Source organism: Leptodactylus fuscus, chromosome 4 (genome assembly GCF_031893055.1).
Source record: "Leptodactylus fuscus isolate aLepFus1 chromosome 4, aLepFus1.hap2, whole genome shotgun sequence".
NCBI lineage: Eukaryota > Metazoa > Chordata > Amphibia > Anura > Leptodactylidae > Leptodactylus > Leptodactylus fuscus.
The window spans coordinates 28101722-28173810 of record NC_134268.1 but is presented as its reverse complement, the minus strand read 5'-3'; the positions used below and the strand labels follow the sequence as shown (position 1 = coordinate 28173810).

The window sequence follows — 72089 nt, the reverse complement described above, 5'->3', positions numbered from 1 at the left end:
CCTGACAGTGTCATACACTATGTGTTATAGATAGGTTCCTAGGCAGCCCTGACAGTATTCTACGCTATGTTTTATAGATAGGTTCCTAGGAGCCCTGACAGTGTTATACACTATGTTTTATAGATAGGTCCCTAGGAGTCCTGACAGTGTCATACACTATGTGTTATAGACAGGTTCCTAGGAATCCTGACAGTATTCTACACTATGTTTTATAGATAGGTTCCTAGGAGCCCTGACAGTGTTCTACACTATGTTTTATAGATAGGTTCCTAGGAGTCCTGACAGTGTCATACACTATGTTTTATAGATAGGTTCCTAGGAGCCCTGACAGTGTTCTACACTATGTTTTATACACGGGTTCCTAGGAGCCCTGACAGTGTTCTATATTATGTTTTAAGCCAGTTTAAGCATGGTTTATACTGATCTTGTTCCTCCCAAAACAAACCAGAGACCTTAGCCATCTGAACATGTAAAGAATCTTGAGCGGTTCGCCCAGTCTCGGACTCACCAGTTGTAACCGCTATACCCCTGCCATTGCACACTTTAGAGGTGAAGTAGAGCAGAAGTGGCGATCTAGTCCATTTTATCAGTGTCTGATGTTTAATGGGCAATAATTCCCACAGACACCCTCCAGAACTTTGTAGAAAGTAAGTGTTCTTAGAAGAGTGGAAACTGTCTTAGCAGCAAAGGCGGGAGGACTCCATATTAATGTCTATGGATTTAGAACGGGATGTCGTAAAAGTGCCTGTCGATGTAATGTGTTATACTTTGTCCATATAGTGTATATAGCAATATCAGCTTTAATAATAAAAAGCAAGACCAAGATAAGAGGAAGGGACTAAAGCATTTCAGTAAATTCCTACCAGTCCATAATCGGGGATGTTTACACACTCTTTTACACACTCTACGTGGATTTAGTACCATTCGTAGACATGTGTAAAGTAGTCGTACCCATTAGCTTCAGCAATAAACTCCCGTCTTATGAAGTCTGCCTCCTGTGTCATCCTGAAGGGCCAGTTTGGCGCATTGTCACTAATGCACCGAGGTCAATTCTGATGGAAAAATCCATAAACCAGATGGGTGTCATAGGCACAAAGCAACACAGAGACTATAAGGAGTGATTTCTGCCTGGGTCTGGTATAGGGCCAACATCGTTGGTAGAGGGTTTATATGCAGGGCTGAATTTTGGCCTTCTGCTTTCAACCTTATGTAGGGTGGGATTCTAGTCATAGACCACCAGTAAGTGTTCTCCACTGATGAGAACCATTAACATAGACTCTTATGTGCAACACAAATAGGAAGACTATATCATAGAATTTTCTGAATTTTCTGCTAGGGGGTGAATATGATATGATACATGGGCTTAACTATTAATGGAGACCTTTCATGTCCTCACAGATTGGCGGTATTATATACCGCTAGGAAGCTGATAGTGCACTGGAGTCATCTTTGACAGTATGCGCCCAGGTGCAGGACATATTGGCGCCGTTATTTTCGGTACTTATATCCCTCCACTGTCAGAAGGAGCCTACAGCCTAGTGTCATTACTGGGCCCTCCTGACAGTACAAGGCTATGGAAGATTGCAGGTTGTTCCTCACAGCCCAGTAAGGTGCTAAGCTTTGAAAAGCTGTGAAAAATACGTTTCTCCCCTTTTTTGTTTACATTTTCTCAGATATCAGAAAAAAACTTGCAAAAATAAAAAAAAAAGCCACGTGTCCCCAATAAAGAGGCAAAAATAACTGTTATGAAAATATTCTAAAATACTTTAGCCCTCAAATCTGCATGTCCAAAAAACATGTGTCTGGGCCTGAACCAGTGAGATTGGTTATATGGACACCACACTGACTGGCAGTGTATATAGGGACGGTAACCATTTGCTGGATGTGAACGTGGTCTAAAGCCTTAATAAATACATTTCCCCAATATCTCTGCTGTCAGACACCTCTGGCACGGCCTCATCTCCCTGTAGAGCAAAAGGATTGGGCATATTGAAGTCCAACATGCCTGTTCCTTCTTTGCCCCAATGTTAGAGTAAGAAACCCCACATACACTATAAATGGTTGGCTGGTTTTGTATAATTGGCATGTAGCTGCCCTATGGGGCCCCAGAATGTACAGGTGGGCCCTAGATGCCCCGGTCTGACCTTGCCCATAAGGCTCCATAGACAGAATTGTATATGGTCTCCAGCTGCAGGGCCGCTCACAATATAGGAGAGATCCGGGGAATAGTTTCACTTGGAGATTATCTTCTAGTCGTGACTCTTTCCTCCCTCTAATCGTATAAATCCCAGTGTTTGGCTTTGAGTTTTGTCTCAGAGGTTTCCACTAAATTGCGGACATGGTAAAGACAATTATTTAGAGGATTGTCTGAGGAGGATTATAATATGATCACACAGTTCTGCTAGACGGGATGAAGGAGGACGGAGTGGAGGAATGTGGCCGACATGGAGACGAGTGACAGATCACCTGCACGTACAATGTAAAACACATGTCAGGGAAACAAGGCGCAAGGTAATAAATGGGAACAAGACTCTGTGCGGTCCAGGCAGAGGGATAGCGCCCTACACTAAGGCAGGTGGAGCAGAGGTGTAACGTGAAGCTACTGTCACCACTGAGGTCATAGACCAAAGCAAGAAAATGCTGTGTATGACAGTGTATGGAGGCTGTACAGCTGTGTACCCAGGAATAGGGTTGAGCCGATCTTGAGATTTCGGGATCGATTTTAAAATCTGATTTCTGATCATTTTCCAACCGATCCTGATCATGAAATTTGCTCGATCACCGATCAGGATCCAATCTTTTCCGATCCCGATTGCTCAACCCTAGTCAATGTTTCTCTATGAGAAAAGTCACTTTTAGGGTTCATCCGATCTTGAGATTTCAAAATCCGATTTCCGATCATTTTCCAGCCGATCCCAATCCTGATCGTGAAATTTGCTCAATCACACAGGATCCAATCCTTCCAATCCCGATCGCTCAACCCTACCCGGGAACCATACAGACCCCATGTAATGCCGGACACATCATGTGGCAATGATTGAGGACCCCGCATGTTAGACTTCTCTTCTTGTCTGCCAGTCATATGTCTATGGCCGGGTCATCAGCTCAGTGACTGTAGACCATAAATGATCTACTACAGGGATCTGACCGCAGTAACTGATTGCCAGTAAATCCAGCAGTGTTCTGTTACCTCACTAACATTCATCTTGGTTCAACTTCACAACGAGTTGTTCCTGGACTTACCATCAGAGTCCTTCTGAACAGCCTCACATGGCTCAGGGTAAGAGAGGACCCCTCTCCAACTGGAAGTACTCTGGAGGAAAATTACCACCACCATCAGGGTACTTAGCATACCCCCATTCAATGGTGTCTGGCCTGAGAGGTGGGCTGGAGGAATTGGTCTTTGGTGACATTATTGCCACTACTACAATTTCCATCCTTCTGTTCTCTCCATTCAGTTACGGCACATCTTTTGAAGCCTGTGAAGACCACAAAGTTTTGACACTTGAGTCTAGGATTCACCAGTGACTTTGGTCAAGACTCCCGTTATGCAACCTATGATTACCAGGTCACCCTGTGACTGTATCACTAATGTTAGTGAATAGAGTCGCATTGCGACCCCTACTGTGCTATACTGCAACTTCTAGTCGCAAAATAATTGAGCAGGGTACCACCTAAAAGCCATGGTCGTGGCACACTAGTGGTCGCAATGTTATTTCGTTTACTACCATTATTGAAGGAATCGCAGTCTGACCCAACAATCTTTGGTTGCGAGAAGGAAGTCATGGTAAAGTCATCATACACCCCCAGCCTTAATGTTACTCATCACTGCATGCAAGTGGGTGTATCGAAGCGCTGACGTCCAGAATAGCGCAATATCTGCAAGGAGTGTGGACATTGGTACCTGTGTCTGGGTTGCCGCACTACTCAACCACATAGAACTAGGCGAATTGACTGCATATGGAACAAAGAAGAGTACAAGTGAACTGAGCCACCATGTCTGGAAGCCTAGTACCAGTGAGAGGGTCATGCACATGGGTTGGCCATCTCGTCTCAGGATGGTCACTCCACTTCTCCGTATAGGAAGAGATGAGACCTGAATCTCCAAGACCTCTATGTCCAATGTGGAATTATCTCTTTAATTGGTACCCCCACACGTTTCGGAAGTAGTGATGTATTAGATAGTTGCCTTTAAATAAATGCTCTCCACTGAGATGACTAAGCATGGATGGAGTGACTTGCTCTGCGGTCTATTAGTTCTTTTAGGTGTCTCCAGTCCCTCTGGCTTTGGCCATTGGAAGCAGACAATGGTTTGTCATAATTCTTGGTAATGCATTCTCGGCGTGTCACCGCTCTCTACATTCACCCTCATCATCATATCCATTAGAAGCAGATTGACAATCTGTATAGTCTAGATGGATGGCAGCAGACTAATGGTCTCACCCCAAGCGACGTGTTTTTACAAGGAAGCCATGTATAGATATGGAGGTTAACCACAAGGCACAAAACATGGAATGTTTATGAAACTGTTCAAGACAGAATCCTGACCCTTCAAGACTGTAATTTATCTGCTCGTAAGGGTGCACCGCTCCTTGTAACCCTTACTTATATGGAAACGGGACAATTAAGGCTTGTTACATGTGAACATCTCAGCAAACTCCATACAAATAACCTCAAATTGTAGAATTTACATACTACAAGTAAAACGCTCTCTCCAATTCCGGTAACGTTCTATAACTTGGCTGAGTGAGACGATAACTTGACTAGGGAAAGAGGAGAATCCAACAACCCAATCCTTTTTTCTATGATGTTTGCCATTGAGGAAAAGTTGGGACACCTGTGCAGACTTCACATGGATGAGTGCCCTGCCAAAATTAGTGGACTGGGCCAACATTAGTCCAAGTCCTAGCAGTGATGTCAATGGACAAGTAGAGGCATGAGTGTAGAGACATGAGCATTCGGCAGACTACTATAGAAGGTGTATGGACCTTCATTACGTTTGATGTTTTTGGATTGATCAGGACTGTTCCCTGACTACACTTTTTGATCACCACTTGCTTTGACTTATGTGTCTGTTACCCCCATACTATGGAATACCATCTGTACACCATCAGCTGTTGCTATTGACCATGAGGAGATGATTCTTAGATATTACTCAGACAGTCCATCCCCCACCAAGGGGCATTTTAAGGTGAAGATCGGACAATCCCTTAGGCTCATCCTCTCCTTTTAGCCCAAAGCTAATTCTAGAAGTGATGCTGTAGATTCCCAATCTGTCCAGAAGCCTACCCACGACATAGAAAAAGTAGCTATTTGTTTTAGGTATCTGTTGAGGTCCCAGGTCCCAAACCCTTATTGGCCATCCCCTTCTGAGCCTGCTAAGAATTCTGGGTGGTGCTAGGAGTGAATTCCTCTATTTTTTAGCAATGAGGTCTTATATTATTCCTAGTTATCATCATATATCATTTGTATTTGATCCTTCTATATTTAAGATCTTACCTGTATTGAGTCATGTCATCCTTTTATGTATTGTAGTGTAGTCGTGATCTAATCCGATACTATTACACAGAGTTGTAGGATCTAATCTGATACTATTACACAATCTTGTACGATCTGATCTGATAAACCACATCTTCTGGGACGATCCACTGTCCAGGAATGAGCCCTGTGCCTACATGACTTGGTCCCCAAATTAATTGAAAAAAAAAACATTCAGAGTTAGCTAGCCCTCAAGACTTATTTCAAAGCCATATTTTCTTGATGGATTTGCCATACTTCATATGTTCTGGAAGGACTATTCAGGTTCAGTGAGGTTAAGACCTGCATAAGCAGAAGAGATTCTGGTCAGAAGGAAAGTTATAGCATTATCTTCCTTTGAGCTACAGGACAGTTGACCACCATTCAGGTGACAGCGATTATAGGGATATACCCAGAAACGGAATATTGATAATTCTTTGCGTATGTCATCAATCACGTTGCTGGATGTCCAACACCTTGCACCCTCATTGACCAGTTGTGACCTCACAGTCTTCAGCCACAAGAATCAAGTCAAGTGAATGAGTCTGAGCTGCAATACCTGTTACCAATACCAATGCTGTGGGCTCTCCAAACAGCTGGTTCTGTGAGAGTACTGAGGGTAGAACAGATTGAAGACCCAAGGATAGGTTATCAATATCATAATCATGGAAAAGCCCTTTAACATGCCCATTCTACTTTGGATCAGTCCATATGCTCGCGTTAACACAACACTCTGTACAGGACAGTATAATGTTCGGAGAGGGATGTAAGGAGACTTAGATGAGTGTAACCAGGCCAGCACGAAGTGTGGACTCACTAGGTGGCAAATGGATTTGGCTTGGGGCTAAACCAGGGAGCAGAGTCTAAGGATTTGTCTATTTTTCACCCTTAAAGGGACTCTATCACCAGAACCCAGCGTATCAATGCAGCCCCACATATAGATAAGTTAGGGTCTCCTGAATCAAACACTTAGTTGACAAAAATAGCGACATCTTAAAAAATGAGTTGCCAATTGACAAAGGGAAAACACAATTTGATTGAGGTGACCATAATCTATAAGTGGGGATTGATATTCTGGGTTCAGCTCACAGACTTCATTTAACCCTTACAAGGGGTATGATATTTCCTATAGGGAAATCCCAGGTTACCACCCGGATAGTAGTAGTCTGTTAGCAAAAGCTGATACATAGATAGTTTGATAATCAGCCAACATAAAAGACAGGAATCATTCTCAGACAACGCACAGGGCCAAGACAGGTAGAGTTCGGTCACGAGTGTCAGACAGGCAGAGGATAGGACAGGCAGCGTACATGGAGATGTGTTCAGGAACACTAGATAGGACTACTGTAGAAGAATCCTTATAAAGCATGGGACACATTGGCATTGAGGTCAGATACATATAGTTTGCGCTAAGTTACGCGGTTGAGCATCCATGGCGCGAACAATCTGATTGAGATGGTCCCACAGATTCTTGATTGGGTTCAAATCTGGGAAATTTGCTGGCCAAGGGAGTACGGTAAACTCATCCTGGTGCACCTCGAACCACGCACGTACACTAAGAGCTTTATGACACGTCGCATTGTCCTGCTGGTAGATGCCATCACCCTGAGGAAAAACATTTCACATGTAGGAGTGAACATGGTCCACAAGGATAGATGCATACTTTTTTTTTTTTTAATGTAGATTGTGAACCCTACATAGAGCTCACAATGTACATTTTTCCCTATCAGTATGTCTTTTTTTGGAATATGGGATGGAAATCCATGCTGACATGGGGAAAACATACAAACACCGTGCAGATGTTTTTTTGCCCTTGGTGGGATTTGAACACCAGGACTCCAGCACTGCAAGGCTGCAGTGCTAACCACTGAGCCACCGTGTGGCCCCTGATAGATGCATACTTGTGTTGATCCATCGTGGCTTCCACAATGATGAGTGCACCCAGATGGCTGATGACACGAGCCTTCTGCGATTGGTTATTTAACGTTGACGTCAAAAGTAGGCGGTGGTCACATTAATATGACTGGTCTGTGCACATCCTAGCAATGTGCCATCAGTCTGTCATGGGAAAATTCCTTTAGTAACTGAACATGGGTTGGTCACAATCAGATTACCGCCAGTGTAAGACTGGCCTACCAGAGTACAAGAAGATCCTCCATTGAGCTCAGGCTCTACCACAATAATGGTCCAGAAGAAGACACCACAACTGATGGATACTAAGGTGGATCTCCAGAACCATTTTATTTGGTGAACCCAACACTGGTTACCTCTGTGGGATCTGTCATACAGGAAGGGACTGGCCAAACCAGACATCCCATCGAGACCAGAGAAAGGTTAAGGAGACTTGGTCATCCCCAAACCACTCTTTCCTCCATTATTTATGGACGTATTAATCAGATTTTGGTACTCATACATACAATGGAGCTCCATAGATGACTCAACTCCACGAGTCTATATATACGCCTAAAATAAGACGTGTAATGAATCCCGATAACACAAAGCACACGACTCCCTACGTCTTACGCAATGTCCCCGAGAGTAACGTTGGGTTGGGATTTCCCTCGGCACTATGTGTCAGATAGCAGCCCTTAGATCTTCAGTGACTTTGTTTACGCTGCATTTCTTACTTATCTTTATTTTTTTTGCCTCTTAAATACACCCAGTTACAAGTCCATTAAAAGTGGGATCACATGTGCGTCTGTCACCCGGGGTTTATGGCCGGGCCACCATTTGAAGCAGACATCAGAGCTCTCTAAACATTGACTGGGATATTAATCACAGTAAATACATTCTTTTAGGATTTTCTGCTCGTACCCCCTGCAGTCGGTCTCCTACTTAAAAGGACAAGTTTCCTAGTCCGTCTTCAATTAGTTCCATGTAGTAAAAAGCACTTCCCATTCAGCACAAGACAGCCCTGTAAATTAAGCTGCTCACAAAGAAACGTTTCATTACACATATGAGCGTCACCGGATTGTCCGCGTCCCTGAAATGCGATTGCCCCCATTGTCACTTGAGTTAATATTTTTTATGTTCTTAGCATATTACAACTCAGTAAGTCATAAACGCGTTAAGTCGGGGTCGTATACCACCACTGAGGACCAGACTACTGTGTGGGTGACCTCTCTGTGAATCCGTAGTAAAATTCCAGCCCCGGGGCCAAGGACAGAATGGCGGCTGAGTTCTCACACACTATTAGGGTTTATTCAGATGATCGGGAAGTAAAATGGCCGTGAATAATGGACATTTTTGGCAGACACTTTGCACCCGGCTTCAGAGATTCCTCATAGACTTGAGTGTATTGAGGGATCCTTATAAATGGGCAAAACGGACCATCAGCAAATACGGTCATGTGAGTAGCCCCATTGAAATCAACTGATTTTCACGCAGTGGTGTGATGGCCATCACATTCATGTGAATACAGCCTTACAATTTCTATCTACATGAAGGATATCTTGTCTACAGGCTGGAAACTTTTAATGGAGCGAGACCTGGCAGAAATGTGGATTTTCATGGTCTTTTGTAAATGCCTACTAGGATATATTTTCTGCATTATCTTAATAAATGTACAAATACAAAAATAAATTTCCATCTCAGATGGGTAAGGAATAATAATAATAATATAATATATATATATATATATTAGGCAATATATATATATATATATATATATATATATATATATATATATATTGCCTAATATATTAGATATAACATTAAATATCCCTCACAGATTTGGGGGATACGCTGACAGTGTTTTTTAGGGGGTCCTTTTGTTTTTCTTTGTTTTCTTTTTTCCATTGTATGTATTTATTTTTATTTTGAATGGATTAAAAGATATATTTTACTAAACTTCAGTGAGAAGCCAGCTTGTTCTCTACATATAGTGTAGAATACTCTTAGGGCTCCTAGAAACCTATCTATAAAACATAGCGTAGAACACCGTCAGGGCTCCTAGGAACCTATCTATAAAACATAGTGTAGAATACTGTCAGGGCTCCTAGGAACCTATCTATAAAACATAATGTAGAACACTGTCAGGGTTCCTAGAAACCTATCTATAAAACATGGTATAGAATACTGTCAGGGTTCCTAGAAACCTATCTATAAAACATAGTATAGAACACTGTCAGGACTCCTAGGAACCTATCTATAAAACATAGTGTAGAACACTGTCAGGGCTCCTAGGAACCTATCTATAAAACATAGTGTAGAACACTGTCGGGGCTCCTAGGAACCTATCTATAAAACATAGTGTAGAATACTGTCAGGGCTCCTAGGAACCTATCTATAAAACATAATGTAGAACACTGTCAGGGTTCCTAGAAACCTATCTATAAAACATGGTATAGAATACTGTCAGGGTTCCTAGAAACCTATCTATAAAACATAGTATAGAACACTGTCAGGACTCCTAGGAACCTATCTATAAAACATAGTGTAGAACACTGTCAGGGCTCCTAGGAACCTATCTATAAAACATAGTGTATAAACACTGTCAGGGCTCCTAGGAACCTATCTATAAAACATAGTGTAGAATACTGTAAGGACTCGTAGGAACCTATCTATAAAACATAGTGTATAAACACTGTCAGGGCTCCTAGGAACCTATCTATAAAACATAGTGTAGAATACTGTAAGGACTCGTAGGAACCTATCTATAAAACATAGTGTAGAATACTGTCAGGGCTCCTAGGAACCTGCCTATAATACATAGTGCATAACACTGTCAGGGCTCCTAGAATCTGATCTATCCAATGTATAGCTCTCTAAGGCCAATACAGATGAATTTATGTCAAAGTGAACGTGACCTTTATGTCTTCTATGGAAAAACATATGATAAGCCGAGGATACAAACTCAGAAGTTAACCATACACTGCGCTGACACTCACTTTTACGCATTTAACATGTTCCAAAACTTACCCATTTATTAGGAATGTGTGTTCCTGTGATTTTTTAGACACACATGGCAGTTATATTTAAAAAAGCAATGGTTTTGTAGAAAATTACCTCATTTTGATGAGCTTATTTCAAAGATAAATTAGTGGCTGTGGGCCAAGCTGAAAAGTGATGCAGAATTGTTTTTTTTTTGTTTTAAAAAAAAAAAAAAAAAAAAAAAATCATCAAAAATTATCCCTTTATGAGAGGAGAATGCTGCACACAAAAAAAATTCAAAAATAATTTTATTATTGTAGAATTTCAAGAAAAATTTTGGGCTCACTATCAGCGTGCCTGGCCTGCTAGCTGGAATATGCTAGAATATCTTCTGAAATGGAAAGGATTCAACTTCTGACCCTGAAAACACTTGGAAGGCAGAAATGAACATGTATGGATCCTGATAATAGAGGACCCCATCACTATCCTGCGTTACCCAGGTCTCCAGCAGTACTACAAAACTGTCAATAGTTCGCTTACTCTCGAATTATAATGAAATGACTCTACTCCTCTGTCACAGTCTACACAGTAAAGCCGACATCTAAACTACAGAAATCAAGAAGCCTTTGGCAACTGCTTTAATGGCCACTGTGAAAACTGCAATAACTCAAGAGTTTTATGAGGAACTTAATAAAAAAAAACACCAAAAAATGTGAAGGAAAAATGAATATAAACCAGATTTAATAAATATGATACATTCCCCTTAAAGAATGCCGTGTATCCTTGCAAAACCGTTTTATAGTGGATTATATAAAATAAATTCACATTCTTCACATTTTATACTAACATTTGAGAAGTTGATCTACACGTCAATGGTGGGGTCAACCAAAGACACGCAACCGCCATGCTAGAAGGCACGCCACGTCTTGGACGTCACATTCTCACTTACATAAACACTGTAATGTATGGATGACACTCGGTATAAACCCCTCTAATCCTCCTGGTATAAATGCTTCACATATGGAGCCTCTTCGGATACAAGCATTTTTATTCACTAGATGGGAAAGGCTTGTGTTTGATGTTGGTTCTCGATGAGATCTCACTTCCTGCCGTGTGTAAGAAAGGTACAAGACGGTATTATTTACCAATGAACTTGGCCTGTCAGATCTGCATGCACCACGGTCATTGTGTGTCTGGATTTGTCAAGTTTCTTCTATAAGACAAGTAATTCTTTGAAGACTGAGGCCATACATCAGTAGGACGGAGGATGAGTCACCGACAAACACTAATTTGTGTAGAGTGCAATATGGTATCTATCACTTTCCTGACCTAGAAATCTGACGGGAGGACGTTTATGTTCATCACCCATTGCTTAGACCAGGGGTAGGGAACGTACAGCTCTCCAACTGTTGCGGAACTACAACTCCCAGCATGCATACTTGCTCCGCTGTTCTTGGAACTCCCATAGAAGTGAATGGAGCATGTTGGGAGTTGTAGTTTCACAGCAGCTGGAGAGCCGAAGGTTCCTTATCCCTGGCTTAGACTATATAGCACTTACATATTCTATAGTGCTGTACATGTAGTCTCCAGGCTAGCCAGTGGGTTACAATATTCATGTGAATGAGACATATATTTAACCTCCGAGTTGGCGGAGGATGACATTGAGTCGCACCCTTCGCCAGGCCGTACTCCTGTATGCCAGCTCATGGCTCAGATTTCTGGCGCAAAATATAATAAACCTGGAAGGGCTGATGGTCCCGCCCCTACACAATCTTACCATGCCCCCTTTTGGGAAAAGTGCCAATAGTGGTGCAAAAAATGTGAAACTATTAACCCCCTGTAGGTCAGAAAACTGGCATAGAAGATGTAATAAATATGCCCTAAAAAGTTGGCTACGGACCAGAGACGTAACTTGGGACACAATGCAAATCTGTGATGAGCCCTACCCATCTTGTGCCATTTAGGAGAGTGGTATATTTTATGTGGGAGTTATTTTGGGGCCCCTTCAGGGTTAAGAGTCCTTTAGCCAATGCGTCCCCTATAGCTACTCCATTATCAATCAAATCTAAGAGGCTTTATTGGTACGTCCGAATAGACATTTGGCATTGCCAAAGCAAGTAGGGTGGGTATTGAGGAAGGGGCATAGGGTGGATGGATGGGTGGGTAATTTGGGTTATAACAGTCCGTGGAGTTTCATCTTCCCCTCATTTGGTGTCAGGTGGACATATATTGGGCAGCGATCTCCACAGTGGCCTCTTCTTCTTCTCCCAGTAGGATGTAGAGTTTCCTCTTCTCGTCTGCAGATATGAAGTCTGGGATGTGGGCAGAGAGTCTTTGGAAGTAGACGGCCCTCACAGCTGAGTATTTGGTGCAATGTAGCAGTAAGTGGGTCTCGTCCTCTAGAGCCCCCTGGGCACAGTGTTGGCACAGTCTGTTCTCCCTTAGCTTGGACGTCTGCCTGTACCATCCCATTTCTATCTCTAGGCTGTGGGCGCTCAGTCTGTACTGGCTCAGGGTCTGTCTCTGTTTGGGGTGAGGTATTTTCTCCATTATCTACATTAGCACAGAAGAGGTATATGATGGGTATGTACAGTAAAGCCTATGGTGGAAGTTTTCCCATATATAGAGACAAGACTAAGTATTTAAAGGAGTTATCTACACTCTACTGCTGATGGCCTCTCCTTCTTGGGGAAAATAGTTACTCTAGACAAGTTTGTAGGATGTGGGAGAAACCAACTTGAAATCCACTTCTGGTTGTCCAGGCCTACACTAAGGACCCATGTTGTGCCCATGGATCAGCCCATGTGTTGTGTCTCAAGGCCACAATGGGGTTTCACTATATATAGGGACAGCTTTTGCAGGTGTATTACCCTTAATACTTGTGCATGTGAATCCCATAGAAACCATATGGGGGTTTACAACCTGCAGTAGACTATAAACCACTTGTACTGTAATAAGTCACAGAGGATAGTTGTAAACCCTATAATGTCTGACAGCCGGTGTCATCTACAAGACACAGAACATCTCTATCCACTTTCTGCCACATTTGAAACATAAGGCGTCCATGTTGTCTGGCTTCTCTTCACGTCTTTCCTGAAATCAATCATCCATACTTGTGCTCACCCAGACTCAGGATTACTGCAGTTTGTAAGAACCTGGAAAAATTTACCTCCAAATCTTTGGCCTGAGAACACGACCGCTCCCCTCTTTGCCAGCCATATTGGAATAATTGCATATATGGCGGTCTTAAAGGGGGGCATCTTATCACTGCGGTCTCTTCAATCCCCTGATCGACTTTGGTACTGGGCGACAATCCCTACAGATCTTTGTATGATAACCTATCCTATGAATAGATCAATCTTGTAAGTCTGTACAACACCTTTAATATTCTCAGCCACCTTTTCATGATAGTTGGCCAACAGGAATTTCTGAAGACGTCTTGGTCATGCTCCAGGACATCAGTCATCACATTAGTCTTAAGGAAACTGGCTAGATAAGACATGGCGCTGAGTGGACGGTCACACCTGTATATCACATATTACCCAACTGAAGGCTACCTATTGTGGCTGGAATGTATTACTACATATCCGTCATCAAACCAAGCGAGTGGAAATTCCGTATAAACCACAGGCCAGGGTGAGTGATAATACACGTCAGGCCGAGGAATCCCTCTGGTGAGCAAAGTATTGAAGGAGAGATGGGGCACAAGAACGGGCCAAAGATGCGGCACTCCGATACCCGTATACATGAGAAATGTGGCAGATGTGTGTTACTATAGAGGAATATTTGTATATTGTACTGGTACCAGATCCAGCTGTTAACCCTTCAGACACCACCTCATAAATTGTATACTGACCATCTGGCTGGGTCACTTACTGATAGCTGGAAGCCTATAGAGCAGTGATGGAGAACCTTTATAGAGACCGAGTGCCCAAATTGCAACCCAAAACCCACTAATTTATCACAAAGTGACAACATGGGAATTTAACTTTAATACTGTGCGGATCCACAATTGCATACAATTACAGACTTGCAAAATACGGTCATGTGAATGGGGCTTTATAGAGCTTTCTGCTCCACAATGGCCCCACACAGTATAATCTGCTGCACAGTGACCCCCACACAGTACAATCTGCTTCACAGTGACCCCCACACAGTATAATCTGCTGCACAGTGACCCCCACACAGTACAATCTGCTTCACAGTGACCCCCACACAGTACAATCTGCTTCACAGTGACCCCCACAAAGTATAATCTGCTTCACAGTGACCCCCACACAGTATAATCTGCTTCACAGTGACCCCCACACAGTATAATCTGCTTCACAGTGACCCCCACACAGTACAATCTGCTCCGCAGTGGTCCCCACACAGTACAATCTGCTGCGCAGTGGTCCCCACACAGTACAATCTGCTGCACAGTGACCCCCACACAGTACAATCTGCTGCACAGTGACCCCCACACAGTACAATCTGCTGCACAGTGGCCCCCACACAGTATAATCTGCTGCACAGTGGCCCCCACACAGTATAATCTGCTGCACAGTGGCCCCCACACAGTATAATCTGCTGCACAATGGCCCCCACACAGTATAATCTGCTGCAGTGACCCCCACACAATATAATCTGCTGCACAGTGGCCCCCACACAGTATAATCTGCTGCACAGTGGCCCCCACACAGTATAATCTGCTGCACAGTGGCCCCCACACAGTATAATCTGCTGCACAGTGGCCCCCCCACAGTATAATCTGCTGCACAGTGGCCTCCACACAGTATAATCTGCTGCACAGTGGCCTCCACACAGTATAATCTGCTGCACAGTAGCCCCCACACAGTATAATCTGCTCCACAGTGGCCCCCACACAGTATAATCTGCTGCACAGTGGCCCCCACACAGTATAATCTGCTCCACAGTGACCCCCACACAGTATAATCTGCTGCACAGTGACCCCCACACAGTACAATCTGCTTCACAGTGACCCCCACACAGTACAATCTGCTTCACAGTGACCCCCACAAAGTATAATCTGCTTCACAGTGACCCCCACACAGTATAATCTGCTTCACAGTGACCCCCACACAGTATAATCTGCTTCACAGTGACCCCCACACAGTACAATCTGCTCCGCAGTGGTCCCCACACAGTACAATCTGCTGCGCAGTGGTCCCCACACAGTACAATCTGCTGCACAGTGACCCCCACACAGTACAATCTGCTGCACAGTGACCCCCACACAGTACAATCTGCTGCACAGTGGCCCCCACACAGTATAATCTGCTGCACAATGGCCCCCACACAGTATAATCTGCTGCACAATGGCCCCCACACAGTATAATCTGCTGCACAATGGCCCCCACACAGTATAATCTGCTGCAGTGACCCCCACACAATATAATCTGCTGCACAGTGGCCCCCACACAGTATAATCTGCTGCACAGTGGCCCCCACACAGTATAATCTGCTGCACAGTGGCCCCCACACAGTATAATCTGCTGCACAGTGGCCCCCCCACAGTATAATCTGCTGCACAGTGGCCTCCACACAGTATAATCTGCTGCACAGTGGCCTCCACACAGTATAATCTGCTGCACAGTAGCCCCCACACAGTATAATCTGCTCCACAGTGGCCCCCACACAGTATAATCTGCTGCACAGTGGCCCCCACACAGTATAATCTGCTCCACAGTGACCCCCCACACAGTATAATCTGCTGCACAGTAGCCCCCACACAGTATAATCTGCTGCACAGTATCCCCCACAGTATAATCTGCTCCACAGTAGCCCCCACACAGTATAATCTGCTCCACAGTAGCCCCCACACAGTACAATCTGCTGCACAGTGGCCCCCACACAGTATAATCTGTTTCACAGATGGGTACCCAAAGAGAGGGCTCCGACAGCCACCTCTGAAACCCGCACCATAGGTTCGCCTTCATGGCTATAGAGGCTCCAACACCCCATCATTGTATTAGATCTATTACATTAAGTTATATATACACATATCTCTCAATTACAGCCTATTGCTACATCTAGCATATACACAGAGAACTTTCATGGCACACATGACATGTCATTGTAGAACCTCTTCGGCTCTGTTCACATTATATTCATAAGCACATAGGGTATGACAACCACAGATATTCTGGATATTTACATCAGAACCTCTGAGTTATAGATATGGCGGAGGACAGAGCCCTATTCTGATGTATAACTGTATCATAGCAGATGAGTCTGATGTGGTTACTGATGGAGTACGCCGTATACCTGGAGAGGTTTCTAATGAGAGGCGGTCAGACGGCAGCTAATTCACTTGTGACAGTAAGTACTGGAATACCTAATACATCCTATATATAATAGTAAGGAATGACACCGAAAACTAACTGCTGTCTGAAGGGCATGCAAATAAGATGAAGTACGATGCAAAGATCACAGAACAGAACAATGGGCCGCCTATGTCATGCATTAAAGTGTTGAATCTTTCAAAGCATGAGATGCTCCTCGCTAAGGCTAAAAGAGGGGGGTTACTAAAACAGCGCCATTCCTGGTTACAGGTTGTTTCTGGTACTGCAGCCAACTACAATGCAAAACACGCACCTCAGACAGGTGTTGGAAGATCACATTAGGATTGTTAAAGTAGGACATGTGACAGAGCCTGAATGTAGTATATGGAGGCCATATGCGGCAACATTGTGAGTGAGGTAACCCCCCCCCCCCCCATTGCCAGGATCAGTGAGGGCTCAGCAGTCAGACACCCAACAATTAGCAAATTATCCTCTATACAATGGATGCCTGGTAATAGCTTATTCCCTTCTACCCACTGTGAATACATGGAGGGGCTGATGGCTCAGTGTAGAGGGAAGAGTTGTTGCTCAACAGCCATCTTGGGTGAGCAGACAAGCATAAGAGTGAGAGTCCGGCCTGGTAATATGGACAGACATGGTAGGAGGAGGTCCTTATAGACCAAGCTGAAGACCTCTCCACCCCCTGTGTAATCTAGTAGAAGGGACAGATTTATTTATAACACTGCCATTTCTATTGGTATATTAGAACCTCCTGCTCCATCCCCAGGTCTCTCGTCCGTGGAGGGTTACGACTTCTCTATCATTCGGATGCTTTTCCTCAGAAGGCAGAACCTCTAGAATAAGTCATAAGTAAGCGCAAGAAAAATTCTGTTTTCCAGCCTTGTAGAGAAATTGCTCAAGATGTGCAATAAATGGGGCAACACGGTGGCTCAGTGGTTAGCACTGCAGCCTTGCAGCGCTGGAGTCCTGGGTTTGAATCCCGCCAGGAACAACATCTGCAAGGAGTGTGGATTTCCTCCCATTCTACAAAGACATACTGATAGGGAAAAAAAAATGTCCATTGTAATCCCTATATGGGGCTCACAATCTACATTTATAAAAAAAAAAAAAAAAAAAAAAAAAAAAAAAAAAAAGAGTGCAATAAATAAACTCAGACACGGCTAAAAGGAATAGTCGCCAATTTTATTGTAAACCTAATATAGCCTTACACAGGGGTGGGAATGTGCAAGTTGCTGTATACTGTAAATTGCAGATATAAGATATTAATAAAACCCGGAGTCCTGAGCCGCCCAATTTGGTGCCTAGAAAAAAAAAAAAAAATTATGTAAATGGGATGAAAATTACTGTGCCGACTAATGGCTATCACTTGCACTATACAGTTTGGCAAGACCAAGAGGCTGTGCCCATTTACACACAAGCATGATCATTGGGGGCCACAAAGCAGAGATCTCCATCCCCTGGATATCTGTGTGAGTGTCTCACCTCAGTCCTGGTGTTCTGGTTCATCTTCTTCTCTATATTCATGGCCAGCATCTGACTGCGGAAGGCCAGGCTCTTTGTCTTTTCGATGACTTGCTGATAGGGTGAGACGGCGTTGTTTCCCATGACAACATGACCCTAAAATAAGACGTAGTGCACATTATGCAGTGACGGTCAGTATTTATGGGCAGTTTATTAGAACAGGCTGTTCGAGCTAATTGTAAGTCACATGACGGTCCAGATAATGGCAGGTGAAGACGGACAGCTCCGGACTTGTAGTTATGTAAGGTGGGAGACATGACACCACATGACTAATATAGAAAACCTGAACGTCCACCTGACATTAGAATGAGGGATTGTGTGACGGAAAAGGAACAGCTCATAGTTAGAAGGATTTTATGTCCGTTCTTGCCCTTCTCTTACGTCTAGTGGGGAGTTTGATGGCAGGGTAGACCAGGAGCATGGCGCAACATCCAAAGGGCTCAACTAAAAGGGTTTCTCCATCTATAAAGGTCTTAAGGACACCAGTGACACCCCTGAATGATCAAAGAGGATCAAACTACTCAGGGACATTACAGATTTACAACCCAAATAAAGGTTACACATCACGCAGTTGCATAAAGCAGAGGCGTAAAGTCTGTACGGGGCACTTGTGCGGTGTGCTGGGCTCTCTGCAGTAGGCGCTACCCAAATCCTCGACTTCGCTCTCGAGTATCGGCTCTGGTCCTCCTCCTGGATGGATGCTGGAGCTGTCACTCAATACATTGGATGATTTATGGCAGAGACATGTCATAGCTAGGGAACGCCCAGGGGACACCTGGCAACATAATGCAAGACATCCTTTATACACGTAACATCTTACCAGTTTGGAGTCTATCTTGGCGTCTAGCCTGGCATTGCGAATCAAGTTGACAATCCACCTCTCCGCTTCTTCAGGGCTCATATTCAGCTTATCGGCCAACATGCTGCAAGTGAAAAATAAAGACCGGAGTTACTACAGCCTTTAGGTGGTGCCATTTAGTACACCCTTTATGATTTTACCACTAAGCATAGGAGGCGCCACCGGCATCTCTGCCAGCAGATTATCTCTACGTACAAAAAGAGCGGCCATGTTTTCATCCTATCCAATGCCCAACTTATCACCCATGACATGGCATCAGGAGACCGCTCTACACAGATGGTCAGATCTACTGTGCAGGATCAGCTTTAGAAGGGAATGCAATGCTCAGTCAATGCTGCGACCCCGGAGGTTTTCCGGTGCGAGTTCTAGTAAATTTGTTGGGGCGAAGTAAGATTTCCATTTGGGAGTGCGTCCGAATTATTAAGAGGTCAGAACCATGTCTAGGTGGAATAACACAGGAACAGAGCAGAGACATAACTAGGGTTGAGCGATCGGGATTGGGAAAGATCAGATCCCAATCGGTGATCGAGCAAATTTCACGATCAGCTGGAAAAAGATCAAAAATCGGATTTTAAAATCGATCCTGAAATCTCAAGATCGGCTCAACCCCACACATAACTCGATATAAGAAGATCACGCATCTTCCTGTTTGCCATTGCTTGTTGTATAACCCATCACGCACCAGAAGGGGTTAACCCCGGCCGTACCATTACCAGCCCTTCTTATAACATTGAGAGTTCCTGATTCTGAAAACTCAGTCCAGACTTGCGAGGCAGAGAGATAATAGGTCTGGAGAAGTGTTTCTTATTAAGTCAATTAGTAAGATAGTAGCGCCCAGCGGGACGGCGGCTTTGATGTGCTTTGTCACGACACTTGTTCCCCAAACATCACAGGCCGCCCCCGTCCATAAACCAACATCCCACGCAGGGGGGGGTCACGTTTCTGTTTCTATATTCTTACTGCCGTGTCACCAGACATTAAAGCCTAAAAATACACTCAGGTTAGACAAACAAGCGTTTCCTGACAGCTAATGCCATTGGCTAATTTCAGGCCTTGCGCAATGTTTGATGAACGGTGGACATCAATATGCAAATGAGCAAGCGCCCCGTCATCGCCGTCCTCGCCTTGTCACCGCTTCCTGCTCTGTACATGGAACCTCTCAGCTGTCTAAAAAAACAAACAGTGAGTAAGTCTCACAGGGCCGGGGCAGACGGGCCCGCTCTCACGCTAGACATGCGAGGACATAAACTATAAAGTGGCCACACAACGCTGACTCACTCAATGGCTGCAAGCTCGGATCACATTTCCGAAATAGAATTTTTCTTTTTTTTTTTTGCCTCTTGCATGAAAAGGATACCATGACAGGGAGACGGAAAACACAGGAATGGCTGTGCACGGAGAGCTGGGAGATATATAGGTATAGAAAGGATTGTCTAAGGAGGGGGAGAAGTTAAAAATAATGCCTTAAAGGGAACGTCTACTTTTGGACTCAGATGAGAGATTTTCAATGGATTGTAATGTGAGAAAATGACGGGAGATGTTTTACATGGACTACAGTGAAGGGTTTTGGACACTCATGTAACCTTGGGGAAGGGTCGGGGATGAATTGGAGGGGGAGGGAGGGAGGGTGCTTTATAGGTAGATCTTTAAATAGAACTATATCTATCTACATACAATATAGAATGCAAAACAAATAAGTGCATATATAAAAACAGATGTATTTATACACACACACACAGATATATATATATATATATATATATATATATATATATATATATGAAAATAAAATTGTTTAGAATTTTACAAGATCTCTCTCTCTCTCATATATATATATATATATATATATATATATATATTTATATATTTATATATATATATATTTATTAGAGGGAGGACCCGGCTTCGCCTGGGCATATTACATTTTATGTTTGTGTACTGGCCCCATAAGAATTGTCCAGTTTTGCACTGGTGTATTTTGTATGTGGTTTGTGTGTATGTCCATAAGCGTCATGTGATTGTGTGTATCTCATTTTGGATATCAGTGAAAAACCTGTGATCAGTTGTTATGGATACCTGGAGTAAAGCTGTATCTAATCCTTCCCCGTGTAGTACTGTGTTTAGACTCAAGTATCTAATCCTTGTTGGTGTGGTACTGTTTGCAGATGCACATATCTAATCCTCCAACGTGTGGTACTGTGTGCAGATGTGCATATCTAATCTTACGGCATGTGGTACTATGTGCAGATGTGCGTATCTAATCTTCTGGCGTTGTGGTACCGTGTGCAGACAGGTGTATCTAATCCTCTGGCGTGAGGTACTTTGTGCAGATGCGCGTATCTAATCCTCCCCAGTGTGGTACTGTGTGCTGAGACGCGTATCTAATTATCTGGCATGTGGTACTGTGTGCAGAGGCATGTATCTAATCCTCCAAAGTGTGGTACTGTGTGTAGACACGCGTATCTAATCCTACAGCATGTGGTACTGTATGCAGACGCATGTATCTAATCCTATAGCGTGTACAACTGTGTGAAGACGTGCGTATCTCATCGTCTGGCATGTGAAACTGTAAGCAGACGCGTGTATCTAATCCTACGGCATGTAGTACTGTGTGCAGACGTGCTTATCTAATCCTCTGGTGTGTGGAACTGTGTGCAGATGTGCGTATCTAATCCTCCCTTGTGTGGTATTGTGTGAAAAGGCGCGTATCTAACCCTACGGCGTGTGTAACTGTGTGTAGACGCGTGTATCTAATCCTACGGCATGTGGTACTGTGTGCAGATGCGCGTATCTAATCCTCTGGCGTGTGGTACTGAGTGCTGAGACGCGTATCTAATTCTCTGGCTTGTGGTACTGTGTGCAGAGGCATATATCTAATCCTCCAAAGTGTGGTACTGTGTGCAGACACACGTATCTAATCCTCCCCTGTGTGGTATTGTGTGAAGAGGCACATATCTAATCCTGAGGCATGTGGTACTTTGTGCAGACGCGTGTATCTAATCCTCCCCGTGTTGTACTGTGTGCTTAGACACGTATCTAATTATCTGGCTTGTGGTACTGTGTGCAGATACACGTATCTAATCCTCACCTGTGTGGTATTGTGTTAAGAGGCACGTATCTAATCCTGCGGCATGTGGAACTGTGTGTAGACGCGCGTATCTAATCCTACGGCATGTGTTACTGTGTGCAGACGCGTATATCTAATCCTCTGGCGTGGGGTACTGTGTGCAGACGCACGTATCTAATCCTCCCTGTGTGGTACTGTGTGCTGAGACGCGTATCTAATTCTCCAAAGTGTGGTACTGTATTCAGGCACACGTATCTAATCCTCCCGTGTGGTATTGTGTGAAGAGGCGTGTATCTAATCCTATTGCGTGTGGAACTGTGTGTAGACGCGCGTATCTAATCCTACGGCATGTGGTACTGTGTGCAAATGCGCGTATCTAATCCTCTGGTGTGTGGTACTGTGTGCAGATGTGTGTATCTAATCCTCTGGCATGTGGTACTGTGTGCAGATGTGCATATCTAATCCTCTCCTGTGTGGTACTGTGTGCAGATGCGCTTATCTAATCCTTTGGCATGTGGTACTATGTGCAGATGAGCGTATCTAATCCTCCCCGTGTGGTATTGTGTGAAGAGGCACGTATCTAATCCTACGGCGTGGGGAACTGTGTGTAGACACACATATCTAATCCTGCGGCATGTGGTACTGTGTGCAGATGTGCATATCTTATGCTCTGGTGTGTGGAACTGTGTGTAGACACGTGTATCTAATCCTATGGCGTGTACAACTGTCTGCAGACGCGCGTATCTAATCCTCTGGAGTGTTGAACTGTGTGTAGACGCGCGTATCTAATCCGACGACATGTGGTACTGTGTGCAGACGTGCAAATCTTATGCTCTGGTGCGTGGAACTGTGTGCAGATGCGTGTATCCAATCCTTTGTCATGTGGTACTGTGTGCAGACGCATGTATCCAATCCCCCGGGGTGTGGTACTTTGTGCAGACGCGTGTATCTAATCCTTCGGCATGTGGAACTGTGTGCAGACGCACGTATCAAATCCTTCAGTGTGTGGAACTGTGTGCAGAAGCGCGTATGTAATCCTCTGGTTTGTGGGACTGTGTGCAGACGCATGTATCCAATCCCCCGGGGTGTGGTACTTTGTGCAGACGCGTGTATCTAATCCTTCGGCATGTGGAACTGTGTGCAGACGCACGTATCAAATCCTTCAGTGTGTGGAACGGTGTGCAGAAGCGCGTATGTAATCCTCTGGTTTGTGGGACTGTGTGCAGACGCATGTATCCAATCCCCCGGGGTGTGGTACTTTGTGCAGACGCGTGTATCTAATCCTTCGGCATGTGGAACTGTGTGCAGACGCACGTATCAAATCCTTCAGTGTGTGGAACTGTGTGCAGAAGCGCGTATTTAATCCTCTGGTTTGTGGGACTGTGTGCAGACGCGTGTATCTAATCTTCTGGAGTGTGATACTGTTTGCTGATCTGTGTATCTAATCCTCTGATGCGTGTATCTCAGTTTGGATATCAGTGTTGTATTGTGCATGTGGAGTGACCGTGTGCATTGCAGTTGGAATATGAGTGAAAGACTTGCAGGTTTGTATTGGCTAAGGGGGGGGGGGGCATTGTGTTTGGAATGCTGTATCTCAGCAACGGTACGTCCGAGTGAGTTGGAGTCTCGTCTTAAACCTTCCCGGATACCTGAAGTATCTCTGTACCAAATTTGGTGAAGATTAGAGATGAGCGAACACTGTTCGGATCAGCCGATCCGAACAGCACGCACGCATTGAAATGAATGGACGTAGCCGGCACGCGAGGGGTTAAGCGGCCGGCCGGCGTCAAAGCGGAAGTACCAGGTGCTTCCATTCATTTCAATGCGTGCGTGCTGTTCGGATCGGCTGATCCGAACAGTGTTCGCTCATCTCTAGTGAAGATCGGTCCAGTCGTTTGGTTCGCATTAGAGCACAGACAGACAGACAGACAGAAATTCATTTTTATAATATAGGGAGATATATAGCCAGCTCAGTCCTGTGGAGCCCCCTGGACCCAGTACAGGTGGTGGGTGACAATTACTGTATTATCCATGTAGCTGTATCACACTGAATCTCTCCATGGTGGGACTATGAAAGGATTATGTTATACATAGATTTTTTTTAAAATTTATAAACAATTTTTGTGACAACTTCACCTCTCTAGAGAACACGTTTTCAAGCAGATTTGAGTGGTGGTCTCAAAAAGATTTCACTGTCCATAGTGTTTTATAGCTATATAGCAGATCTTCTCTCATATGTATATACGAGTACACCTCGAAGGTTATGAACCCTCCTCAAGTTTGTGTGAGCTTTTATTTCTTTCTCTTCCAGCGACACCTTCAAAATGAGAAGGATCACAGTGGAGACGCAGGTCATACCGCCACGAGACCCCTCCAGTCCCTACATCAATAGAGGAGGGGGCAGCCTGCGGTGACACTAAAAGAGATTAGTGACCCCAATGGTTTATGGCGTTTCCATCACAAGGATACTATAATGGGCTGCGACTGAAGAGTTCTCACAAGTCCTTGTAATGAAGCCTCGCACCTTCTGAGGGGTTGTAGAAAAGGGATTCAAATAAGCAAAGTGAACAAAATTCAGAGAAACACTTGAAAAAAGTAGGCCTAAAAATCTTCTCTTGGCCTGTGTGCCCGCCTCCAAACCTTCCCAAGAGATTATGGCAGGAGAAAGACGGACGCACCCCCCGGTCAGGCCATACACGTGCACTAACATCTACAGGGATGACTTTCCAAACCATCTGTGGGTAAGGGGGTCGCACCCACATACACCAGGGATATGGGGAGGGTGGCACAAAATTGAAAGTGCTATACTATTTCCATATCTCCTACTCACCTCTATAGGAGTTAAAGGGATTGTCCAGGACTATGATATGGATTGTTGCGGGCATGCTTTACTGGTTCTAAACGCCATTAACTTTAATAGGACTGAGCCTTGTCATGGCCTTGTAACTAATGGGCGTGACATTATTGGTCTGAAAAGGGGAACTGGAGCTCAATACCATAGTCATGGACAGCCCTTTAAGGAAATGTGGTAGAATGGTGGCCATGTTCAGCCCTTTCCACATCACTTGGCTATGGGGCCGATACCATCTCATGGAAGGCCAAAACAGGAATAGCCCTTTTACTTTGCCTGATCTCAATCTGCCTCTCAGACATCTCTGCTTTTTTTTTCCCCAACCTGTTCACGTTCCCATGAAGACCAGATGTTGCACCAGTTGTAAAAGGGTTTTTTAACGTTCCGTTCACACTAAGCAAATAAACCTCAGAGGGGGCGAATTCAAGCCAGGAAAACCACAAGGAGATCCTGTGGTCAGTGCACAAGACAATGGAGTCAGATTCATTTAAAGAGGTGCCATCTGCAGAGGCCTAAAATAAACATCCATACTCGCCTCTCCACTTGGCTGGGGATCCAGGGGAAAGTGACAGGTCCTAATCTGTGACTGAGTAGTGACCACATGGGCAACGAAAATCAGGGATCCGAATGGAGAAGCATGTATGCATTTATTTAATTAAGGGCCCCTTCACATGGCGCAAGCGCGCTGCTCATTTATACACGTGTCCAAGCGCGGCGCTTCAAAACAGAGCCCATTAATTTCAATGGGAAGCGCACGTATATGCCGATATACACGCGCTTCCCATTGAAATCAATGGGCTCTGTTTTGAAGCGCCGCGCTCAGACATGTGTCTAAATGAGCGGTGCGCTTACGCCGTGTGAAGGGACCCTTAAGCATCTGCAGATCAATAAAAATGTACTTGAAACGCCCCTTTAATACAGGGTACGGATCTGGTACCTTTCATGTAATGCAATATACTCCCTAAAACAGCATGTGACAAGCAGTTACCCCTTAGAGACATCACAGGGCGGTTCTGGGTAACAAATATACACACACTATCATGTGTAACAAAGGCTTTAAGGACTGACAATTCCTGGAAAGATGTGATGACGAGTGAAAGCCGAGCTACTATATCATTAGAGTAAGTGCGTGCAGGCCGACAACGCTCCTCACAAGATACAACAATATCCACAGATAACACCGCCATCACGTTATGTCATTAGGAAAATATGAGAACCAGACAAGGGATTTAATATACCAGCTCTGCCGCTTCTCCATACAGGCTATATATCACTGGAAACAACAAAAAGGCTGCAGCAAACCTCACTTATTAAAATGGAGTAATTAAAGGGTAGCTCTATAGCGAGGGACATGAAGCGGCCAGATGTATACTGGACACCACCGCAATGTACAGGACACATCTGGCTGCTACATGGACTTCTGCCTTATATTTACTGCCAATATTATATTAAATATGAAACCACCAAATGTTTCTTCCAGGAGAACTTTCCACTGCTGTGCAGCAGACCCTCGCCGCCTCCTCTGAGGACCCCCTCAATCTCAAAGCCTGGTTTAATGGACATAACCTTTAAAGGAATAGTGAAATTCTAGGATTACTGACCAAGACAGAACAACGGTACCCACGTGACAGGTGGGAGGGAGGACAATGCAAACATGGTGGAGAGACTGTCATCTGTATGCACCGTCAGCCATACGTTGTGTGAACTTACCTGATGCTTATACATTGGTGAATGCGGCAGAAGGTCTCAAAGATAAAGAGTCGGGCGTTTTCAATGAAATCTTCTAGACACGCTACAAGGAAGAAGTCATTCACCAGCACCTAGGAATAAGACAGTGAGGGTTAGCATGGACACAAGTAAGGGAAGACATGCGTGACAAAATTCAGGCACATGCACATATTACAGCCTCTGCGACTGTCTCCAGGTCCCTCTATAGTGCCTAGAGATGCCCTAGATATCATTGGAGGCTTTATCATCTACTAGAATGCCCAAGAGTATTTATCAACTGGAGGCAACATGTACTAACCATACAGCCTCCTGCGGGGACAACATGTACTAACTATACAGCCTCCTGCGGAGACAACACGTACTAATCATACAGCCTCCTGCGGGGACAACATGTACTACCATACAGCCTCCTGCAGGGACAACATGTACTAACCATACAGGCTCCTGCAGGAACAACATGTACTAACCATACAGCCTCCTGCGGGGACAACATGTACTAACCATACAGCCTCCTGCGGGGACAACATGTACTAACCATACAGCCTCCTGCGGGGACAACATGTACTAACCATACAGCCTCCTGCGGGGACAACATGTACTAACTATACAGGCTCCTGCGGGGACAACATGTACTAACTATACAGGCTCCTGCGGGGACAACATGTACTAACCATACAGCCTCATGCGGGGACAACATGTACTAACCATACAGCCTCCTGCGGGGACAACATGTACTAACCATACAGCCTCCTGCGGGGACAACATGTACTAACCATACAGCCTCCTGCGGGGACAACATGTACTAACCATACAGCCTCCTGCGGGGACAACATGTACTAACCATACAGCCTCCTGCGGGGACAACATGTACTAACCATACAGCCTCCTGCGGGGACAACATGTACTAACCATACAGCCTCCTGCGGGGACAACATGTACTAACCATACAGCCTCCTGCGGGGACAACATGTACTAACTAGAGATGAGCGAGTACTGTTCGGATCAGCCGATCCAAACAGCACGCTCCATAGAAATGAATGGATGCACCTGGCACTTCCGCTTTGACGGCGGCCGGCCGCTTAACCCCCCGCGTGCCGGCTACGTCCATTTATTTCTATACGAGCGTGCTGTTCGGATCGGCTGATCCGAACAGTACTCGCTCATCTCTAGTACTAACCATACAGCCTCCTGCAGGGACAACAAGTACTAACTATACAGCCTCCTGCGGGGACAACATGTACTAACCATACAGGCTCCTGCGGGGACAACATGTACTAACCATACAGCCTCCTGCGGGGACAACATGTACTAACAATACAGCCTCCTGCGGGGACAACATGTACTAACCATACAGCCTCCTGCGGAGACAACACGTACTAATCATACAGCCTCCTGCGGGGACAACATGTACTAACAATACAGCCTCCTGCGGGGACAACATGTACTAACCATACAGCCTCCTGCGGGGACAACATGTACTAACCATACAGTCTCCTGTGGGAACAACATGTACTACCATACAGCCTCCTGAGAGGACAACATGTACTAAACATACACCCGCTTGCACTGATTTTTATGTAACATGCTTGTAATATAAAAATATAAATATCCAAAAAATTATACAGGTTTTTAACACACACAACATAAAATAATTCAAGTTTCCTACATGTGCTCGCTCCTCTAGCCAAACCCTAAAGCGGAGTCACTCCTCCCCCCAAATCCCAATCTTAACATGAAGTGTGAACCTTATACACCGCACCAGAGCTCCGCAGGTTCTCCCGTTCTACCATTTGTACTCGCACTATCCACTGGATATCATGCTGCACACATCATAGTTTCAGGGCCATTTATTCTCAGTGGACGCTGCAAACTCGGAAGGTTCATCCATCATGATTTACCACGAGGGAAGACGAGGATGTTTTGTACATGCTAACATTATTTATGAACGTCCTAGTTCTTCCATGTTCCCCGCTAACCACTTTCAGATGTTCTGCGAGCGCCGCTGCTCTGGAAACTGTAGTATTTTAGCCTCTCAGCAACTCTCTATGGGGACTGCAGGCTGACAGGAGTTACAAGGGCTGAACACGGAGTACAAGTCTGAGAAGGGCACTGACAAGAAGACGCCCCAGGACTGAACTGCTCCCATACGGGGGTTTATTGGAAGGGTTATCCAAACAATGTTGGCGTTTGTGACTAACCCCTTGCAACGCTCCATGTATCTACCCGGATGACTCACGAATGGTCCACATCAGTAAGTTGGTTACAAGCTCTCCACTTCAATAACTTCTGGACGATTACTAGTAATAGAACCGTGTCATCTCTGCATCTGATTTATGATGTCCCTGTGCTGTGTATAACAAGGAGGACTATGATCTGCTTCCTTCTGAGAATGGTCACCATTATTAACATCTCTGTAGAGGAGGGGAACGCTATGTTGGTAACATCAAAGCTGTGGTATATAGCTAATAATGACACCTATGTCCCATATCCGCAGATGTTCGCTTGGCTTGTAAACTCATCTATGGTCGTAGGATTCCCTTACAGGATATTACTGCTACCGGATTCACTTGTACAGCCGGATACTACAGGACAACATACCGTACATTACTGTACGGCTCTCGGAAGTCTAATCAATGGCCATGTTGGAAAGCAATGGTCTGTATAGGCAGTCACAGACTACAATTAAAGGGGTGACCTGATGACTCCTCACTAGGATAGCTTACTAATATCTGTTCGGTGGTGGGGCGCGGCCAACACCCCCAACTATCAGTTGTTTGAACTGACCAGTGTTTGGAGGAGCATTAGTGGTTGTGCATCTCTTGCAAATGACCCTTCCTCCCTTCTCGGGTGTATGACGTCATGCTCAGTGGTCACATGTTCGAAATTGAAGCTCAGTGCCATTTCCATGAATAGGACTGAGCTGCAATATCAAACACAGGCAGCATTCAATGTACTTTCCTAAATGTGTTTAATAGGGCACAATATGGTAGCATGGACCATCTGTAGAAAGTGCAGAGTCTGTGGCCCAAGATGGCATATTGGGTGCCATCCAGCTTTCCGAAGAAGAGCTAATATTGACAGTGAAACCTCTTTCAGATGACCACCCAAATTTGCATTGAAAAGTGGTCTTCTAGAGGGGTGGTCTTCTCAAACAATACTGCTAGTGTGTATTATATATGGTGGAACGGAAACTCTGCACGAGGTCTGGATAAGGGGGTGGTCTTCAGGACGCCACATAACATTTAGCTGGTGGCATGTACTAAGCCAAGTGTAATATCTCACCTATGACATACACAGTGCGGTATATTTTATTACATTGTGAACATCAGGTGTAATATCTATGGCGGTGGATCCTCCATTACATTAACCACACAGTCATGGTGCGGCTGACACTTACCGATTCGCACTCTCGTAGTTTCTTCTGTGCGCTGTCAAAGTCAAAATGAACGTATAAACACTCCACGAATTCGGTGATGGGGTCCTTGTAGGTGTAAGATTCCTGTAGAGGTGACACATGGCAAATATAAGCAGCACTATCAGGTAAAGGTCACTTAGGAGCAGCTCTCACCCTGCAGGAAAGATGGCGCCACATACTGGACATTCAGATGAGTGTCCATAACCAGCGCTGTACCCCTCAGGTAATGGCTGACAAGAGTCAAAACTGGTTTATGTTGTTACACACGGCAACCAAAGCTCAGCTTTTATTTCTCCTCTTGAAATACAAAGGCTGCGCCGTGATTGGTTGTTTAGAACAACATGGCGGCTCCTTCTGTTAGATCACTTTTATCTCATACGATGGGCCTCTCACCTGCTGGATCACCTTCACCAGATCCTTCAGGACCTGCCTTCTCTTCCTCACATCCTTGTTAGTGATGACGGCTGTGGTCAGGTATCGGAGAATGTGCGGACACATGGTCTGAATGGCGTTCAGGTATCTGAGCGGAAAAACGAAAATGAAGTCAGCGAAATACAGAAAAACGGATTCATTCTCCTTAAAGGTGAATTCACATTTTGTTGACATTTGCAGCAAGGACACGGATATCTGAGGGCTCCATTCAGAATAACAGGACAGTCGTGGAAGTTTCCGTAACAAGTCTGCGGCCTGTGAATCCGCCCTGATCTTCTCTACGTCAAGAAAGTAAGGTGATGAGGTCTGATCTATATTCCTGATGCACTGAATATTTCTATAAACCATTGGTGGAGTGGGGAACACAATCCGAAATTATAACAGCAGCAATGGATCTAGTGAGGCCTTTTAGGGAGGGCTCCGACACCCAGAACCCCAGTGATCAGCTGATTGAAGGGTCCTGAGCGCTGCAGCCCTTTTATTCCCAGGTAGGGTGCTTACTGTGTAAGCGGCCACAAGAAAATGGCCGCTTACACCGGGCAGGCATGCGCAGTCGGCTCTGCCCGAGGTCGACTTGCACATGCGTAGAAGTTTCATGCCAAGGCCGGAAGAAGACGAGTGAAAAGGCCGTTCCAGAAGAAGATGGAGGCGTCACTGGAGAGTTCTCTCGCGGCATTGGAGACGCCCTCAGTGCTGTTTTAGCGCTGGGGACCGCCCCCAGTGCTGCGAGAGAACTCATTTGCATACCAAACAAAACCAGGATTTCTACCGAACGAAGGCGCGGAGAAGACATCTAAAGATAGGAGAAGAATAGCCTTTAAGACTATTCCTACGTCTTAGTCACAAAAAATTGCATTTTAATGATCGAATCTCTTTAACCTTCAAGCAATAAGCTGCAGTACCAAGTCCAACCACTATAAAGTGATGGTGCTGTTCCTGGGAATCCACAAGGAGGTGGATCCAATCCCATCCCCCCTTCTAACATCCAATGTTCCTGTTCAGGTCTGTATAGATTGGACAGTGCCAGCCGCTAAAGTACATGCCCCAATGACTGCAATAATAACAAATACATTTTCAGGAGGGTGCGACAGATATTGCCGACGTAAGGAAAGCGGACAGATTCTCTTTAAGCTCTGGCTACACTGATGTGAAGATGACAATTTCACGCACTGGAACACAAGTATAACATTTATCCTAAAAATAAAAGCCAAATGTGACCCCGATGTGTTTCGGTAGCACGTGGACATCTGTGGGAGGAGGTTTTCTTTTTCTCGCTCTGACAGACAGAAATCTGATGGCAAACAGATGTTGTGTGCAGCGGAGACTCCGCGCAGGGATCACACTTTGATGTGCTGCTGGTACAAGCACCGTGCAAATATTGCTCTGAGTCGGGGATGGCGCACTGCAAGTCTCAGGAATCCCTCCTACACAGTGTAAAGTATAAGGAGGAAGGGCCGATGCAGGCAATGAACTAAATTATGGGACAGCGCTATGGAAGCAAAAACCCGCTGGATGTTAATACAGATGAGGTCAGTGGGCACCGACACCATGGCAGTCCCTCAACTGAACGCAACAGACTCTGACCTGTATCGTAATGGTTATGGCTCACACTAGTCCCTACACAAAGCTATATGGGGCTGCTCCCGTTGCCCGTAGTATACACGTGGGGTTGGAGGCAATTAGCGCGATGCCCTGTATAATGGCCGCACTCTGCTGCTGCACTGACTTCAGTTTTGGGATCTGGCCACTATGCAGAGACTAGAGTATATAGTACACAAAGTATATAGTGCACATGGGAAGCAGCCCTATACAGATGATTGGGCAATCACTTGCAATACTGTGCAAGCGGCCATTTTCCCGTGACCTGTGCGCTTGCGCAGTCTGCTCTGCTAGGTTACAAGCCTGCGCCGGAACACATTGAAGATGACACAGCAGACGTATATTAGGGTGACTGTAAGAGGATTATATTTTGTGGGGGCACATGGAAAAATGATTGAGAATGGGTGGAGTTAGCGTAGAAGTGGGTGGAGCTAAATTTGCTACAGCACGCATGGCCCTCTAGAACCGTTACAATTTCTCATGTGCCCCATGGCAAAATGAATTGCCCACCCCTGCCCTAAACCATCCCTTTAACCGGTTAAGGACCGCTGGCCGTAAATTTACGGCCAGCAGTCCTGGTCTCTAAGACCAGCCGATTGTAAATTTACGGCCGGTCTTCAGAGACTCACTAGGCAGGGGGTGGGGCGGGGGGAGGGCAGGTATTAGGTGTTACTAACACCTAACCACCCCCTCAACAACATTCAGTCGGACTCAGTTCCGACTGAACGTTTTAACCCTTTCGATCGTGCCGTGAAACATCACGGCGCGATCGAAAGGGATCCGCCGCATATTGAAGCTGATCGGCACCCCCCGCGGCGAGATCGGGGGGTGCCGATGTCAGTAGAAGGTAGTCTGGGGTCTGGCCAGTGACCCCAGACTACCGGAGCCCCCACATACCTGGTTGATCCTGCCGACCGATGGAGGAAGTGAGCGATGTGTCTCACTTCCTCTGCAGCTTGCAGGACACGAGAAGGCTCATGTCCTGCTCGTGTCCTGCAAGCTACTATACAAAATCAGTTGATGCTTTCATGAAAGCATCAACTGATTCAAGTGTCCTAAAGGGACACATGAAAAAGTTAAAAAAAAAAAAAGTTAAAAAAAAAAGTAAAGTGTATGAAAAAAGTAATAAAGTTATAAAGCCCAAAAATCCCTTTTTCTCTATACAAAATGAACTATATAAAAAAGTACTAAAAATTAATAAAAACAATGCATATTTGGTATCGCCGCGTCCGTAACAACCTGTACAATAAAACTGAAATAATATTTAATGTAAACGGTGTACATCTGAAAAAAAAAACGGAAAAAATCCGCCAGAAGTAGTGATTTTTCACCATATCACCTTACAAAATATGCTATAAAAAGTGATCAAAAAATCATATGCACCCCACAACAGTACCAATAAAAAGCGCAGGTTGTCCCGCAAAAAATAAGCCCTCAACCAACACTGTCAACCGAAAAATAAAAATGTTACGCCTCTCATAAGATGGCGATGCAAAAATCACTGATTTATGTCCAAAAATGTGTTTTTGTTCTGCAGAATTAGTATCGCATAAAAAATACTATAAATGAGGTATCGCCGTAACCGTACCGACCCGCAGAATAAAGGGAACATGTTACTTTTACTGTGCGCTGCATGGCGAAAAATTTAAAGGGTACAACTCAATGCCAGGATTTTATTTTTTTTTAAATCCAGCAAGAAAGAGTTAATAAAATGTATTCAGTATGTTGTAGGCACCCAAAAATGGTGTCATTACAAAATATATCACATCCCGCAAACAACAAGCCCTTATATGGCCGCGTCACCAAAAGAATAAAGAAAATATAGCATCTACCAATGTGAAGACAAAAAAAACCAAAATCGCCAAATTATTAGAATACAACTGGCGGCGTCAGGAAGGGAATGTATAAGCTGTGTCAGTGTACTTCAGGAGACACCCCAGATTTACAGTTTACAAGGGAAAGACACCAGAAGTGACCCCCAAAATGAGCCCCAGAGTGACTCCCCCAATCATAGGAGCTACTGGGACATAGTAGGGAATTTGGTGTCTGCAATGTCCTCCGCACCGCTTATATATTCCCTCTTCGCCATCCGCTGTGCAGTCATGTCCGGGATACTAATACTCACTACACCCCCTGAGAAATTCTTTGAGGGGTGCAGTTTTCAAAATGGGGTCACTCCTTTGGGGAATCCACTTTTCTGGTACCTTACAGGCTCTACAAACATGGCATGGCGTCCAGATACCAAACATCTGAATCTGTACTCCAAAAGCCTCATCGCGCTCCTTCCCTTCTGCGCCCTGCTGTGCGCCCAAACTGCAGTTTATGCCACATGTATGACACATGTATGACACTGGTGTACCCGGGATAACGGACGTAATGTCATATGTGGGTATAAACTGATATTAGGGCACAGCCGGACACAGAAGGGAAGAAGGGTTATTGGGTTTTTGGAGCGCAGACGGTTTGGTTTTTGGATGCCATGACACTTTTGCAGAGACCCTAAACTTGCCCCTACAAAATGGGGTTTACAGTTACCTCCAGGTCTCTCCAAAAGGAACATGGCCCCCAGAAAGTCCCTCTAAATCTGTACCCCAAAAGCTAAAAAGCGCAGTGCTCCTTCCCTTCTGAGCCCTCCTGTGTGCCCAAGCAGCAGTTTACACCCACATATATATATTTTTTGCCCCTCGGGATGGCCCCTTAATAGTTTTAGGAGTGCAGGTCTCTGACAACACAAAGTGGGTGCAATGTATGGGGCACCGAAATGGCATATTTCTTTCAAAATTTAAATTTTCATTTTGGACATTCATTTTTTGGAAGCATTTTAGGCACAAAATGATAATACCCCTTGATTCATTCCTTGACAGGTGTAGTTTCTAAAATGGGGTCACAATGGGGGGTTTCCATTGTATTGATACTTTAGGGGCTCAGCAAATGAGACATGGCACCTGAAAACTATTCCAGCCACATCTGCCCTCCAAAATCCAAATAGCTCTCTTTCCATTCTGAGCCCCACCATGTACCCATACAGCAGATTATGGCCACATATGGGGTATTGCCGTGTTCAGGAGAAATTTTGTAACAAACTGTGGGGGGCTTTTAATTCTTTAACTACTTGCAAAATTAAAAATATGGCGCTAAATGGACGATTCATTGGGAAAAAAAGTAATTTTTCATTTTTACATCCCAATGTTAATAAAATCTGTGAAACAGCTGTGTGGCCAAAATGCTCAGTATACCCCTAGATAAATTCTATGAGTGGTGTAGTTTCCAAAATGGGGTCACTTTTAGGGGGTTTCCACTGTATTGGTACTTTAGGGGCTCTGCAAATGCGACATGGGACTTGAAAAATATTCCAGCAAAATCTGTCCTTCAAAAGCCAAATAGCCCTCTTTCCATTCTGAGCCCCGCCATGTTCCCATACAGCAGATTATGACCCCATATGGGGCATTTCCGTGTTCAGGAGAAATTGTTTAACGAACTTTATGGAGCTTTTTCCCCTTTATCCTCTTGTGAAAATGAAAAATTTGGGGCTAAATTGACAGTTTATTGGAAAAAAAGTAATTTTTCATTTTCATGCCCCAATGTTAATAAAATCTGTGAAACAGCTGTAGGGTCAAAATGCTCACTCTACCCTTTAATATGTTCTGTGGGGGGTGTAGTTTCCAAAATGGGGTCACTTTTAGGGGGTTTCCACTGTATTGGTACTCTAGGGGCTCTGCAAATGAGACATGGCACCTAAAATTATTCCAGCAAAATCTGCCATCCAAAAGCCAAATAGCGCTCTTTCCATTCCAAGCCCCGCCATGTACCCATACAGCAGAATATGGCCACACATGGGGTATTGCCGTGTTCAGGAGAAATTGTTTAACAAATTGTGGGGGGCTTTTACTCCTTTATCCCCTTGTGAAAATTAAAACTTTGGGGATAAAGTGACATTTTAGTAATTTTTCATTTACACATCCCAATGTTAGTAAAATCTGTGAAACAACTGTAGGGTCAAAATGCTGACTATACCCCTTGATGAATTCTGTGAGGGGTGTAGATTCTAAAATGGGGTCACTTTTGGGGGGTTTCCATTGTTTTGGTACTCTAGGGGCTCTGCAAATGAGGCATGGTGCCTGAAAATTATTCCAGCAAAATCTGCTGTTCAAACACCCAGTGTCGCTCCTTCCCTTCCATGCACTGCTGTGTACCCAAAAATCAGTTTACGCCCACATGTGGGGTATTTCTGTGCACGGGAGAAATTGCATAACAAAATGTGAGATGCATTTTCTCCTTTAACCCTTTGTGAATGTGTTAATTTTAGGTCTAAATGAATGTATTAATGAAAAAAAATAAAATGTCTAAATTTCACTGCCATATTATTTTTATTCTTATGAAAAACTTAAAGGGTTAACAAACATCCCAAATGCTGTTTTGAATAATTTGAGGGGTGTAGTTTTGAAAATGGGGTGATTTATGGGGGTTTCTATTATACAGGCCTTTATAATTCCTTACAGAACTGAAGCGGTCCCTAAAAAATTGGTTTGGGGAATTTTCTTGCAAATCTAGAAAATCGCTGTTACACTTGTAAGCCTTGTAACGTCCAAAATAAATTAAAAGACAATCAAAAGATGATGCCGATATAAAGCAGAGATATGGGAGATAATATTTATTTATGTATTTGGGTGGTATGACTATCTGCCTGAAAAGCAGAGAATTTCACATTTTGAAAATTGCAATTTTTTCCAAATTTCCATCAAATTTCCTAGTTTTTTTTATAAATAAATACACAAATATTGATTAATATTTACCACTAACATGAAGTATAATGTGTTACGAAAAAAACAGTCTCAAAACCACTTGTGTAAGTTAAACCGTCTCAAAGTTATTGCCATTTAAAGTGACACATGTCAGTTTTGAAAAAAAAGGCCTGGTCTTTAACATACTTTTGGGCCTGGTCCTTAACCGGTTAAGTAATAAAATCGTGGCATAGCAGCTTCAACTCCTATATGAAATGGGCTAATGCCAAGAACGGCCGACGAACCAGCGTGGTGGAAAGGCTTCCGCGAGACTATCGGGAAGTGCCTGTGACAACCTATATCATTAGGGCTATGTATAGGAATAGAAAGAAGAGGACCTGCACCAACTCCAAGCACAAGACATCTGCTCATGGCCGGCCGGTCGCTGAAATGAAAGCCGACGGCCATGCATGTGGCTGATCAGACAGACAACATGTGACTACGCTACGATGAAAGTCCCCACATATTAGCGTCTAACATCCTTTATAATCAGCCCCTGTTCATCAAGGCCTTATCCATGGCCCGCGGCTGGAGGATACACTGCACATTTGGTAGTAGTTACAGCAGATGCACTTTACTTCCAGCCTTCAGACAGCCGATTTACAGCCATTCATCTAGAACTGAGTAATGGAGACATTTACAGAGCAGATTCTCCTAGAAATATCGTAGAGTTCGGACAATTAAGAGTCTGACAGACGGTGACTTTTATGTCCTGAACAGTCATCCCAGCTGTCAGGAGATGCGCGGCGCATAGAAAGTCAGCTTCACATATGGCACAAGCCACAGGAGCTGAAGAATCAGCCAAAGGTCTCGTTTTACTTCACGATTTATCACACGCAGCCACACTACACTGCGCACACCCCCGCCCTCCATCATCAATGGCCTCCCGATTGGGAAGTGATCACTATCAGATGTAACCAGTACATTAGAGGAGTCTGTCACTCCCTGGCCAGATAACTATGGGAAGCCCAGCATGTGGCCAGAGGAGGAAAAACACTATACTAAGCAATGAATGAACCAAACAGCTAGTCGGCCTCTCTCACTGCTCGGAGAGGTCTTGCAGACACCTGAGGTTCATGTCCTTCGAGACATAAGGCTAAGTTCACATGGAGTTTTTTGGTCCGGATTTTGAGGCCGTATCCGCCTCAAAATCCTAGACAAAAAGATGATTCCTTTTGAAATCAATGGGAGCTGGCCGGCTCCCGGAAAAAGCAGCGAGTTGCTCATTCTTCAGGCTGTTTCGCCTCGTGATTCGGCCTGCAGACACTCCCTTCCTCCGGACTAGGACCATTCATTCGGCCTAATCCGGAGCGGAGTGCGCGGCTGGATGCTGGTGCACTACACTGCCATCCAGTTGCAGCTACCTTTGGACCGGAACCTGAGGCGGCCTCCACCTCCGATCCAAAGAACCCTGTGTGAACTTACCCTTCAAGAGGTTTTTCTTGGTCTCTGACCATGATGATCTACCATTAGGTCCACATGTACTTGTAAGCGAGTGTCTTGTACTGCAACTTGGGTCAACCATGTGAATATGTTACAGTACCAGATGCCCGATTATAAAACGATGGTCTATGCTTATGGCAGGACGTTAAAGCAAGATCCTGGAAAACCTGCACATGCTTTAAAGACATTTTTGCACAATAGACCTATCCATAGGTTAGCTTATATATACTGGAACCTCCACGATCAGTGGACAGGGGGTCCTGAACTCTGAATGGAGCGACAGTACATGCTCGACCAGGCCTCCAATATCTATGAAATCAATGGAGACAGCTGAGCACGGCTATCTATCTATCTATCTAAACTCCTCCTTGCTGAGTGTTAAAGGGGTAGTGTCATTAAGGACACTTACACACTATCCATAGAATAGGGAACAAGTGTCAGATTGCCGGGGGTCCAACCCAGTCCGACATTGCCATGGGATTGCAATACCAGCAGTGAATAGTAGGTAATGGAGGGTCACTCCTCCATTCACAAGGACCAGGCATGTGGGACTTTCACGTTCCCTGTTCTCCCGATCGCTGGAGTATCTAGCGTCCGGACCCCCAGCAATCTGAAACTTCCTGTGGATAGGGCCTAAGTGTCCTTAATGGCACATCCACTTTCAAAGCAAACCTTTTCACTTCACAATACATTTACTAATATTAACTCAGATGCATTGAAACGGCCATTTTCTGAAATGTTGAAGTTAACAAAACTGCAAAAGAACATCTAAAGACTTCTAGAAAAAGGTTCAGGCCACTTACTGAGGCTGGTAGAGGAACAGGTCAATGATATTGTCTCGCCCTTTGGGGTGGTTGAAAAAGACAAAGAGAGACCAGTGGATGAGCCAGGTCCTGTGCTGAAGAGACTGGAGCGGAGAACTGACCGACTGCAAACAAAACATACAGGTATAGTAAGTGAAGGGATATAGGGCACAGCAGCATGATGATTTACAGCACCCACTCCTCTCAGTAAAGGGCGGGTCCAAATGACAATTAGCCCAGGAAAGGGGCCAAGTGTCTGATCGCTGGGAGCCGCACCTCTTAGAATAAAGGTATAGGGGCACATTGGGACAGATCAGCAACTGCTTAAGCACACAGTCACGCCAATCTGTAGCAAGATGGAGGCAATCGATGATAGCACTATGGGATAGGCTGACATGGCAGAATGGAGCAGGGATAAGTGAATACAATATTTGCCTTTGCCGCCCACACCTTTTAGGATCACCATATGGAGCGGCCCTACAAGAGTGTAACCCTTACATTGTTATCTATGGTTTCCTTCAGCCTGGTGAGGTCTTCCATGGCAGCATCCCAATTCTGCATCAGGATTTCGGAAGCCAGCTTTCCCCACAAGGAGCTGAGGGCGTTTCTGTCTGTTGAGGGCACCTGTGGTAAAAGAAAGACAAAAGCTTAGTGCTGAGAGAAGAGATCAGCAGGTAAAAATCACGTTGCGGTACTGAGGCTTCTTTCAGATGTCGGTTCAGCATAAAACAATATTAAATTCAGGTAAATATGTTGATCTGCCTAAACGGAGCCTGTCACCCCCTCTGTAGGCAGCACCTGGCAGTCATCCTGCGCATGCGCGCAAGAGCAGAGTGTGACTCCAGCTGGAAGAAGAGGCGGTTGCTGTTGAAGATGGCGGCGTCGCTGGAGAGAGTTCTCTGGCAGCAGTGGGGACGCCCCTATTTCCGTTTGAGCGCTGGGGCCCGTCCCCACTGCGAGAGAGCTCATTTGCATACCGGTATTTCTACGGAACGGCAGGCCGGAGGCGACTGAGCAAGGTAGGAGACGAATAGCCTTTCTTAAGGCTATTCCGATATGGTAAATAGAAAAAAATTTAGTTTTAGTGGTAGAATCCCTTTAAGGCTATTCTGACGTGGTACCTAGACAAAATTGTGTCTGAGTGATAGGATCCCTTTAAAAACCACGGGAAGCAGAATCGAGGCCAATCAGATTCGGCTGCGCTGTGTGAATGGGCCCTAAGAGTCAGACTTTTATTTTGGCGGCAGCACCTAGCCCCACCTCTCTTCCATGGTTCTTCTAGACGACCACAGAATCTTATACCGGTCCTAAAATTGGCCCAACCACACACATTACCGGTTTGTGATCACTACAATACTATATGGAATTTTTTTTTTCTATATTACAATCTGACAGAAAATTGAGGCCTCATTGCAGACAACACATCCCGAAACAGAAACCCGTGTCCCCCCAAAACCAGCGACCGCTCCCACCACCCACTGCGCTCGATCTTGAGAACAGGTCTAGTCATTTTATCTAGTTTAGTCGCAGTTTTGCAGAGATCCAGGGTAACGCCGGGGTCATAGAGCTGTAATCCATACAAGGCTGCACTACACTAGGTCATTGAGAGTGTCAAATTCTAATCTCAGAGAGCGCTCACAATGGGCCTTTCATGGCTTCTGTTTCTCCAGCCATCACTTTAAATGAATCTTCACCCGGCAAACGGGTCCCAGCGCGGAGAAAGTCGGAGCAGACACTGAAGCCTGTCTTACTTTCTGATTCCCAAGGGAACCTGAGTGTGTCGGCTTTCCAGAGCAGCCGCCAATATCATACAGTCATGATGTACGTATCAGTGATCGGGGGTCTATGGAATATCCCAGCAGGTATTTCTTATATCGCAGCGCACTATGTGGGAGATTCATGATACAGGATACAAGAAAAAGTGTCTGTTGCCCATATGAACCAATATGCATAATAAGAAATTAAAGCGGTGCTGCATCAGGAACCCCTGGCCGACGACAGACTAGTCCATCTAAAGTCATGGAGGTCGTTCTGCAAGCCTGACTTATCTGGTGATGTCAGTGGGAGAATAACAGATCCCCAATAGATCCCATGATCGGGTCCCTCACGTTCTGCTGTTGGATCACTAATAGTTTAATCTGTTCTTCTGGTCCTACAATGGAGGGGATCAATACGCAGATGTGAATCCTAACCTGCTGCCATTACTTCTCATGTAACACCAAAGTGGTTGCACAGGGATTACGGCAATATTATGGTCCCCGGGTCATGCGATCCAAGACAGCATATAGCGCCTGGCTCGCTTCCTCATCCTCCATAAAAAATTTTAACAGGTAATACCTAACCTCAGATCACATGACCCAGGTCCTGCTGTTGCTGGAACCATCAAAAGCATCCCCAAGACCATGACAAAGGTGCGCGCATACATACACTTTTCCAGATTAGTAAGATTACAGTACAATCAGGTGTTGACAGACATAAGACCCCGGTGGGTTGTGAGTACGACCCATCCGCTGGCGGCCATGTACACAGCCTCATGGATCACGGTGGTGACCTCCATACCAGGACAATTAGAAACAGATTAAGCCGGCGCAGTTGCTTCAGGTCACGGATGTCTTTTCTTTCTCTTCCTAACACAAACTGATGGATTCGCTATTCTACGCAGCACAAAAACCACCTCAACATGTGGCCGACAGCTCCGAGCCTGTGCCAGTTCCAGCTCAGCCAAGGAGCGGACTTAAATGTCTGCACCATTGTGTTTATTCATGTACGGTAAAGAGTCTACACTCACCGCCTGGCACTGACAGTCCGGCTGCCTGGGAGGGAGACTACAGCAGGGTTCACACAGTGTGCATGCTCGCTGCAGAACTGGAGGCCCCGCTAAGGCAATTCCCTATTCTAATGCATTTCACTGGCAATACTTACACCAGGTCACTAAACACTGTATAAAGGGTTTAGGAGAGATTTGGGTGGTGGTAACTTTCCCGATTCTTCTGCTACAGCAAAATCCAGATTTCCAAGGTGCACGTTTACTGAATTGCAGAAACAAAATCCTAAATTTTCTTCAGGTTTTCAAACCCCATCCACTTACTATAGCGTAACATGCTGCAAACACTAAACCCTGTTCTGTTATTTGCTACGGCTTTGACATATTCAGATGAATAGGACTTATCCGAAAAAACAAGACGCTGTGCCTCGTAACCAATGTAGTGGGTCAGACTCCATGCACATGACAGGGTTTTACTGCCATATATTATCTGCCGTTACAGGATCATACACAGCCAGATGTGAAATGACCCATACGGGCTTCTGTACTTCTTACAAATGTATTGTAGTGGGCAGGAAAAAATGGGGCAGGTCCTGTGTTCTGTCGCTTTGTCCATTCATTGAGGTGTACGGGTCAGTGACAGCACACGAATACCAATCTGCGTGGCATCCATTCTGTTTTTACAGACCCTTACCCATCCAAGTGGGATCAATTCTGAAAAACTAGATCACACTTATAAACATCTACGCTATGGGGATTAATGAACCAGGCAGATCAGGATGAACAGAGCCAAAAGACGGTGCATGGAATGGGAAGACTAAAGAAAAAAAAAAAAATTGATTATTAAAGTTAAAATTGTCACCTCCAAGTGAATCTGAGATACCACAGTAACCGGATTCCACCTCTGCCCACATGACGGGGGCTTTTCTGTATATTTCAGGCGACTCGCTTCCCCTTTCTTTAAGGCTAAGGTTCATGTGAGCTCTTTGGCCCGGCTCCATGTCATTACAGTTGGCTCTGCATACTAACCTTTCAGGCGAGGATATGCTAGAATAGCTTCAATATCTGGATTTTTACAGGGGTTACCTAAAGTTTCCATTTGCTGGGGGAATGGCACATTCAGTCACTGGCCAGCAACAATAAATTTACTGTGCTGAGCCTCGAACAAGACATTAAATCTTCATTCTCAAAATTCACTCCCAGCATTAACAAATGATATGAATAAGCCGCTCTTTTCAGGGGCTTGTAATGAAACCAGGGCTCGGCCTCCGTCAGGCTCATTTAAGCTGTTTACATTTCCCCAGTAAATGACTCTTACTCTCTTAAATCCCTCGTAATATTCCAGCGGAGGCAGATGGAAGTGGCCGATAAGCGCAGGCCCGGTCCACGCCGGGACATTACTGACGATTACCTACAATTTGCCAGTCTGCTTCTCAACATTTGAATTTTCAGCTGGAGATTTAGATTACAATCGCTGATGTCGTCCACCTGTCCGACACCGAGCGCCTCACCCTCACCCACCTGTACTACCCGACGTGGGTTGTAGACACGTGACATTATACACACACACTCTAGAATTTCCCGCAACTTAGTCTGCGGCGCCCCCCAAGCGGCGTGCTGCCTCCCGTCAACAGCTCCCCCCCCACCGTGCTATGCAGTAAATGCAGGTGTGGTCCGGCAACCCCCAAGCACCTTCGCTCGCGTTCGTGTGACCACCGTCCTGGGGTCCCTGGACCCATTCCTCACTCTTTGGCCCCTCCCACGCGCCCCCTTTACCCACCCCGACCCAGAACGGCGAAATCGGGGCTTGCGGTGGTGTTGTGTGGGCATTTAGCGGCTTGATATGTAGCCTATGTATCTTTCCAGGTTCCAAGGTATGCATGTTCCAAATTTGAGCCGAATCCCTGCAGCCGTTTTTGCATCCAAAATACACAAACTTTCACATTTATAATATTAGTAGGAAGATAGGATATTTCTCCGTAAAATATCATGCTATAATTAAAAATAAATTAAAAACTTGGAAGTACAAATGTCACATGTGTCTACAACCCAAGTCGGGTAGTACAGGTGGGTGAGGATGAGGCATTTGTCCTTAAGCTTGTGCAAAACATACATTAAAGACCAATGTGAATACAAATGTGCAACCTTACCAGTCATGATTTATAGAAAAGCTGGCCATACATAAAATCAGAAAATGTACATTTGAGGTTGGGGCCACACGTTGCAAAAAAATGCTGTGTTTCACATTCCCTGCAAAGTTGATGAGATTCTGGCTAATCTCATCCCCACATTACAGAAAAACAAAACAAAAAAAAAATCTGCAGCGGAAATGTTGTGATGTAATAAACAAATCCATTCAGTTTTTGTAAATGGCAGCATGTCAATTATCCCTGGCGGTTTCCATGTAGGTATAACTAGGGACAGAAAGCCTGCAGAGGAGAATGCAATTAAAAACAGGAGTTTCTGCTGCATTTTGTTCCCGCAGCGTTTTTTTGTTGTTTTTTTTAGCTGCGTCTCGCTATACGGGGTCCCATGTTGTTAAAACGGACCTTTTTTTTTTTCAGATTTTGAGGGTTTTTTATTTTTTTTTTGAGCCAAAGTCAACAATGACTACAAAAAGGAATGGGAAATATCTAGGAAGATCTTATACTTCTACCTTCTGCTCAATCCACTCCTGGCCTGGGCTCAAAAAAAACGCAACAAAAAAAGTCTGATGCCTCTGCAGTTTGATGGACCACTAAGGGGTATGAGCCACTTTGGGGCATTATACCATGTGACGGGGTATTATTTGTGCGGGTCAGGTATTTCTAAATTGTGGTGATGCCTTTGCACTAAGCCAACCAATGAGTTTGTATACTGTACTAGAACTCGAACTGTAATCCCACAGTCTTGTCCTTTCAGCTTGGATGGGTATAGCATAGATTCAATGGTCACAGGAGGTCCAGCCATTCGTCAACCCACCTAAAATGTATGCCAGCCTCTAAGTATAGGTCATACATCTGCAATTCCCCTTTTAATAAACTGCTTTAACCCAATATTCATAGTAACCCATTAACAGATATTCAGAGAAACCACCAAACACACAGACTTACCAGCACCCTGAAGAAGTACAGGTACTCGGCGGCTCCGGAATAGTTGCCGCACTCATACTGGAACTTGGCGTATCTGTATAGCGTGTCCAGGTACTCCTGTCTGAACTGGAAGGAAGAGCGGACAGTCACATAGTGAACACAGAGTCTGTACTCCACATCTCAAGTAACATACAAAGAATATAGTCCTTACCCCATGTTTATCAGCAAGGTGATCGAAAAGCATCCGTCCATCCCTGAAACAAAAAAACATGGCGGTTTAGAGGCAAAGTGATGTCATTCTGCTAGAATATATCCCCACTTTATGAGGGGTAGGACCACCACCCATCCTGATAATGAAAGGGCTGCAGCACCTTGCCAGCATTGTGGTCCAAAGCGGAATCGGTGCCGAAGCCTCGGAGTGGTCAGAGAACCGCCAGTTGCAATGTTATGGAATGAATAGGAAGCACACGCATATTACCAGCACACTGTTCCCAAATGAACTGCCATATACCACGAGGGCACAATGGTTACGAGACGCTCTGGTGAACTAGGAGGAACCAAAGATGTCCTCAGAGCTACCCCATAGGGTCCTCCCTAAAGCAAACAAGCCCTGGAAGAAGAAATACGAGTGACTATAGCGAAAATAAAGCCCAGCATGAGCCTCGCACAATAACGTAGACGCTACATCCTTCTAATCGCTTCCAGATTGCCTTGGATGTTGCCTGGGGCTTCCTGAAAGAACTAACTAATGACACAGGCCATGTTCACATCTGTATCTGGCACGTTTGGCAGGTTCTTGTGACTTCTGACAGCAGGAATGCCACCAGCGAGCACTTTACATTCATGCAACTCTGCACCGAGGAGTAATGAGGGGGCAAGAACGCATTAAAGGGATTCTACCATTAAAATCACAATCACACGTAGGAATAGTCTTAAGAAAGGTCATTCTTCTCCTACCCTTAGAAGTCTTCTCCGCGCTGCCGTTCGGTACATAATCCGGTTTTTGTCCGTATGCAAATGAGTTCTCTTGCAACACTGAGGGCGGGCCCCAGCACTCAAACAGCACTGGTAGTGTTCCCAATGCTGCGAGAGAACTCTCCAGTGCTGCCTCCATCTTCTTCCGGCGCTGAAGATCAAACTTCTAGTTCTCGGGCAGAGCCAACTGCGCATTTCCACAAGACAAATGGCCACTTATACAGTAAGTAAGCGGCCATTTTCTTGTGGCCTGTGGGCATACACAGTTGGCTCTGCCCGAGGCCTTGAAGTTTGAACCCAACTCCGGGAGATGACGCGCAGAGAGGCCGTTCCAGAAGAAGACGGAGGCGTTGCTGGAGAGAGTTCTCTCGCAGCATTGGGGACGCCCTCAGTGCTGCGAGAGAACTCATTTGCATACCGATGAAAACCCGGATTTCTACCAACGGCAGTGTGGAGAAGAAATCTAAAAGGTAGGAGAAGAACAGTCTTTCTTAAGGCTATTGCTACCCGATAGTCACATAAAATTTGATTTTAATGGTAGAATCCCTTCAAACATCAGACACAAGCAGAGCTAAAGACGGACAATCCAATGTGTCCGTACCACTCATGCGTCACAACTGGACCATCCCCTTGTTCTACATAGTCTGAGCGTGCTCAGTGATGACCATGGCAAACCACTAAAGTGGAGATGAAAAGGCTTATTGCTATCTGATTCTGACATTTCCCGGAGGAATAACTGAGTAACATAACGCAGATACAGCAATCACATAACCTCGGACACCAACAATCCCACGTCAATGCCTCCAGCAGGTAGCAACTTGACGCACGGACAAATCCGTCACCATATCCACCTACGCCATTAACCCATATGCTAAATGTTATCAGCCGAGTCCTAATAACACAAGTTTATTGGACACAAGGCCCCTGGGGATAGCCGGCCGGCGCTCATCTGGTCACATGGTCTCCATCACTTGTGAATTCCTTTGGGTCGGCTCACCTGGGATTCCCGCCATCCCTTATTAACTTTAGTGCGCACTAAAAGCCTGAAATCTCATTAGAGAACTTTACAAGGTAACGTCCGGCAGATCTTACAGTCTTCAAGGAGATGCCTCGGAGCAGGGAGCGATGACTTGCATCTTATAAGACGCTGCCCTTCACTCCAGCAATGACATTACAGTTACACTACAATGCCAGCTGGATATAAGCGGCTTCTCTATTACCTACACATGGCCAGGATGATCAGATATTACAGAAATACGACCAACAAGTGGCCAAGGGTGCGCATATAGGAGTTCGATAAACCTGGATGGAGTAGAAAATGTGACAATAACTCAGATGTAAGGAATCATATTGGGCAGAGCGTGCGACCTAACTACATGCTCTGTCCCAAAACCTGGAAGAGGAGAGGAAAGCCCTGATAAATAAACCACATTGTGGTGGTGAGGAGAGGTGGCATTACTGGAACCATGATGTAAAAAGGGGTTTTTAGGGCTAAAAATATGGATGATCTATCCAAAAGCAAGGTCATCCATATCAGATCAGTGGTAGTCCGAGACCTGGCACTCCCGATGATCAGCAGCTAATACACCAAGAGTGAAATAGGAAGCAGACAGCACCGTTCCCCATTTAGTGGCCAGACCAGGCACTGCACACCAGCTTCATAAGAATAGGAGATAAGCTGCGGTGACTGTCAGCCACTATACAGAACAGAGCGGTCTGCTTTCATCAGGTTTATCTATGGGGATGCCAGGAGATGTACCCCCACCCATAAGAATGGATCAGTGACTACAGATAGATCACCGAGAATGTGCAGACATAAAAAAGAAGGCACAGGGTAAGCGAGGATTTCAAGGAATTGATCAGGCACCTCAATACCATGACATGGCAATATACTATCAGTATATGATCAGAGGTAGGACCTCCCTAGTATTGTAAAAGACCTCGGCTGTGCTGCACTTACCTAGAGGAGACGGAGCCACTTTGCAGACCACAACTCTAGGTCAAGATTGTGGCTCCTTTATAGGCTTCAATGGTCAGACCCCACCGATCGTAAAGTCTAACAATACCCTTCACTTTATATGATGGGGATACTTCTCCAAGACCAGGTTTGCACACAGTAATCTACCACCGATTTGGGAACATATTCTGCTCTGATTGAGCCTCTCATTGCTTTCAATAGATAGCATAGAGCAGCGCAGGATGCTGGGGGGGATGGGAAATACATAGGACGCTCTTATACTTCTCCCATCTGTCCACTCCCTGCACTGGCTCAAAGCCTCAGCACAGCTGGTTTTAAAGAGATTCTACCATTACAATCAAATTTTTTCTCGATAACACGTAGGAATAGCCTTAAGAAAGGCTATTCTTCTCCTTCCTTTAGAGGTCTTCTCTGCGCCATCGTTCCGTAGAAATACCGGTTATCGCCGGTATGCAAATGAGTTCTCTCTCAAACAGCACTGAGGGCGTCCCCCAATGCTGCCAGAGAACTCTCCAGCGCCGCCTCAATCTTCTTTAGGAACGGCCTCTCTGTGCGTCTTCTTCCAGAGCTGGGTTCAAACTTCTAGGACTTGAACAGAGCCGACTGCGCATGCCCAGGCCACAAGAAAATAGCTGCTTACTTACTGTGTAAGTGGCCATTTTTCTTGTGGCCGCGGGCATGCACAATTGGCGCTGCTCAAGCCCTAAAAGTTTGAACCCAGCTCTGGAAGAAGACGCACAGAGAGGCCTTTCCAGGTGAAGACAGAGGCGGCGCTGGACAGATCTCTCACAGAATTGGAGACACCCTCAGTGCTGGGAGAGAACTCATTTGCATGAGGATGAAAACCAAATTATATACTGAATGGCGGCACGGAGAAGACTTCTAAAGGTAGGAGAAGAAAAGCCTTTCTTAAGGCTATTCCTACGTGTTATCGAGAAAATAAATGTGATTGTAATGGTAGACTCGCTTTAAAGAGAGACATGTCTAATAATACAAGCAAGGCCTCATGCACATGTCTGTATTATATGTACGTGCTAACTACTGCACCTCTGTAGGACATTTCATGTGCCATATGTAGTAAGCCATGCTGCTTCCAGGTAAGGACAGCCCTGCACATACATCCTCTGCACACAAACTGTAAAGACTGGAATCTGAACACCCTTAAAAAATCATCCAAGAACTCTTTGAAGGTTACAATGCGACAGCTTATATTCCCACAACCACAATAGAGGAAAGGGCCCCAAGCAGAATTAATAGGGCACATTGGAAAGGGCTGTCTATGGCCGCTCTGTCATCTAACATTATGTATAACACAGGAGAACAATATCAAACGCTGGGAGAAGAGATAACCTCTAATTGTAGTAAGGACCAGGGGGGTAAGAGTGTAATAAAGTGAGTGAGTGGTCTGCACATTGCACAATGTCTACAACACCCCGTGTTATTAAGCTGCCGAGTGCTGCAGGCTGCGGACCATGAAAGGCAGACAATCTCCTATAACCTTTAATAATAGTAACTTCAGAAATTCTAACATTTGGAGACAATTACACAGAAGGAACAATTTCCTCATCCTCATTAAAAAGGACAAACTAGTGACTGCTAACTCCGTACATGACTGCTACAATGCACCGTGTCGGCTCTGCAGGTGGAGGGGACGGGGCAGATAAGCCAGGAACCTGTAATAATAGATCTCGTATCCTAAAGCTTAAGCTTCATGGATTTGTGCTATGTGAACTTATTATAGGGTGCTAAAAAGGAGGACCTGGACCCCCAACAGCATTAGGAACAGAGCTGCAGCCCTTTCCTCTCTACAGCGGTGACTCCAGCTCTGTACAGCCCATTGCTTAGGAGTAGAGCAACTTTCAGCCCCATCCACTGCGGGATCCTCCAGTGCCAGCCAAATCATCTGATCAGCGCAGGGTCCAGGAGTCTGGCCCTCAACCAGATACTGTCAACAAGTCATCTGTATAAGAACTGTTGGGTCTGGAAAATCCTTTAATCTAATATGGATCCATCTGGTAACTGTGCACATCTAATTCTATGCAGAGGAACGCGCCATGTTGGCACCATGCAACCAACCAATCGACTCTCAAACAGTAGAACCCATCATTACAATACACAAGTATCAGCGTAGCAGACAATGCCATTACAAAGGACGTGGTAACATATCCTCAACCCAACGTTCAACAACAAACAACTAAACTGCATTTAAGGACCTATCAAGGCTTTAGAGCCATCAGGATTAGGTTGGTTGGGGGACTGACTAAGCCCACAGACTACATCCGCTATATAAAGGAGCAGAGTTGTCGCCCATTTACATTGGTCCGTACTGCACACTATATAACTTTTTGTAATGAATGCGCTCTGTGCCATTCACTTAAAAGGGACGCAGCTGCAATACCAAGCACAGCCACAACAGAAAGGTAAGGCGCTTTGCTTTATGAATCAATGTAAACAACACGGCCTTCTCAGCAGGAAGGTAGTCAGCCCCTCTGTTATAGTGATGGCCTACCTCACCCTGATGAATACTGCCATTATCTCCCCCCCCCCTCCCCATCAGTCAAAGACGCAAAAACAAGCATAAACGTCCACTATATTAACCCTTAGGTTAGAGCTGCAGCCACGTGTAATAGGATACTGTATAATAAACCAGCCACAGTGCACAGGAGGGGACAGTGTAGTGTGTGACAAAAACATCCAGGGCTCAAGATCGTTTACCTGCGGCTCTGACATGCACTTGCATTATAATAAAACTTGTTACAAGTAAATGGAGCACATTTTGGACTCCTCTAACGGTATGACTGTGCCTAGTATTAGGGGACATTATGAGCGCCAGCAGATGTCCAATACACGCACTCTATTTCCTCGTAAAAAGTTGTTTTGTTTTTTTCTCTCAAGTGCAATGAACAAGCCAGAACCTCAGATGATCTAACCTGAAGAGAGAGCCCTTGGAGATGACATCCCCTACAATGCATCATGACAGGTTACATATTGAGTTTCCTGTTGACAGACTCCCTTTAAGATCTCATCTTGCAGTATGATATTTGCAACTAATAATGAATGTTACAATTCAATCCCACTACATGTAGCCCCAGGGTGAGGGATGAGGACATGGGAGGGGATTACCTTGTTGACTGCATCTGTCGAGTTGTTTCGGGATCTTCAAACATTTTCACGATGGGCTCTGTCTCTGCTTGGAGCTGCTTCAGTTGAGCGACAACTGTGGTTCTTTTCTCCCTTAGAGCTGGAAAGAAAGAACATTATTATGTGAAGCACAAATAGAAGAACAAGGAGCAAGACAGGCAGGGAACAGTGTCAGACGACTAGAGATCTTTACCTATATGAAGACGGAGACTAAGACGTATGCAGTATTTATACCCTCACAGGTGAACATGTCAGTTTCTGAAAGCTTTCCAACCAGTAACTCCACTGACTAAGGCCTTATTCACATGTCAGTGTTTTTAAACACAGTCCTAAAAGGGGCAAACTATGCAGATGTAAGGTACAATGGAAAGATTTACATCTATTCTGTGTATTTGAGCAGCTACTAGTATGATCTTAGGCCTAGTTCACACGGGGCAAGGAGGGCGTACTTTGGTCCTAATTTTGACACGGGAAGCCAAAATACGCCTGCCGCAAATGAATGGGCCTAGTACCATTCACGGAAAAAAAGAGCGCTAGAGGTCTACACAGACCGCTACTGTGCCCCTTCACAACAGTGCCAAAATCCACCCCCTCTTGCCCAGTGTGAACAGGGCCTTAGAATCATTGATGTGTGAATAAGACCTAACACTAGACTGGTCTCATCTCAGCCTGAAACCGCTGATAACAGGGTCAACACACTAATACAGCAGTCACGGCGCAGTATACTGGAAACCAAAGGATAGCAACAGGAAAAGGAAAACTTTCTTAAAGATTCTGTCATCCCTGAAAATGTACCGGATTTTTGACAGATTAAAAGGCAAAAAATGTGATGTCATTGTTTTTACCATGCCGCTAGAATTACCGTATATACTCGAGTATAAGCCGATCCCCCTAATTTTACCACAAAAAACTAGGAAAACTTACTGGCTCGAGTATAAGCCAAGGGGGGAAATGCAGCAGCTACTGGAAAATTTCAAAAATTAAAATGGTTGGAGTTTTTGGGTGCAGTAGTTGCTGGGTGCTGGGGGAGGAGGTGTTTTGGTTGTCTGTCTGCCCCTTCCCTGAGCCCTGTTTTTTTTTCCCCCACTTGGAATTCAGTCTGGCTGAATATAAGGTATCTGCAGTGCTCCTATTAACCCCTTCCTGACAGAAGAGGAGCACTGCAGATCCCCTATATTCAGTAGATACAGGGATACCCAATGTGTATAATGTGTGTCGCAGTCATTTTCTACTTTTATATGTATTCTAGGGAAAGGAGGGATTTACAACTTTCATTTACTTTATTTTTTTATTATATTTTTTTAAAGCTTCTTTTTTTTTTCCCCACTATTCTATGGGAGATGCTATACATTACTATTGCGGCTGGTCATAGAATCTGTAGCGCAGTCTCCAATGCAGATCTGAACCTAGCCCTAGGCTTCATTCAGGGTCTTTTTTGTTTTTTTTTTCATTCGTTTAATGAATAAAGGGAAAAAAAAAGACACTAAGGAAAAAGGGTGAGCAACTGCTTACATAGGCATTAATGCTAAAAACAAAAATCCAGGTTTTGTTTTTCTGAGGGGCACAAACCTAGTACTCATGCCACATGAGACAATTTTCTTTCTTGTTGATTACATTTTAAAAGCAGCAAACCCGAGCTCTGTAACGTTTTATGCCACAAAAGTGCAGCCGAATAATAATTAAGTCCTCAGACACAAATCTATGAGGATCCATGGAAGGGGAGAAAAAAAGGGGGGTTTATTCCAAATGCAAAATAGCATTTTAATTCATTCATTTGCATGATGGTCATGTGCATACAGCCTTAGGCTTCACTTTGTGACTTGCTGGAGTTGTCCTAGGCTAGCGATGGCCAATCTTTTGAGCTGGGCGTGTCAAAATTCGTAAAAAAGATGAGGATAACTCGGGTGGTGTCACTTTGTAGCTCTAATAGCAAAAGTTATATTTTTGATATATGTACTGTATTTATTAATAAAGAAAAAACATGATTATTTTACCACTTAGAGCGAGTTCACGTCTGCGCCCGGTCTCCGCTTTGCAGGTTTCCGTCTTCTGCCTTGAGAAACTGGACAGGAGACGGAAACTGGCAGTCACTTTTCAAACCTATTCATTTGAATGTGTTTGGAAAGTGTCCGCCCGTGAGCGTCTTCTGGTCTCCGTGGCGAAACCGGGGTTTTTTTTTTTTTTTATAACCAGACAAAAAGCCGGACATGCAGGAAAAAGTTTTGCCGTGGAGACCACAAAACGCTCACGGGCAGATACTGCTCGCCGGGTTTCTCCTGTTGGCAGAAGACGGAAACCCACAAAGTAGAGACCAGGCGCAGATGTGAACCCGCTCTTAGTGACTTTTTTGTTGCTGAATCTCATTTGTTAAATCTTCAATTGAATCTTGGTATTTCGTGCACTTCAACACCAGTGAGGTCTTGGCAGAGTTAACTGATGGGGTGTTCTCTTGCCCCCGTACTGCTGAGCGGTAATTGTGGTGGGTACAATGGCAGCAGGGTGAGATTTTGGCAGCGGCTTTAAGATAATGGCCGGGTGGTAAGGAGCACGCACGCCTCAGATGACTCTCCTTTCCCCCTGCAACTGTCTGCCGCTGACAGGGTAACTGTGGGACACGGGTCTAGTCTTCCCAAGCCTGTAATAAAGTGCGTGTTGGAGCTCTGGGTTCACTGCTTAACCCTAACTTCACTAACGGAGGCAAGATGGCTGCCGTTTGCACAGCGTTCTCAGCAGGAGAGTTGCCCCGCCTCTGGATGCTGTCAGCTTGATGAATGTCAGCAGAAACGTCTCAGCACGTCACCTGTGTGTCATAGGTTAGCCATCAGGGTCCTAGGCCTACATCAACCAACTTGTACCCAGGTTTGTACATACAAGCCGATGACACTCACCGTGAGGGATCTCTTTGTCAGGATAGAGGTTTTTATAAACATCCATGGCGAAGTCCACCATGTTGGTGTCACTGAGCAGGTCCAGCTTCCCTTGTAATAGTTCCTTCTCATTGTAAATCTGCAGAGATAAAGATCACAGTAAGTCTCGCTCTTAAAGGGGCTGCACAAAAAAATATTTTATTACGAAAAGCTTCAGGTCTGTTACACGTGGACAGATTTTTACCAGCTCCAATCACTAAGCGGTCATACCAGTAATAGGGCAATCAATGGCAATCTAAAGCCCATAGATTTGGAAGAGTGGGAAATCCATTTCCTTCAGATAGGGTGCACATAACCACTGTTCTTGGGATTGGGCCACAGTGGTTAGACCCTACCAGTCAGACACATCTGCTTTGAGCATAACAACCAGATATGCCAGCGCCCCTACTTCTTGAAAACCAGCCAGCCCACATCAGCATGGGGGGAGGAAGGGGCATGGGTGGCAACCAGACGTTTAAGCTTCTTAGCTGGAAATGGAAGGAAAATCTAGTTTTCCAGAGAGACAATTACCGAGATGATGGGTCACCACTATCAGTGATGTACAGAGCAGGACGAGTGGAAAATCCATCCACCCTGAGCTGCGGCCATCACATCCTGCACGCCTAGGCCTTTATCAGAAAGGATCAGGATATACAGCGGTCCAGGAGTTGCCAGTTCCACTACACAATATGGGCGGGCGGTCCATTGTCTGGCACCATCACTGCAATTCAGCACCTATTGAAGTCAGTGCAAGCTGAACTGCAGTGAAGGCGCCAGGCCACTATGCAGCGGACGGAGCTTTCTGATCCGGCCCTATATTGTTTACAAAATGGGTCAGAGCGCTGGAAACAGCTGATCACATATTCATGGTCCATCCTGAGGATAGGCCATGAATAAAGTCAAACCGGACAGCCCCTTTAAAACAGCCCATCATTTTTAGATTGAGGAGATTCCACCTCATAGGACCCCCGACCACTGCTGCCCATCACTGGTCACTCACATGTAACAGCCAAGGCTAGAAATCGAAAAAACAGGACAATCAAAATGGAATTATGTCCCAGTTTGGTTTTTTTTAAACCTCAGACAATCCCCTTTAAGTTGGCCATGCACACTTATCTTATTCAGTCATATAAGGCTACAAGTGAATGAACATTTGTATAACGGGTCTATAGAAATCCGGCACACACCGTATATACTCGAGTATAAGCCGGCCCGAATATAAGCCGGCCCGAATATAAGCCGAGGCCCCTAATTTTACCACAAAAAACTGGGAAAACTTATTGACTCGAGTATAAGCCGAGGGGGGGGGGGGGAAATGCAGCAGCTACTGGAAAATTTCAAAAATGAAAATGGTCGGAGTTTTTGGGTGCAGTAGATGCTGGGGGCTGGGGAAGGGGAGGGGGTGTTTTGGTTGTCTGTCTGCCCCTTCCCTGAGCTTGAGGACTGAGGTTTTTTTCCCCCACTTGGAATTCAGCCTGGCTGACTATAGGGCATCTGCAGTGCTCCTATTAACCCCTTCCTGACGGAACAGGAGCACTGCAGATCCCCTATATTCAGTAGACTGGGCACTGTCAGACACAGGGATACCTAATGTGCTTGTGTTTCACAGTCATTTTTTACTTTTATATGTATTCTAGGGAGAGGAGGGATTTGGAACTTTTATTTACTTTATTTTTTTAAAGCTTCTTTTTTTATCCACTATTTTATGGGAGATTCTATACATTACTATTGCGGCTGGTCATAGACACCCCTCCCCCCCCCCAAAAAAAAAAAAAAAAATTTGACCCAAATATAACCCAAGGGGGGCTTTTTCAGCACAAAAACTGTGCTGAAAAATACGGCTTATACTCGAGTATATACGGTATGTCCCAGTTTGTTTTTTTAAATCTCAGACAATCCCCTTTAAGTTGGCCACGCACACTTATCTTATTCAGTCATGCTACAAGCAAATGAACATTTGTATAACGGGTCTATAGAAATTCAGCACATATATGATATCTGAGTGCGGTCAGTGTTCTCTATGGATCTATACATGTCAGCAGGAATAGGACCTGTCTTGGGTTTTGCCTCGGAGCTCATGGCCCCCATACAAACCACGATCATACACAGACATAGAGCCTAAGGGGTCTAGGCTGGCTCCAATACTGTGTCATTTGATTGGAACCAGAACCCAGTCCCATTCCCCTTTTTTGCCTGGCGTTACCACAGTAACACCTGCCCCCAGAGAACTGGTATTTAGTGAATGGGGAGCAATCCTAAGGTCAGGCCCTGATCACGTCACCCAGTGTCAGAATCAGCCCAGAACCCATCGGCTCAGGATCCAACGCCGCACAGGGCAAGTTCAAACTCTGGAATTCCCTTTAAGAGTAAGGCTACACTGTATATACAATAGCACAAATGAATAAAAGGATTCTTAATTTCACATGGATCAAAAATTCATAATAATACAAGCAAATATCCACAATGATATGACAAAACTTAACATTTAACAATCATCTAAAATATAATGAACCCCATGATCGGATGGTATAAAAATTAGAGATGAGCGAACACTGTTCGGATCAGCCGATCCGAACAGCACGCTCCCATAGAAATGAATGGAAGCACCTGGCACGGCGACCGGCCGCCGGCAAAGTCAGTGTCACAGGTGCTTCCATTCATGTCTATGGGAGCGTGCTGTTCGGATCAGCTGATCCGAACAGTGTTCGCTCATCTCTAATAAAAATCAGAAAACAATTGGACCACTCTTACCTGTTCCAGATAAAGGGGGTCATAACCCACCTTTAGAAACGTAAAGGGAACCAAGGATGGGTGCAGGAGACTGACCCTGTATAACCCGGTCACCTGCCCTGGTAAGATCTCCTTCCTCCCAATGGGTTTCGCATCTAAAACATGGACGCTCCTCAGGGGATTGTTAGGAGATCAAGTGAACTGACCAATCATAGCAGAGCCCTGGCCTGAGTGCGGGGGAGCGCCTGACGGTCTTACAGATCTCGATACAACTGACAATTGTTCCAATTATTTTCTGATTTTTATACCATCCAAGTTATATTTTAGATGATTATTAAATGTTTTATTTGTCATATAATTGTGATCTTTGCTCGCTTGTATTCTATTGTAGGGATATATTGCAAATTTTGCCTGCAGCTCCAGTCCCACAACCAAAGATCGACAGGTCGCCCTGCAACGCTTTCATTAACCCCTTAGCGACCCTTGACGTAACTGTACGTCATGGGTCGCATGGGGATGTATGGAGCGAGCTCACACGCTGAGCTCGCTCCATACACGGCAGATGCCGGCTGTATAATACAGCCAGGACCTGCCAATAACAGCAGCGGTCGGTGCCCGAGCCGATCGCTGCTGTTAACCCTTTACACACTGCGGTCAAACGCGACCGCAGCGTGTAAACAGCGCAGGCGGCATGGGCGCCGCCATGTTTCCCCGATCGCCGCCCTCCTGAACGTCACATGAGGGCGGTGATCGGTTGCTATGACAGCCGGAAGCCTATTGAAGGCTTCCAGGCTTGTCTCTGCACTAGATCTATTACAGGATGCCAGAGGCCAGAGGCAGCCTCTAATAGAAGTGCTGCGATTCTGCTATTCACTGCAGTACTGTAGTATTGCAGTGAATAGTATGAGCGATCAGACTCCCTAGGTTTCAAGGTACCTAAGGGGTCTGATCATAAATGTAACAGAAGAAAAAAAAAAAGTTTTTAAAAGTATTAAAAAAATAAAAAATATATAAAAGTTCAAATCACCCCCCTTTCCCTAGATTAGCTATAAAAGTAATTAAAGAACATTAAACATAAACATATTAGGTATCCCCGCGCTCCAAAATGCCCGAACTATTAGAATGTTAAAACATTTATCCCGTACTGCGAACGGCGTAGCGGCAAAAAAAATAAAAACAGCCAAAAAGCGTTTTTTTCAACACTTTGCCTCCTATAAAAAATTGAATAAAAAGTGATCAAACCATCAGATCTTTCCCCAAATGGTATCAATAGAAACGTCATCTTGTCCCGCATAAAAAGACACCACAACCAGCTCCATACATGGAAATATGAAAAAGTTACAGGTGTTAGAACATGATGACACAAATTTTTTTCTATTTTGCAAAGTTTATCATTTTTTTAAAAGTATCAAAACATTTCAAATACTATATAAATTTGGTATCACCGCGTTCGTACTGACACGTAGAACACAGGTAACATGTCATTTGTACCAAACAGTGAACGCTGTAAAAATTAAACCCATAAGAAAATGGCGCAAATGCATTTTTTCTCCAATTGCACCTCATTCTGAATTTTTTTCCAGCTTCCCAGTACATTGCACAGCATATTGAATGATGCCATTACAAAGTACAATTTGTCCCGCAAACAATAAGCCATCATGTGACTCTGTGAACTGAAAAATGAAAAAGTTATGGCTCTTGAAATGTGAGGAGGGAAAAACGAAAATGCGAAACCAAAAAATGGCCTGGTCCTTAAGGGGTTAATATAAGTGAATGGAGTCTGCACCGTGACCCCTTGCTGGAGTTTCTTGTCACTCGTAGCACATTAGGGGGCGCAACCACAGGCTGATCCAGCGCCAAAGCCAAACAGCCGTGTAGTCCTAGACTTAAACATAGGGAACCCAAGAGAACCAATTGTGTCCATAGGGGGCACTATTCGGAGTGGACCTCACTCACTTGCCTAATTACAATGTAACCATAGAAAGAGGGTGGTAAAATGAGGACAATGTATAGCTGAGGTGATGTAGCTATAGGGTGAGCACTGTATACTGCGGCCTATGGAGCAGCGGTATACAGCTATATACCCCGCCTGCAGCCGGCCCTACATATGGCGGTATCAGCTCCTCACATGGCCGTACTGTACACAGACCAGGCCGCAGCTCGCCAGCCCCGCACACCGGCACACAGCCGCCTCTCCGCCCCGCCGGCCTCACTCCCCATCACATACTATACTCACCTCTTTAACTGACAGGAACTCGAGCAGCGGGAAGACCAGATGGCGATCCAGAAAATGAGCGATCTTGGTGGTCAGATCGTACTCCGCCATGATTGCCGGCGTGAAGAGGAAGGCTTCAAACACTACAAAACTTTATTGCAAGCACAGAAAACCAGAGCAAGCGCGCGAGAAAACACTGAAAGGCGTGGCTATCGCTAGAGCGCGGAGTGGGCGTGGTGCTGTATGGAGATAGAGTGAAAGACTGTACGTAGAGGGTTAGTGTACAATTGTCCGTGACAAAGCCGCCATTTTGTCGGAGTCAAGCAAGTTTTTGCTCTCTGTAAACAGTTTTTCTTTCACATATAGCCTGCAAATTTCAAGTCTGTCATAATAAATAGCTGTAGGGTTCTGGAATGGAGGGAGAAGAGCGGTCAACCATGACAACAGGGCAAAGGCGGCCATAGATATAATAATAATTGCCAACAATACAAGGACGAGTGTGAAGTTTATGATCATGTATGAAAAAACATTGTTATCCTTAAAGGGACTCTATCAGCAAAATCATGCTGATAGAGCCCCACATATGCGTGAATAGCCTTTAAAAAGGCTATTCAAGCACCGTAAATGTTATATTAACCCCCCAGTTTTAAAATAAAACCCTAAAAAAGAATATGATCTACTTACGGATCGTGCACGCTGGGCGGGCATTCAGGGTGCGCCGTCTTCTTCATCCCCGCCTCTTCTTCCTCCGATGTCCTCGGCTCCCGTCCTCCTTCGACGCTCGCAAACGGACACTGATATAAAAAAATAGCCTGGGCACATGTGCAGTAGCATGCGGCTTCTACTACGGCTACTGCGCATGCGCCCAGGCTATTTTTTTTTTATCAACGTCCGTTCGCGAGCGCCGGAGGAAGACGGGACCCGAGGACATCGGAGGAAGAAGAGGCGGGGATGAAGATGAAGACACACCCTGAATGCCCGCCCAGCGTGCACGTTCGGTAAGTAGAGCACATTCTTTTTTAGGGTTTTATTTTAAAACGGGGAGGGGGGGGTAGTTTAATATAACATTTACGGTGCCTGAATAGCCTTTTTAAAGGCTATTCACGCATATGTGGGGCTCTATCAGCGTGATTTTGCTGATAGAGCCCCTTTAAAAGCTGAATGCTAGATATAGTTACTTATGCTTGAAACTGGTATAATGTTATATGGTAAGATAGCACCTGTATCCAGGATGGGTGCAAGAAAAACAAGTGCTTGGCTTTCTGCCAGAAGACAGCGCCCCAAGGTTACCACGCAGGACCGGGAGTAGCCGGCTATATATGGCACTGCTTAAACTTGTTCTGTTTGATTGAGATGTACTATACCAATCAGGAATGAATATGAAAATGTATGTTGTTGTTATATCACTTCCTTTCTCTGATACTATTTAACCCCTGTGTTTTTAATATAAAGTGCGTCAGCACACATGCCTTAGCTGAGAGAGGAACAAATACCAATACAGAGTGGTGTGACTTCTTTACTGCCTGGCACTCAGCCTAATTAATTAGGACGACGACAGTTACCCGGGATTATTGGTCAATTAGTCATAAACGCGACTCTGACCTTATCACAAGCAGGTAGTAAGTACTATAGGAATATTAATGAGGCAAAAAGATCTGTGCTATGCATATGTCTGAGCCCTTCATATTGTCCAATCACTGAACTGTGTCAAGAAGAGGGTCCTTCCGGCCCCCGTTGAGGTATTATTATGTGCCTACATTTTGTACTTTATCGGATAGCGCAGAGAACTGAACTCTCACACCAGTCCATATACGTATTTACAGCTGGAATCAATGAACCACTTATGCCAAGGTGCACCTATTGGTTTATGTCGAAGACTTCCAAAGGAATAGCTGCCAACTGTCCCAAATTTGTGAGAAAAGTCCCTAATTTTCATACAAAAGTTCTGCAAATTCAACAAAAGGAGATGTTTGTAGACTCCATGAATGGTCAGTCTCCCTGGATGGGTCCAGTCAATCTGGGCTGCAGGACTTAAAGGTGTTTTCCAGGTTAATGACCTATCTTTAGGATAGGTCATCCAATGAAAATTGATGAGGGTCCAACTCTAAGGAGCCCCGCTGATCAGTTGTTTAAAGACACTGTTGTGTTGGGGTCAGCGCTGCAACCTCTTCACTACTTACTAAGCACAGCACCAAATATTTGTATAGAAGCTGTGCTTGGTATTGCACCTCTGCCCATTCACTTGCCCATTTACTTGTCGCCTATGATTCACATGTTCTGCACCACTGCCACTTCAAACAGCTGATCCATAGGGGTCCTGAGTGTTGGACCCCCACTGGTCTCCAATTGATGGCCTATCCTAAGGATAGGTCTTCAGTTAATAAATTACAGAAACCCCATCAGTAGCGGATCATATAAGGTACTTTTGTGCAGCCACCCAGAATTCATTTTCATTTTCCGCGGCTGGCGTTTTCACCGTGGTCTAGCCACGACAGGATGCCAATGTAGTGCATCAGCATTCTGTAGTGCATGTGCAGATCATGCATCAGACAATCTCCGGAGCGAGGACACGTAAGTATGTAGGCAAACAACACTGCGCAGACCAGGAAAATGTGTGCCAACAAGCATATAAGACCATAGGCACCAAACTACATACCCGGAGCATAATAACTCAAGGATATGCATGCCACCATTAATGAGATAAATGAAAAAAAGACAAAGTGGCATAAAAAGATATTTTGTGCAGATAAATGACCAGGACTGCAATAAACAATGGCGTACGGATCAGTGAATGACAGTCACCAACAGAACATGTAATTAAATAAAAGAAGTAAAACTCAGTTGTTCATTCAATCCAAGAGGTTGGACCGTTTCAGATGAAACATCCACTTGGTTTCTGCTTGAATAACCAGTCAGTCCCAGTCTACTCTGCGAATTTGGGGTTTAATAATGTCAATGCCCATAAATTTAATGCATGATGCATCACCATGATGTTCCAGTCTGATGTGACGGGCAATGGGGGTATCGCGATTGTGTGCGATATCCAATAGATGTTCCCTTACTCGCCGCCTCAGTTCCCAAATTGTATTCTAAACCGCATATACAGTTAGCTTTGTACACAACTCCCCCAGACCGACAATTAATAAAAGACCGAATCTGGAAACTTTATCCAGTGACATTAGAAACAAATTGTTTCCCAGTCACCATTGACGGGCCGGCTATACAGCCACTACAGCGGTGGCAACCAATTACTGGCGGAGGAAGCCAGCAGCCATTATTTAATGGTTCAGTGAAATGACTGGATACAATACAGTCACCTCGGCGGTAGGTAATTTAAGGTGATGGGCCAACTAGAGGGCGAATGTCTGGGTCCATAGTCAAGATAAGATAAGATAATCCTTTAATAGTCCCACAGTGGGGAAATTTCAGTATGTTACAGCTGCATAGTAATACAGATACAGGATAATACACAGTACTATATTACAGAGTAGACACCTATATGCTGAGAAGAGAAGATATACTAGGAGTCCATAGCAGCTAAGGAATGGAAGAGAAAGAAGGAAGACCTCATAATCATAATCATTATTAGTTTTCTGTACGAAATGATCTTCGCTTGGACTGATGTAGATTATACAGCCTGGTCGCGGTTGGAAGGAAGGACCTGCGATAGCTCCTTCTCACACTTGGGGTGAAGCAGACGGTCACTTACAGTGCTGCCAAGTCCCATCAAGGTCCCATACATGGGGTGGGATTTATTCTGGAGGTCACCACAGACAGTATCCTTATGTCACCCACCACCTGTACTGGGTCCAAGGGGCTCCCCAGGACAGAGCCCAATATTTGGCTGGCCCAAAATACTACAATATTTGGCTATAATAGCACGAGCTTCACTTGCCACACCATCAGGGGTGAACCTGCTCCTTTCGCCGCCCGAGCGAAGTACAGAAAGCCGGGAGCGGGGCGTGGCTTAGCAGAGGGGCGTGGTACATCGAAAGGGGCGGGGCTTAGCGCCGTTCGCCAGCAGAGAGCAGGCCCGGAGACTGCCTGCGCTCTGCCTGAGCGTGAGGGGAGGCTGCTGGAGCAGCGCTGCTCCAGTGGCCTCCCCAAACCACCGCTCCGTGCTAAGCCAGTCCAGGACAGCTTGTCCTGGACTGGCTTAGGGAAGCAAAAATGCCGCCCTCCCTGGCGCCCTGGCATAGTGCCGTCTGAAGCGCTCGCTTCAGGTCGCCTCATGGGAGGTGCGGCACTGCACACCATCATACATGGCTACTAGCCTAATTTGATTTTCTTGTAGGTCCCCACAGCAAGATCGAGCAGGACGCTTCTTATTTCCGCGTCCTGCTGCGATCTCTTTAGGATTCCGGGAGTCGGGAAGTGAAATCCTTCCACAATTCCTCAGCAAATTCCTCCATGTGAACACAGCTTTAGATGACTGAGATCAGCGATGCTCAACTAGTGGACCATAGTTCGGCTGTCCAGACCCCTCTCATCTTCTTCTCAAAAATAGTTGAGTACCCCTGACTTAGACAATGCCCTCAGAAGCAACCCAAAGTCAAAGTGGTTAAGTAACACAATGGCTCCACACTTGTGTATCGCAGTCTACTTGCCCTTTTAACCTAGGATATATGGGTAGGAGTTGTCATAACGGGACGACCTCTATAACATTGTATATCCATATAAACATAACCAGACCAAGTTAGAAAATATTCAACAGTTAGGATGCTGTAAATCCACAAGAGAGCACATAAAACCATTGTAGTTCAGATTCCAGTTTCCCAAGGTTCCCGACCGGCTGTCATATTTCGTACGTGTGAGAAAACATGGAATTAATCACCTTCCATATAAACAATAAAGGTGTGATCCCAGCAGGCTAGCGCAATTAATTTCCACACAAAATCTAATGAAACCTGAAAATATGCCAGTAATTTTTTTTTTTTCCTTTTTTTGTATTTTTCAAAACGTTGGCAAGATCACAATGAAAATTGTCACTAAAAGCGCAAAAGGCAACATTTGGAAAGCATTAAAGGCTTGTTCTGGTTAGTAGGACTGTCTCTCCCAGCCATCACGAACACTGAGCCTGATGGAACCTTACAACAATTTAATCTGATCTATGTGGACACAGAGATTAACCTATCACTTTTGCAAATTGCACCTCCCTGCGACTTTGCAAATTGAGTGAGTCATTCATTTTATGGATGCCTGGGAGATTAGAAACATGGGGAATGGGAAGGCTGCATTGGTCCCCGCTGACAGTGCAGTTCAACAAAAGAATGACATATTTCATACGTTTTAAAAAGGAAATTAACGCCCCAGGGAACCCGAACTGGTGTTGAGTGTGGAAATATCTAACATGAGGCATGTTCCAGAAATACGATCCACAACCAAGACTTTAAGAGCCATAACTTTATTTTCGAAAGAAGAAGTAACACGTTTACAGTATCTTAAGTGGCTTAGGAAACCACCATTTATTGGCCCGCTTCTCTGGCACGGGACCAAATGAGTCCAGGGAGGAAAAATAAAAATGTATTACTACTGGAGAAAGTTCCCAGCCCTGACATTTGTGTGAGATAACAAGCAAAACGGAATCAGATAGAATACATAGGAAAATTCCTCTAATTGGGTGCGAGAGGTGTGGAAATTCAGCATGTATACAAAATAATCTTCTGGATAGAGTAGATGTACTCAACTACTTCTAGTAAAGGTCTGTTGGATGGGGTCCGCCATCAGGTGAAGGTCCAAGCTGAACACAACCAGAGTTTATGGTATTTTTGAGATAAAAACATGTGACTAACTATAAGACCTGGTTCACATCTGTGTCGGTAATCCGTTCGGGGGAGTCCGCATGGGGACCCCCCTGAACGGACTACCGAACGCATTGAAAAGCGGTGTGCACGGTCTCCACATGAGTCATGCAGACAGGAAAGTAGATCGTGAACTATTTTCTGTCCGCATGTCCCATGTGGAGACCGTGCGGAAAGCACACGGACCCCATTATAGTCTATGCGGTCTGTGTGCTTTCACTGTACACCGATTGCTAATGCATTCGGCAGTCCGTTCGGGGGGCAGGATCCCCATGCGGACTCCCCCGAACAGATTACCAACACAGATGTGAACGAGGCCTAAAGATACACAAGAAAAATTAGGAAAAAATATTTCATATCTAAAGAGCAGTGTGAAGGCACTAAGGAGCGTTATACCATGCATGGGTTGCTAAGGAGCGTTATACGGTGCCTGAGGGAACTAAGGAGCATTATACGGCGGGTGGGGGCACTAAGGAGAATTATACGGTGGGTGGGGGCAGTAAGGAGCATTATACTCTGTGTTAAGGCACTAAGGAGCATTATACTGTGTGGGGGCTCTAAACAGCATTATGAAGCATTATGCTGTGGGGGTATAGTGCCCCATTATTGTACCTCCACACAGTATGCTCCTTAATTCCCCCCACAGTATATTTGCCCATTAGTGCCCCCACACATAATTAACATTAACAGCGAGCAATGTGTGTAGGCAGCCGGAACGATTACCGCTGCCACTAGTGTAAGGGATCAGGGGTTTGGGGACAGCTGGCGAGAGATGAATGTTTCTCCCAGTTGCTGGGAGCCGGGAGGCACGGGTTTGGACAGTAGGTGGCCGTGGTCTGAGGTTTGCCAGTTGAGTATTCCTGGGATAGAGGATAAATAACTGATCATAGGGGTCTTACCCTTAGACCCTCACTGATCCTGAGAATGGGGGTATTTTATCCCCAATTGTGTCATTTGGTGGACAGTGCTCCCATTCACTTCAATGGGAATAGCAAATATAGCCAAAATAAAATAAGGCTATCTCGAGGTGCTCCTGTTGAAGTTAATGGGGGTACAGGTTTATCTGTCCCCCTATAAAATTATCCAACAAGAATCTTTTGTGTTGTGTGTTCTGGGGGTTAACATGGCCACAGGAGAATGTGAGAGGACGGAGGGTTGGAGCAGCAGGCCACGGTGGTAAGAGTTTTAAGGGATATTGACATGCACTTTATTCTACAATATACGGTCAAGTCTAAATAGAATATCAGGCATTTATTGCTCAGGAATGGTGGGGGCTAGAGAAAAAAATCCAATTGGGCCAAAATCAATGGAGCACAAGGGAGATAGCAGTGGATTATTCCTCTCCCCCTATTGAGAATACATGAATGTCATTGGTGTCAATTGGGAGGGGGGAGTTTTATAGATAGAACTGGTGGCCACGTGAGCATTATAGACAGTTATCTCTATGGCCAGGCTCAGCTCCATTTTTAATGCATCACATCGGTTTAGATCAACTGAAGAGGGAAAAGCCTTTGGTAAAATACCCTGTTCACATATGTCCTGGATTTCACTGAGACTTGGCCACAACCAATGTCCTTCTGTAAAACCGCTGCACGTGTTATAATATATTCAACATTAGGACTACTGGAAGATTTCCATATGGAACAATAGACTGTCAGACAAAAATAGTAAGATGTGTTCAGTCTTTTTTATGGCTGACTGCACCCACTAATGATTCCTATAGAGCCGAGGAGCCGCTCTCCAAGTGTAATGTCATTTAAGGAGAAAGACCATTTTTCCCCGTATTTGCTATACATACATATAAGTGCCCTGCTATGCCCATATGTCCTAATACACATCTACTTACATAGTCTATATTTATGACACAATCCGTTTATTTCTCTCTGTATAAGAAGGTCCCCCCCCCCCCCCCACACGAAAATAATCCAGTCACTTGCTGTCCTGCTGCTGGATCAACGATCAATCGATCAACCATTGTCTGTAGGTGAAACCAGACGCAAGTGTTCGATTCCACTGCAGCGCCACCGCAGGGGAAGTAAAGCATTACATTACAATCAGTTACCATTCATTGTAGATAAGACGTTGGAATAGCCTTTAGAAAGGCTATTCATCTCTTACTTTTAGATGTGATCTCCGCCGCGCCGTTCCTTAGAAATACCGACTTTTACCGGTATGTAAATTAGTTATCTCGCAGCGATGGGGACGGGCCCCAGCACTGGAAATGTGACGGGGATGTCCCCACTGCTGCTCGAGAACACAATCCTGAGACGCCTCTATCTTCGGCTGGATCCTCCCCTTCTTTTTTCGGCATCACCTCCGACGCCTGCGCAGTTGGCTCTGCCAGTGAGACACTAGTAGAGCCGACTGCGCATGCTGGCCGGGCGGCGGCTATAGTTCCAAGGCTGCAATTGCGCGCATGCGCAGTCGGCTCTACTAGTGTCTTACTGGCAGAGCCAACTGTGCAGGCGTTGGAGGTGACGCCGAAGAAATAAATAAATATAATATATATAATATATTTTATTTATATAGCGTCAATATATTCCACAGCACTTTAACAAACAGATGGGTACATGAACAAACAATATTTGGCACTACAATGTGACAAAAAAATTAATATATCAAAAACACAGCACTGAGAGATTCAAAGGCGCCCAAATGCCTTTACCAGCGCCAGACACAAAGCCAGATGGGCTTGTGCTAAATTTTGGGTCCAAGTTTTCATCACAGAAACTGGTACAAGAAATAAACACTCTACAATGTGAAGCAGAACCCACAAGGCAGACCAAGACCAGGAATCAGGAGAGTGAATGTCCAATCCAAATGTCAGTCCGAGAGGTAATGTTAGAGACAGAATCAGGAGACAAGCAGAAACCAGTAACAAGCCTGCAGCAGGCTTCAATAGTTACATTGTGAATCAGGCATAAACCTCAATACAGTAGCATTGCAGTCTATGGCACAAGTGATCTGAAGATTACATGTTAAAGCCCCCTAGGGGTGGCTAAAAAAAAAAGTTTTAAAAAATATAATAAAAAATTTAAAAAACCTAAACATTCAAATCACGCCCCTTTCCTTAGATCACATATAAGTAAATATAAATAAACCAAATTAAACATAAAGATATTAGATGCCCCTAAGTTCAAAAATGTCCAAATTGTTAAAAAAAAACAATTGTCCAGTATGGGAAATGCTGTAGCAGGGAAAGACATCAAAATGCCTGAATTTATTTTTTTTTTTTGCCAATTTGTCTACCTAAAAAAAATGGAATAAACAGTGATCAAAACATCCTACATTCCCCAACATGGTATCAATAAAAACTACATATTGTCCTGCACAAAAAGACACCTCATCGCAAAGGGAAAATTTTTGCAATGCACTTCCCACACGGCTACCCCAAATGGAAATTTAACTGCAAATATGCAGTGGTGTAACTAGAAATGGTGGGGTCCGAAGGCAAACATTTGTCATGAAAAGACCCCAGAGTATAATGGTAGCAGTAATAGTGTAAGTTCACACAGAGTTTTTTGGTCAGGGTTTTGAGGCCGTATTCACCTCAAAATCCTGACCAAAAAGACGGCTCCCATTGAAATCAATGGGAGCCGCTCAGGAGTTTTTTCCTGGCGCCAGCACAAGCCGGCACCCAGAAAAAGAAGCGAGGTGCTCATTCTTCAGGCCGTTTCTCCTCGCGATTCGGCCTGAAGACACTCCCTCCTCTGGAATAAGCCCATTCATTGGGCCTAATCCGGAGCGGAGTGCGCGGCTGGATGTCGGTGCAGTGCACCGGCTTTCATTCACGGCTACCTGTCTTTTGGACCAGAACCTGAGGTGGCCTCCGCTTCAGGTTCTGGTCCAAAAACTCTGTCTGAACTTACCATTCGTGTGGTTCACAGGCCCGCAGCCTTACATACCGATTCCAGTTCCTGCTCACAGCCGCCTCCAGAGAAGAGGAAGTGCAGACAGCCGTGAGCAGGAGCGGGGATCAGTAAATAGGCAGGTCATGGCCTATTAACAAAAAGAAAACCAAAACACACATCGGGAGCCCACCAGGCCCACTAATGTTCCGGGCCCTGTGGCAGCCGCTACCGCTGCTACCCCAGTAGTTACGCCCCTGCAAATATGATTAGACTGGAGGGTCATGGCAGTATAGTACAGGGCCATAGCATATTATAGGCATCACATTATGGTTCCATAAGTAGTGCAATGTGTATAGACCCAAGGGATCACTGAACTAAACTGGACGGGATCAGCGGAAAAATGTCAACCAAGCAAAAAATAGCAAAATGCAAAAAAAAATCTAAAAAAAAAACAACAAAAACCCCAACCGCTGCTTTTTTTTGTCTTTGTCAAAGAGAAATGATAAACTTGCAGTAAAGCTACAGCGAGTGACTTCATCTTCTCATGGAGCCCTAACTTAAGGGCCTCTGTTATTCTTTTAAAGACTTGTCGAGGTTCTGAGTAATGTGAAGATTTCATTAGAGTCCCCAAGATCTGTACTTGCCGATCCAACGTGTCTTTAACAACGTGAATATTACATTTTTGATTGCATATTCCATTTCTTGTTAAAATGAAATGAATTGGAGAGACAATATGCTTCTCATTTCCAATGTTCTACCCCAAATGCAACAAAGGAAAACTTGGAATCACTTGGCCCATTGATCTGGAGCCAGTCGGTGGTCAATCGTACGTGTAGTAAGGAGCTGGCGTAAAAATAATCTAACCAAAAATCTTTACATCTAGACATAAAATATGACTGCAAATAACATCATCGCTTCTCGTGATCATCCTTATGTCATACTACCATGTAACTGATTATAAACTAGGGATTTGGCACGGTGTAGGACCAGGAGGCGTTCGGCCAATTTGGACAATACGGAGAAGTTTATGAGCTTCTTGCATAGACATAAAAGACTTAATAATAAAGAGCAGGTACCACAAGATCTGGAGTATTACTTGGAACCTGCTGCATGGAGAAGGGGGGGAAGAGGGATGCGGGTCATAGGCTCAAAAAATGTCATCAACATTATGGGGCTCCCGAGGTGAATGTCACTTACCTTCCTTCCCCCCCATACAGAATGCATCAATGAGGGTTAAAACCAATCAGAAGTTTGGAAAGTTCTTAGATCTCAATAGGTTATCTATTTTTACCCAATGTCTTGCCATGTTAATGTTTTTAACGTTTATTTGTCAGAATGAACTTTATTGGTCTGTTTTTTTTTTTTTTTTATTGACCTAACGATCTTAATGTCCATGGAATAGATACATTAGCCAGAAAATGGAACTATAGAAGTGTATTGGTTCCATCATGGGAGAAAAATGGGCAAAAATAGAAGATGTCCTATATTTTAATGGACTTCATGTAAGCTAAGGCCCCACGTTGTGCTTATCCCATAGAGTCTGCAGTGGTTTCATCTTATAGATATACTTATAGGGAAACCGCCGACTTTTCCGTAGATATAATTGACATGCGGCGATTTCCAAAAATGTAACAGTTTCTGATGTGCATATTTTTCTGCAATGTTTGAATGGGATTCTCTACAGTCCAATCCACTTTGGAGGGACTGTAACGCGCACGGTTTTAGCCATGGCATTTATACTAGGGTCAAGCAACGGCGTTTATGCTACGAGGGGCCATTAAAAAAATCTAACATTTGTATGTGCCCATTGGCTTCCATTGATCTAAAAAATGGGCATATGATGTCTTTTCCACTGCCATGTGCGTGGAGCCTAAGTGATCACTTGACTTTCACTATTTATCCATTTATAGAACCATTTTGAAATGGAAAAAAACACCCCAAAATTACACTTGTTGATGTCTAATAGAGATGAGCGAACAGTGAAATATTTGAAATTCGATATTCATTTTGAGTAGAGCCTCAATATTTGACTACTCGATCGAATATGGAATCCCATTATAGTCTATGGGAAAAAATGCTCGTTTCAGGGGAGACCACTATTCGACTAAAGGAGAGTCACCAAGTCCACGAATATAAGGAGGAGAGTGTTTAGGAGGTGCACTGTGCAGTTAAAGCGCACAGACCCCATTATAGTCTATGGGGTCCGTGCACTTTAACTGCACAGCGCTTGCAGTTGCGCTGATAAAAAGTAAGGTCCCTCGTAACAGCAAGCTGCCAGCTCTCCCGACTAGCAAGGATGAGCCTGCGGCAAATCAACACTGGTTCTGCAGCAGGCTCGTCCTTGCTAGTCGGGAGAGCTGGCAGCTTGCTGTTATGAGGGAGCTGACTTTTTTGTCATAGGAATGCATTGACCAGCGTTAATTGGCCAGTGTACAGCATTCGGCCAATCAACGCTTGTTCTGCCGGAGGCTCGTCTGTGAGGAGGCGGAGTCCAAAATTGGACCACAATGGAGACTGCTGTAGTCCGATCTTAGACTCCGCCTCCTCACAGATGAGCCTCCAGCAAGACCAGGATTGATTGGCTGAATGCTGTACACTGGCCAATCAACGCTGGTCTATTCCTTCCTATGAGAAAAAGTCAGCTCCCTCGTAACAGCAAGCTACCAGCTCTCCTGACTAGCAAGGACGAGCCTGCTGCAGAACCAGCGTTGATTTGCCCAATGCTGTACAGTGTATAACATTCGGCCAATCAACACTAGTTCTGAATCGAATATTTACTACGAATAGCTAGTAGTATTTGATTGAGTACGAATATTTTGAATACCGTAGTATTCCATCGAACACCTACTTGATCGAATACTACTTGCTCATCTCTAAAGTCTAACTTAAACCACACCCTGGAGGGGTAAGAATTGATCCCAACATAAACTAGACATAAGGTAAATGAATTATTAGCTAATCTGAGTGATAGGGGCGTCTTATAAGCTCAATAAATGAAATGTGAAAGCTGTGCTCTGAGTGTTGGCCCCTGACTGATGTGATACTGACATCTAATCTGTGGATAGTTCATCAGTATCAAATATCACTAGATCCTGGACAACCCCTTGAAAGGGCCAGTGACAAAGTGCACCTCTCACTCTGGAGGACCTAGCCAGGTATGCATTACGCAGCCAGACCTATTTGATTGGGCTCAGTGTAATGCTTCATTAGACCTGTGGTGGTGCTGCAGGGAAATTGAACACTTACTGACAAATGTATCCACAAATTACATCTTATTGGTGGGGATCCCAACAGGTGTCCACTTTTTCATCACGTTATTGTCAACAGACCTTACTATAGGGAATGTAAGGGTATGTTCATACGGCGGAACATTTTTTGACGCTGATATTTTCACCCGCTGTCTAGCCACGACGGACGGCTGATGCAGTGCATTAACATTCTATCCCAGATAAATGGATCTAATC

At 44.9% G+C, this 72089-nt stretch overlaps 1 protein-coding gene across 1 annotated transcript; it reads right to left on the bottom strand.

Moving 5' to 3' along the window:
- Nucleotides 1-17855: 17855 nt before the first annotated feature.
- Nucleotides 17856-59145, bottom strand: EIF3E (eukaryotic translation initiation factor 3 subunit E). Its single transcript, XM_075270144.1, has 13 exons — nucleotides 58995-59145; nucleotides 54011-54128; nucleotides 51105-51222; nucleotides 45240-45282; nucleotides 45050-45154; nucleotides 39692-39817; nucleotides 39194-39318; nucleotides 30529-30655; nucleotides 30118-30219; nucleotides 26703-26812; nucleotides 19036-19138; nucleotides 18177-18311; nucleotides 17856-17995 (listed from the first exon to the last, which is right to left on the bottom strand). Exons 1-13 carry the CDS (start codon nucleotides 59082-59084, stop codon nucleotides 17957-17959), a joined length of 1341 nt encoding a protein of 446 aa, XP_075126245.1. The 5' UTR covers nucleotides 59085-59145; the 3' UTR covers nucleotides 17856-17956.
- Between the last annotated feature and the right edge of the window lie 12944 nt (nucleotides 59146-72089).

Excerpts from the sequence above, each read along its gene's own strand:
- EIF3E (XM_075270144.1), bottom strand. The coding sequence starts at position 59,084 with ATGGCGGAGTACGATCTGACCACCAAGATCGCTCATTTTCTGGATCGC. Across the intron at positions 19,139-26,702 it reads CACCAATGTATAAGCATCAG|CATGTTGGCCGATAAGCTGA; the intron begins GTAAGTTCACAC and ends TTTCACTTGCAG. Across the intron at positions 18,312-19,035 it reads CCAAGATAGACTCCAAACTG|GGTCATGTTGTCATGGGAAA; the intron begins GTAAGATGTTAC and ends GTCTTATTTTAG.